Raw genomic sequence first — 72089 nt, forward strand, 5'->3', positions numbered from 1 at the left:
TTTCTCATTCTTAATCGAATTGACTAATAACTAAAGTGAAACTAAGGCTAAAATCAACTCGCCTAGTCAAGCTCGTCCACAAAAATAGGGTTTGAAAGTTTATCATTTCAGTTTTCCTTACCAAGTAAATGGATCATTTTTAAGGTCCAACGCCTTAAAATGATCACCTTTCAAGTAAAAAGAATCACTTGATTCACTCTTAAGAAAGAACTACGTAGGTCTGATTTCCTCTTCGATGGAGGGTACGTAGGAGCAAAAGTCCCGTTTTTGTCGACCTCAAAAAATAAAAAGAAATAAAAGTTAAGGTAATACAATTTCCACAATTCTAAAAAATAGGTTGTTGTCCTTCGAGACAAACGTAAGAGGTGCTAATACCTTCCTCAAACGTAAATACAACTCCTGAACTTAGAATTTTCATTTTGACCGGTTTCCTTCGGTTTTTCCGACGTTTTCCACAAATAAACGTTGGTGGCGACTCCGCGCATCTTTCCTCCTTTGGAAAGCGCACCCGTGAGCCTCGCCTCGCTCGCCCGCAAAAGGGCATGTTGCGACACTTTGTAAAGGGGAAACAAAAAATATCTTAGGTGATTAGTCCTTTGAAATCTTTTGCTTAAGGGAAAGGAAAGAATCAAAATAATTCTCAGTCGAGGTCCTTTGAATTCTCTTCGAAAGGGAGAAGAGAGACACAAAAGAATTTAGGCGGTTAGTCCTTCGTTCTTTTGGCAAAGAGAGAAGAGAATGAAAAAGATGAATAACACAAGTTTTTTATCAAAGATTTTTTCTTGAAAGAAAAAGTTTTGAACAAAAAAGTTTAGAAAGATGAAGAGAAGATGATTCAGGAAAAATTTGTTGAAAGAGTTGAATAATGTTGAGAGAGAAGATTGAAAGATAGATTTCTTGATTGTTGAAAGAGATGTTGAAAAAGATGATATGAAATTCATGCCATGGTCACATATTTATAATCTCTTGATGACTCAAGTCAAAGCTTGTAACTCTTGGCAATTTCTTTAAAACTAGTCACTTAAAAAGTTATGACTTTTGAAAGAATCTTCAGAAACAAGTCACTTGAAGAATTGTGACTTTTGGAAATGTATTTTTTGAAATCAGTCACTGATAATCGATAACCATTAAGGTGTAATCGATTACACATCAACAGATGTGACTCTTTTTGAATTTTGAAAATCTTAACGTTTTAAAACACTGGTAATCGATTACATGATTATGGTAATCGATTACAGCTTTGTAAATCAATTTGAAAAACAATGCTGGCTATTGGTAATCGATTACTACCTTCTGGTAATCGATTACCCGAGAGTAAAACTCTTTGGTAAAAGATTTTGTGAAAACTTCATGTGCTACTCAATGTTTCGAAAAACTTTTTAGAACTTATGTTGATTGATTCTTCTCTTGATTCTTGAATCTTGATCTTGATTATTCTCGAATCTTGATTCTTGAGTCTTGAATCTTGATTCTTGAAGCTTAGGATTTTGTTAGACTCTTGATTTTTTGGCATCATCAAAATAACCTTGGAAGACATTGCTTCCACATGGACCAGTAACTTGGCCTCGTGTAGACGAGAAAGTCCCAATGCTTAGAAGAGAGAAGTGGGCTAATATGCAAGAACCTTTCATTTGATACCAGTTTTGAGACTTGGAACAAAAAAAATCAACAAAAATGGTGATGATAACCGCACAATGCGATTAGAAAATTCTTCAAACTCACTAAGGTAATAAAAAACAAAGGGGGTCTATGTTAGCTTGAAGAGCTTACCACGAGGGTCATTGTAAGTGGTAGGGGTGAAACACGTATCGAGTGCCTGAAGGAACTGGAACTAGAATTGAACTTTGCCATTTTTATACATCCATTGATACTAAAGCAATGCAACTCCATTGAGGTAGAAAGACTCCACATTAATTCATTCTTCGTTAGGTGTAACGTGATACTCAAAGAACTAGAATATCTTGAAAATCCATCCCTAAGGGTCATCACTGGAAAATGTGAGACATCCAATTTTAGGAAGTGTTTTGGGTTTTTGTCATGTGGTGTATGGTAGGAGTTCACCAATGTCGTAGAACTGGTGGGGAAGCAATTTTTGAGTGCAAAGACACATTGTGCTACCTCATCCATTTTAGAGGTGAAGGTGGTCCGAATGCTTGATAAACACTTCATAATGTCATCAAGCTTGTCGGAATTGGAAGTGGAATCTTTAGAACGAGTAGAGTCAGTCAATGGAAAGGGGAAGAGCTCGCAATGAAAGCACCAATGATGTAAAAAGGATTCTCTAAATTAGAGGGCAGAGGAACCTCTAAGAACATATTAGAGAGAAGAAATAGACAATATTTTCATTGATAACTTTTCACCAATACAGTAAAGATTATATAAGGACAACAATCCTAACAAACTCAAATATTTTTTCCAATTCCCCTATAATAGAATTCCACTACTATCTTCTAGAATGATCCACAAAGAAACCCCATTATAATAATCATTTGTAATGAATCTAATTAGTCCAATTCTTTGGCTTCATGTTGACCTGCTTGGGCCTTTCCTTAATAGCTTGTTGGGCTTCCTTAGTCTGCTAACAACTAGTCAAATCCATATCAAAGAAGGTCATCCACAACTTAGGATGGGCCTGCCTACATCCTTATAATCTAAAAATTGAGGCCATCACTACTAAAAATTATACATTTAACATCGCTAGGTTAACATCGATTTTCGACAAAACCGATGTTAACACAAACGTGGTGACATACTTGTAATTAAGACCAATTTATTAACATCAGTTTTTTAAAAACCGATGTCAACATAGGCTTGTTGACATCGGTTTTGTGAAAACCGATGTTAACATGATGTAGGTAACATCGGTTTTTAAAAAAACCGATGTTAATGATTCTATGTTAACATCGATTTTTTTTTAAAAAAAAAAACCAATGTTAACGAGTCTATGTCAACATCGATTTTTTTTTTAAAACCGATGTTGTGTTTTTTCTTAAAACTGAAAAGCCTTCTCTTCTCATGCTTATCAGTTTCTCGCAAACTCTTGCTTCTCCCTGACCCCCCACGCTCACTCTCACATAGGCACCCTCAGGCCGCTATCGTCACTGCCATTGTTCTTGACCCCCGACGCTGAGTCTTGCATAGCCACCCTCAGGCCGTCGTCGTCGCTGTGACACTCACCCCACCCTCATGTTTTGGTAAGTTTTGTTGGTTTCCTTGAATGACCTTCGTTGGTCACCCCACCCTCATGTTTTGGTAAGTTTTGTTGGTTTCCTTGAATGACCTTCGTTGCTCACCCCACCCTCAGGTCACTTCCATTGTCTTTGAACAAGCTTCATTGGTTTCCTTGCAAGCATTCCATTGGCACAAAAGTAGTCTTTGCTCTTCTTTGTACTCGTAATCACAAGGTAAGTTTTGGTTGTGCATGCCATTCTGTTAACTTCCCTTAAACTGAGCTTTTAATTTCCCTTAGTTGGTTGCAACCTGCATTTGCTTTATTTAGGAAAGCTATAGTTTGACTGTTTGAAGCTTCAGATACCCTAAGACTAGGTTCAGGCCCTTTGATTTGCACTATATCAGAGGTGAGTTAGCCTATTGGCAATTACCCCATTGTTCTTAGTGATTATTATTTGTGTTGTTGTTGATAAAGCTCCGTTGCTACAGCTTTAGGAGTTGTACCTGCTATTTCTTTCATCCACAGAAGGAACATTGTAGGTAAGATTATTTTTTTCTTCTATAACATTTCACTAAACATATGGTAGTATAGCATGGGTTTGTTCTGTACTTGCGATATGTAGTTGGCTAAACTTTATCTTATGTGAGGCATTTTCTTCAACATTCCATATTGCCTTTACCTTGTAGAATCTGGATAACCTGAACTGCATGTCCTATAGTGGCAAAACTATGCTATTTTGTCAGCATATAAACATGTTTGCACCCCTATACAGTCAAGTATTCTACATGGATACCATAGAAAGTAGAATGAATAGTAGTGTTTTTTCACTTGATTCTGCAAAAAACTAATTACAAAGATATAGAGTAGAGATAAAATGGAGATAAAATTTGTCTAAAAAAGTATATATGCACATATAAGTTTGATTTGGATTGGATTGAGTTGCTTTTTAAAATTGAATCTGAAACCCAATCCACAGTTCACTCTTTCTTATTAAAAGGACAAACACATAGTTCAGTCTTTCTAATTAAAGGTAGTTCATGTTAAAGGTTTGGTTGGAAGGCAATGACTTCATCTTACTTCTTTCATTGTCATCATTATCTATGTTGTCTTTTTGTGAAATACCAATGTCTGTTTTCAGGTTGGTTTCCAAGCCATTGTTGAAGCTCTTGGTTTGGCTGTTGTTAAGCCAGTGGTTGCCATTTCATCCATAATTGTAGGTGGACGATTAGTAAGTGATTTTCAGAACTGAGGCGTACATGTGCAATTTGTTATTAGTAAAATATACTCCAAATCTGGATAGCTGATGTTTAAATTTTTGGTGATTGAAGGAAATATTTAGTTTTTTCTTGTGATTTTATCTATTTTTGTTAAATTCATCTTATAAGTTTACATGGAGCATAACAATAAGCCATTGATTGTATCGCCTAGGGTAGATATGCTGACATGTAGTGTTTGATATGGGGTAGAGTTTTGGTGCAAATAACTAGCCATGTTCCACATATTGTATATTTTATAATAATATTTGATCTGTAATATGGTGCAAATAATTAACAGAGTTTTGCTATATTGTTTAGTATTTACATTTAGTACATAATATTTATGGCTCAACACCCCCCTCAAGCCGAGGAATAGATGTCTTCCATTCCCAACTTGTTAAGTAGATCATGAAATTTGGAGTTATTTTAGGCAAACTTAGTAGTTTGAAATACTAGATTGTAGTCAATATTATCCCCTGCAAGACTGCTACCTTAAATAATGATAAAAGCCATCTAGATATTTGCTTCTGGACTGCTACCCATGATTTAAGATTTTCTTCAGCATACGCCAACAATCCCCACCTGGTCTGTACTGTATTGATTTGGTAGTTCAACCTTCTTGACAACCAATATAACTTTAGTCAATCTCTTAGTACTTTGCAGATGCACATAGTTGTAGTTTCCTCTAGAGAAGCATGTGGCTCTTTCTCCATAACAATTTAGTAATCCTCAGTTTCTTAACCAAATAATCCAACGCTGTTTGCTTCTCCATTTCACTGAATATGAAGTATGGTTAGGTTGTGAAGGTTTCATTTGGTCTTGTCTTATCTTGATGCATATATGCTACTCAATGATATAGTATTAGAATTTCGAAGTCCACATTCCTTTAGGATCTCATGCTGAAAACCTCATAGGACAAGTTGGCAAAGTATGCATAATGCAAAGCTTCTTTAAAAAATAATGAACAAATTTATAAATTAATTTAGCAGAATGCAATGTTCTTGATCCCATGATAAAATGAAACACTGGCACACTACTCTAGCTTGAATTTGTTTGAATCTAAGTAGCTATACTAGTAAGTAGTAACCTTTCACTTCCAGCTTATGTTCCTAATACCATTCTTCTCCCGTGGCCTCCACCAGGAACCATAGCTATACTAATTTATGGGTAACCAGTCATTTTACAGGTATGGTTCCAATGCAAGATAGTGACAATGATCTAACTGGGAAACTTGTTTGCTATGACAAAATCAATGACCTCAACCAAAGAAAGCAGCTTGCTCCATATAAGTTAAAGTTCCCACTAGCAAGCTAAGTGAGACTGAGGTCGGATCTTCTAAGAATTCATAGGAAATCTTAGTTCAACCCCATAAAATTGGAGGCTACATAACGAGAATAGTTGTGGTATCATGGCCTGCAACCAGTAGAGTTAATATGATGTCCTTCAATTGTTTATCTTGTTCTCCATCTTCTCTACTATTTTCATATCTAATTGTAAGGATTCTAAGAAATGTTGTTTAATTTCTTGGCAATTTTCCCTTTGAAATATTATAGAATCCAACATCTTGTGCATAATTTCAGTTCCCTCTGAAATTGCCCTGTTGCAGTATAAAACATACTTGGAGTTGTCATACTTAAGGCCCTCCTCATAAGTTGAACAAGATTCAGAAAACTTGCCAGAGCTGAAAAGTTCATTGCCCCTTGAACAAGCTCTTGCAACCATTTTCACAACATTTACAATCCTACCAACTTCAACATTAGTGCAATCTAACATGCTAGCCTTTTTTGCAACCGCAACAACATTCTCAAACCTCCAACAATCCATTACTTGTTCCTCACTCAAAAGTTTTACTTGGGTTTGGATTTTGAGCCTAAGGTTTTTAGTGTTTAGCTCCCCAAGGCCATCTCAACCTGTGCACACACAAAAGGAACATAGGCTTCATCAACCATACCAAAGAACTTGGTCTGAGAGCACTCTGGAGGACAACCTTCCAACTTTGGAACATTCGAGAGACTTGATTTAGTAAAGCTTATTCCATGTTTGCCCATATCATAAACAAGCACCATATCTGCTGAAACTTGATTGATTCCATGGGCCTGGTAAGAAGATGTGTGTGACCATAAGCCAGACCCATCAAGGCAGCAACATAATATGCATTAATAGCTTCACTTGGAATCAGCCGAGGGAGGAGTTCCTCTTATTGATGTAGTAGTCTTATTCAACTTTAACTAGCAGGAAAGCTCTTTGTTTATAACTAAATCCATACTATTTAAATTCAAGATAAAAAAGAGAAAACACACTTGGTAAATAACTAAGTACTTGCCAATTTGTCAGATAAATCATTTTTCATGTATTTAAATTTGTTGACTTGACCTTTAGAGCTCAAACTTCTGGTATAACCAACTCATAACTAGAAATATTAACAAACGAAATCTTGTTTTGTGATAGAAAGAACATAAAGCACTTTTGATACTGTGGCTAATTGGAGTATGCTTTTTTTTCAAGTTATCTCATTTACTACTGCTTTTGCGTTGTTGTGGAAGCTTTTTGATTATAGCAACTCCAGGTACGTACAGACGGACTAGTATGTATATATATTATCAATGGTTGGTTTTGATTAGTTAGCTAGTTTCTCTTTTGAGATATAACACAACACAATACACCGGGAAGAACCCTAAGCAAGCAACAAAGCAATGGTTGTGGCGTTAGGGCAACAGACGCTGGAGGTATCCACTCTCGTCACACCCGTCGCTCAAGATAACTCGTTCGATTCATTAGCGCCACTATCGAATCAGAGGACTTATCGTGACACCCGTCGCTCAAGATACCCATCTCTCAACAAAGCAAAGGATGCAATTATCATTCAAGGTAAGTTGTTTGGTCAAAAGAGCTTGTGTATGTACAATCATGACCTTCATTATGTCCTTATTTATACATTTCATTCTAAAATTCAGAGATTCATGCAAAGATTATCTCACTCACAACTAGTCGTTCACTCATAGTTTAAGGTCACACTCTCACCGATTTTTGTTCAAGCTTTTCTTTCACAATCAATCTGTCTACTGACTAACAATTCTAATTGCAAGTTCACATTCTTGTTCTTTCTTTGTCTAACATACACACTTGCTTAAACTCATAAAAGGAAACACCAACTTCATCACAGTCATGCATTCAATTCAAAATGAAGACATACAACCATTTTCACAAAATAAATAAACTGCTTCACTGTCACACCATTCAAAATTAAGTTAAACTGTTCAGGATGCTTCAGGCTAAGCAACTAATCTACCCCTGCACAAAATTAACAAAAAAGAAATATTGTTCTGAAACCCTAACTATACTAATAGTAAACCAAAAAGCGCAACAAAAGAAGCACAAAATCATAAAAAATATCCACATTCCTGTCAAGATGAACCACAACTTCCTCAACAGTCCATCCAATCAGAAAAGTCCAAACCATCCTCTAGGTAGCATGATGGTGAATAAGGAGGAGCAACAGTTTCATCAGCTGGGTGATCGGGAATGATTATCAGAGGTGGTGCCGGTGGAGCTGGTGGAGGAGATAGTATCTCAACCTCCGGAGAAGCAGGTGGATCTGCTATCGGAGGTTGTGGTTCTGTCCTTGCTGGTACTGGACTGGAAGGAACAGCCTCGGGGGACCTCCCCAAAGGAAGCTGAGCTTCAGGCCAGGCCACCTTTTCTAGAAATTGTTCCATGGATATAACTGGCCTGTTGTGAGCTGACTCCTGTTGGTTGTATACAATTATCAGCTGCCCCCTGAATAAGCTCTGCAACATTGGAATTATGGGATGAGCTTGTTGAGCATCTGATTCCATGGGTGCTGTCAGAGGAGGTAAGTTGGAAGATGAAGGGATGTCTTCAGTTCTTGCTCTCTTTCTCGATGCCATCTGCAAGAAAAGAATATGAACATTTGCAAAAGTCAAATTAAAAGAAAGACAAAGACCTCTTAGCGAAATGGAACTCGCTTAGTGATCTTCATAAACAATATATACCGCTTAGTGAAAGAGGCCTCGCTTAGCCAGCACTTGCTGCAACAGATTTCGCTTAGCCCAGAGATTCACGGCTTAGCGCGCGACTGTTAGCAAAAACTTTTGATTAAGTTATCTAGGCTTAGCGAATTAGCCTCGCTTAGCCATCAATACTTCATCAAGAGGATGAACATTCATCCTTTCAAAGTCAACTTGCTTAGCGCAATAGATGCGCTCAACGATTTCTTCAGAAGAATTCAACTAACATTGATGCACTCGCTCAGTGCGATAAGCGCGCTCAGTGAGGTCTTCCATAAAATGCATATGTGTAACAAATATAGATGAGCTCGCTGAGTGCGGCAAGCTCGTTGAGTGAGTTCATTGTGTTTTCCAGAAAAAATGCAGAAAACACTATGCATTTTCTTCAAACATTGGAGCCTTTACATTCAAATCACACTTGCAAAGTTTATAACACAATCTACATCAAACAACCTATACAAAATCCTAAATTTTAAGTATTTCTAAATATACTACAGTCCTACAATTCCTGAAGCTAGTTTTAAATGTTGTCTAACCTAAGGTTGAGCAAACCATCAGAGAAAGAGATTGTATGGAACTTACTTGAATTGTAGATGCAAAATTGGATGAGAGAGGGAGAAAAAGAAAATGGTGTATGTGTAGAATTCTCCAGCTGTCCCTTACGTTCGACACTTGTCAATGTCCTAAAGTTACACTTAACCAAGCGATTTTCGACACTCGCGCTTAGCGAAATGTCTCGCTAAGTGAGAGAGACGATTGGTTTTTCAAGACTTATTCCTTAGCGAATTCATGCACTTAGCTGACCTTACAAATTCAAAATCATTTTTCTTTTTTACAGAAACTAGGCTTAGGGTGAGGGTGTGTCCGCTGAGCGAGGTCTGTAGATTAGAAAAGCTACAACTCTCGCTAAGCCTGGCTCTGGCCAGCTTAGCTAAAATGATGCATCTTAAGTACAGAGGAGCATGCGCTTAGTTGAGATGGACTCGCTTAGCGCTCACATTGCTGCAATGAATCTCGCTTAGCTGCCATGACTAGCGCTTAGTGTCATGGACCTCAATTAAGGTCGTAAGGAATTGCGCTTGGTGACAATAGGTCCCGCTTAGCCACGGATAAGCTGCCGCTTAGCGATCAGGCTGAAGCTTAGCTGAATTCATATCGAATCGAAGTTAGCTTAGCTCAAACTTGGTCAGCTTAGTGGACTAAATCAGCCTCAAATGCAAAGGTTGGGCACTAAGCGCTTAAGACTCACAGCTTAGCGCATGAACAGAGATGCGCTTAGCACGAGGCTTGCGCTTAGCGAAAGGACTATTTTTCAGAAAATATTTTCTAAGTTATATTTCAGTCCTTTTTCCATGAAATTGAAACCCTTATGTTAAGCATTCAAAGATTGGTTGATATACTCCTATGTACAGATTACATCGCAAGTTCCAAATGATTTAAATGCATAAAACGAAACAAAAATAACAGAATTTAAAACTGGGTTGCCTCCCAGGAAGCGGTTCTTTAATGTCATTAGCTTGACACTTTTACCTCACTGGGTGATCAAATGAACAATGCCCTGTGTCCTTGTAAATTCTTCACCATAATACAATTTTAACCTCTGGCCATTTACAACCCATGTCCTATCCAGATTCTGTGATTGTGGGTCATATAGCTCTATTGCACCATAAGATCAAACTTCCTTAATAATAAAAGGTCTAGACCACTTGGATTTCAGCTTACCAGGAAATAATTTCAATCTTGAATTAAAAAGTAGCACCTCTTGTCCTTGTTTGAATTCTCTCTTTAACAATTTCTTATCATGATACGTCTTGACTTTTTCTTTGTAAAGTCGTGAGGATTCATAAGTTGTTAATCACATTTCTTCTAGTTCCAACATTTGAACCTTTCTGTGCTCCCTGGATGCCTTCTCATCAAAGTTCAGAAATTTAAGAGCCCAATATGCCTTGTGTTCCATTTCAACCGGTAAATGACATGATTTGCCATACACTAGTTGAAAAGGAGACAGACCAATTGGAGTTTTATATGTAATTCTGTAAGCCCGTAATGCGTCTTCCAATTTGGCTAACCAATCTTTCCTGGTTGATGCCACTGTTTATTCTAATATTTTCTTTAATTCTCTATTGGATACTTCAACTTGCCCATTGGTTTATGGATGGTAAGGGGACGCTACTCTATGATTCACTTGGTATTGACTCAATACCTTTTGAAGTTGAGTATTACAAAAGTGCGAACCACCATCACTGATCAATATTCGAGGTACCCCAAATCAAGAAAAAAATGTTCTTCTTGATAAATCTCACCACTGTCTTAGCATCATTCCTTGATGTGGCCATAGCTTCCACCCATTTAGACACATAATCAACAACCACCAGAATATATTCATTCCCTGCAGATGAAGGGAATGGACCCATGAAGTCAATACCCCAACAGTCAAAAACTTCAACTTCCATGATATTTTGCAAAGGCATCTCATTTCTTCGGGAAATCCCCCCCCCCCATAATCTGACATTGGTCACACTTCAGGACATGATGATGGGCATCTTTAAACAGTGTTGGCCAAAAGAATCCTGACTGTAAGACCTTGGCTGCTATTTTGCCTTCACCATAATGCCCGCCACATGGTGAATTGTGACAATGCCACAATATGCCCTTGGCCTCCTCACTTGTTACACATCTCCGAAGGAGATTATTTGCACCTATTTTGAACAAGTGTGGGTCATCCCAGACATAGTGTCGAGCATCATAGAAGAACCTCTTTCTCTGCTGCCAATTAAGATCTTTAGGTATGACCCCTGCTGCTTTAAAATTGGCCATATCAGCAAACCAGGGTCTTTCTACAATCGAAAACAAAGATTCATCAGGGAACTTATCTCTTATTTCAGCTTCCTTTGAAGTGACATCCTCATTCACCAATCTGGATAGGTGATCTGCTACTACATTTTCAAACCCTTTCTTGTCCTTGATGACCAGATCAAATTCTTGAAGCAGCAGTATCCATTTGATCAACCATGGCTTGGAATCAGCTTTTCGCAATAAATATTTAATTGTTTTGTGATCAGTGTAAATTACTATTTTTGATCCTACCAGATAAGACCGAAATTTCTCAAGTGCAAACACAATTGCCAGTAATTCTTTTTCAGTTGTGGCATAATCTGAGCATCATTTAGAACTTTACTAGCATAATAGATGGTATGGAATATTCTACCTTTCCACTGCCCAAGTACAGCACCTACTGCATAATCACTTGCATCACATATCAATTCAAACTCTTGTCCCCAGTCTAGTGACGTAATCACAGGAGCGGAAACCAGTTTAGCTTTGAGAGTGTTAAAGGCTTTTAGACACTCTTCATTAAATACAAAGACAACTTCCTTGTTCAACAAATTGCTTAAGGGTTTAGCAATTTTGGATAAATCTTTAATGAATCTCCGATAAAATCTTGCATGTCCCAAAAAACTGCGTATGCCTTTCACATTGACTGGGGGTAGGAGCTTATCAATAACATCTAATTTAGCTTTATCCAACTCAATTCCTTTTTTTGAAATCTTGTGTCCCAGCACAATGCCTTCTTGAACCATAAAGTGACATTTTTCCCAATTAAGCACCAGATTGGATTCTTCACAGCGTTGTAACACTTTCTCTAGATTTGCTAAACAGTTCTCAAAAGATGCACCAAAAATCGAAAAATCATCCATGAAGACTTCAATACATTTTTCTACCATGTCAGCAAAAATAGCCATCATACATCTTTGGAAAATAGCAGGTGCATTACATAACCCGAATGGCATGCGGCGATAAGCAAAAACACCAAAGGGAGATGTGAAAGCTGTCTTTTCTTGGTCTCGAGGATCTACTGCAATCTGATTGTAACCTGAGTAGCCATCCAAAAAATAGTAGAAAGATTGCCCTGCAAGTCTCTCAAGCATTTGATCCATGAAGGGAAACGAGTAGTGATCTTTTCTTGTGGCTTTATTAAGCTTTCTACAATCAATGCACATTCTCCACCCTATGACTGTTCTGGTAGGAATTAGTTCATTTTGATCATTTTTTATTATTTTCATTCCTCCTTTTTTTGGAACAACTTGAACAGGACTAACCCATGAGCTGTCTGAAAATGGATAGATAAGGCCCGCCTCTAATAACTTGAGCACTTCTTTTCTTACTTCTTCCTTCATTACAGGATTCAACCTTCATTGGGGTTGTCGCACGGGTTTATATTTTGCTTCCAAATTGATTTTGTGCATACAATATGATGGACTGATTCCTTTTAGATCAGAAATGTGCCAACCAATAGCCGCTTTACGTCGTTTTAGAATCTACACCAGTTGATCTTCTTCTTCTTTCTTCAAAGAGTTGCTAATTATGTGGAAGCAAAGCTTCATGATGAATCAACAATGATTCAAAGGTGTTTTGATGATAACAATGATGACAACAAAAGATGATGACAAATGTGATGAACAAAAAGCTCAAGTGAATCAAAGAACATCCATCTCAAGAGAATCAAGAACAAGTCAAGAGTTCAAGAATCAAGAAGAAAGCCTACAAACAAGAATCAAGATTCAAGATTCAAGATCTCAAGAATCAAGATCAAGATTCAAGACTCAAGATTCAAGAATGAAGAAAAGACTCAATCAAGATAAGTATTAAAAAGTTTTTTCAAAACTTTGAATAGCACATGAGATTTTGACAAAACCTTTACCAAAGAGTTTTTACTCTCTGGTAATCGATTACCATATTGTTGTAATCGATTACCAGTAGCAAAATAAGTTTGAAAATGTTTTCAATTTGAATTTACAACGTTCCAAATATTTTCAAAAGGCTATAATCGATTACAATGTTTTGGTAATCGATTACCAGTGTCCTTGAACGTTGAAATTCAAATTTAAATGTGAAGAGTCACATTGTTTCACTCAAAAGCTTTGTGTAATCGATTACACATATTTGGTAATCAATTACTAGTGTTTGTTTCTGAAAAATCTAAAGATGTAACTCTTCAAAAAGGTTTTGACTTTTTCAAATGGGTTTTAAGTTTTTCTAAAAGTTATAACTCTTCTGAATGGTTTTCTTGACCAGACATAAAGAGTCTATAAAAGCAAGGCTTTGTTTTGCATTTTTTTTTAAAAAAAATCAATCTTTGTAACAAACTCTTACAATCCTTTACAAGCCTTGAAATCTCTTTGAAGTTCTTCTTCTTCTTTTGTACCAAAAGCTTTCTGAAGTTTTCTGGTTTTCTAAACCTTGAAAACTTGTGCTATTCATCTTTTCATTCTCTTCTCCCTTTGCCAAAAAGAATTCGCCAAGGACTAACCGCTTGAATTCTTTCTGTGTCTCTCTTCTCCCTTTTCCTAAAGAAGGAAGGACTAACCGCCTGAATTCTTTTGTGTCTCCCTTCTCCCTTGTCAAAGAATTCAAAACGACACAGTCTGAGAATTCTTTTGATTCTTCCCATTCCCTAATACAAAAGCGTTCAAAGGTTTAACCGCCTGAGAATTCTTTTGTATCCCCATTCACAAAGTATCAAAGGTGTAACAGCCTGAGATCTTTGTCTTAACACATTGGAGGGTACATCCTTTGTGATACAAGTAGAGGGTACATCTACTTGGGTTTGACTGAGAACAAGAGAGGGTACATCTCTTGTGGATCAGTTCTAGTGGAGGGTACATCCACTAGGTTCAAAGAGAACAAGGGAGGGTACATCCCTTGTGGATCTTTGCTTGTAAAAGGATTTTTACAAGGTTGAAAGAAATCTCAAGGACCGCAAGTCGCTTGGGGACTGGAGGTAGGCACGGGTTTGTGTTGAACCAGTATAAAAATCCTTGTGTGTTTGTTTCCTTCTTCCCTACTCTTTTACTTTCCGCTGTGCATTTAATTTCCGCTTTTACTTTCTGTTAAGTTTCTCTTCTACTCCATATTCTCTTAACAACATAAGTAAAAGCCTTAAAAGAGTAATTTTTAATTGGTAAAGTTTTAGGAATAATTAATTCAACCCCCCCCTTCTTAATTATTCTGAGGCCACTTGATCCAACAAATTATAATAGGTTTGGTATCATCTTCTTCCAAAAATACATATTTTAAATGTGCTAGAAGGGTCTTTAATTCTGCTTTGGGCTTTTCTGCTGGTCTTAGTTTTTCCAATTCTTCAAAAACCACTTGGTCAACACAACTGTCTTTTGAATCATCAAGCTCTTCATCACAAGCTAAGCAATCTCTCCCACAGCCGGGTTCTTTTTCCAAGGGAGACTGTAGTACCATGGTTGCGGTTAATAATGCTATTTCCTATTCCACCTCTTCTTCTTCAAAACAGGCATCACCCATATCTGGGTGTTTCATGGCCAGAAAGAGGTAAAAAGAGATCTCTTTATCCTCAATGTTAAGTTTCAACCTACCTTTATCTTTCCCTCCAACATAGCCAACAATAGCCAAGTAGGGATATTCTGGAGTATTGGAGACTTTAGGCGTTTCCTCTTCATTGGTCAATTGATGATGGAGTGAGGTAACTTGACAAATGCTTTCTTGATGTGTTTCAATCTCTGTACGCTCTTCCTCTTTTCTAGCCGCAGCGTTAGTCATGTCATTAATCAACTTACTAATCTGAGTTTCAGTCCTTCTAAAGGCTTGTTGTATTGATTCTACCGTATCTTTGAATTGCATTAACAGATCATCCATATTAAGAACTCCTTCTGCTTTATTGTGATACTCAGATTGCCGGAATGAACAAAACTCTTCACAAAATTTGATTTCAGGCTTAAATAGGTGGCCTTGTTCATGCTCGTGCGCTTAGCGCACGTATGGACCGCTTAGCGCACGTTAGTGATTTTTGGCTTAGCGTGCCTTTCTTGCTCAGCAGATGAACAGAAGCGGTGCACTTAGAGAGATGAAGCAGTGCGCTTAGCGAACCTGTACAACTCATCTTCTTCTGGATTCTTCCTCGCACTTAGCCTAGGAATGTTACGCTTAGCGGATGCTCACTAAGCCAACAGATTGGCTTAGCGAGAAGGTGAAAATAGTATTTTCCAAAGCTTACCTAATTAACCTGAAATTGAGAGAAAATGATTATTAAACACACAAAATGGAAATACTAAGTATTTATTACCTATACTTAATAGAAAATACTTATAACATTACAAAATAACCATAAATTGGGAGAGTTTGATACAATTCATACAAGTTTTATACACAAAAGTTAGTCGTTTCCACCGACTAACACTTCCATCCCTTACTTTGGGTTCATTGAAGAAATTTTGGAGCTTAACTATGTCAAATTTACTGTTTGTGTTTTCAAATGTAAATGGGTTGACAGCAACACCGGCGTGCAGACCGATGATGTGGGATTTACGTTGGTGGATCAAAAGAAACTAGCTTACCAGAATGACTCTTTCATCATGGTAGGACAAGCTAAACAGGTATTTTATGTTCAAGACCCTTGTGATGAAAGGTGGTCACTAGTTCTACACGGGAAAACAATTGGTGTTAATGTAGAAGATGATGATTCATACATTGATACTTATGTTAGTCCTTTGTCCACACAAATGTCGCCTAACGTCGTCAAAGAAGAAGAAGCTGACGACGTTCATGCTAATCGTAATGATCATGATGAAGGAGAATTAATTAACATCGTCTAACGTAATTTTCTTATTATGTATTTGATTTCAGTCCATTCATTTACATAACTGGTTACAGTTTTTTGATATTGTTAATTAACTAATGTTTTTTGCTTTGCAGGCAGATGGCTACTCCACCCGGCTCTCCTCCTCCTCCTCCTACAGAAGCAGCATCACAGTCGTCGTCTAATTCGAAGCGGACAAGAAATGCCACACGGCTACGATCATTGGCGACTAGACCAGCTAGGGCTGACAGACCGGTGGTCCACGTCGATCCTGCGATCAGGAAGGCCGATGGTCCCCACAAGAAGAAATTAAGAACATATTTGGAGATTGTCGCTCGTGATAAGATCGACGTGGCATACGAGAATTAGAAGCAAGTCCCTGCTGCTCAGAAGCATTTGATTTTTGAGGATATTCAGGTATTTTAGTTTTCATCTTGCATATTGTTTATTAGACAAAAAATTTCATTTACTAACAATGAAACCTAATTTATTATTTGTCAGGCTAAATTTTATATCCCTGAAGCATCTGATGTTAGGACAAAAGAGAAAATACTTCAGATTGTGGGGGAACTGTGTAGACAGTTTAAGTCTGACTTGACATCAAAATGGACACTTGCAGCCGACAAGAACAGTGTCGATGACACTGTATGCGAAAAATACGGCATTAGTATGGAGAAATGGGCCCAGTTTTGTCAGAGCCGCAGAGACCCCTCGTGGGAGGTATGTACTTTGTGATTTTCATTGTTTTCAAGTTTAAATTCACTTATTATAATACATTGTAATCATGAGTTTCATTAATGTTCAATTTTTACAGGATGTGCGGAAAAAGGCTCAGGTCATCCAGAAGCAAAACACTACCCCCCACGTGTTGTCTCGTGGGGGTTATGAATATTTAGAAAAGAAGTTGATGGATGAGAAGATAAAGAAAAAACTAGAGGAAACTGCTCAATATGGAAGCACTGAGGTCGTGATTGATCCTCCATCACCCATCAGACGACACGTGAAGTGGAAGATGGTCTGCACCAAGAAAACTGGCCAGATGTCATCTGAGGCAGCAAAGGAAATTGTTGAGAAGATTGTAAGTCACTTTTAATTAATAATCATAATTATTTATGTTTATTCTATGATTGACTAAACAAATAAATGTGTCCTGTATAGGATTCGTTGGAGGAGCAGGCGTCCCAGGGTTCCTTTGTCCCCTATGGACGTCAAGATGTTCTAACTACTGCCATTGGGCAACCAGAACACCCTGGTCGTGTGCGTGCTGTTGGAGCCAGTGTGACCATCAAGCAATACTTTGGACTAGCTCAACATACCTCCCGTACTTCTTCCTCGGTGCCTCCCAAAGAACTAGAGCAGTTGACTCAACAAATCGGGGACCAGCTGGAGGAGTCGATCACAGAAAAAGTGACTCGGCAACTGATTTTATCCTTCAGCCAGATGCAGTCCTATTTTTAGTCATAGATGCAATCACAGGGACTTGCACTGCCTTCGGAGCCTTAGGTTGGTCCCTCAGCTGCTCGTGTCGGCGCAAAGGGGAGTTGCGTTGATCCCTCAAGGAATGATCCAGACACGGGTGACTTAGACAAATACGGGTTGTACATCGAAGAAAATCCTCCCCGCCTGGTTGCCCTAGGAACAGTTTATGAGGGATCCATTACCGTTCATAACATCCCTTTGTTGCATGATCAAGTGAAGGTCAGTGTTACGGAGGTTAAAGATGCAGATGCTCCCATTCATGTACCCACTGATGAGGTTATTTTAGTTGGGTAGGCACTTAACACCTTCATTGTTTGGCCAACACATCTCGTCAAGTGTTTATCAAAACATGTATTTTAGTGTAATTATATGCTTTTTTTGCAATTGAATTGTACATTGTAATTAAATTATGTTAATTAACTATGTTGGATAAACAGGGAGTTGTGGGACCAACAAAACCTGCAGATAGGCCGGATCATGAGGTCGATGATCCCCTATATTTGATGACATTGACCATCCCACAGTTTTTTTTGAAGTCATTGCAAGTTATGTGGGATGCTACCCTGTTCGGGCTATTTAATTCAGACTTCCCCTTGTACATAAAGCATGAAGATTTGTCTGAAATAACACATGGTGGTCAATGTCTCAGCATCTCTATTATACAGTTGTGGATTCTGTAAGTCAATTTAGATTATTGTTAATTACCTAAGTTATTGTTTTAAATTCAAACATAATTAACTTTGTTATAACAACAATAGGCATCTGATTGAGACAAGTATGCGATTGGGGAATTTCGATGTGTATGGATTCCTCAAGCCACAGTCCATCCAGAGATCTGGGCAATTGCAGTTTGAATCAGAAAGTTACATCAAGAACTAGATGCAGAATTCAAAACGGGATGTCTACCTGGGAGGCTACCTGAATGGGTAAGTAAAACTGAACAGATGAATTTAAATAATCTATGATACTACAATAACCTATATTGGTCTCCACTATAGTGCACACTGGCAAATGGTCGTCATTTTGCCTAAGGAAAATCTTGTTGTCTGGTTTTGTTCCTTGCATAATAGGCCAGACAACTATCTGAAAGGAATAATTAACAAGTCAGTGTTGTTTTTCAATACATTTGCATTAGCATTAGTCAGCAACATCAATATTTTAATGTTCATTGTATTCAACAGTGCTTTGAAAGGACTTGACGATACTCCACAACCTAAATCCAAGGCTGGTGCTAGGTGGATTGTTGTTAAAGTAAGTAATTTAAACAATGTTTTTACTTATATATATTTTATGTTTGTGAACACTAATTTGTAGTTAACGTTGAATATCTAAATTTCATTATGTATTTAGTGTAATAGACAAAAAGGAAGCACTGAGTGTGGCTATTACGTGATGCACTGGATGTCAACTATAATCTTAGGATGTTTCAGGAATAATTGGGAAATGGTAATTGTTTATTTCAAACAAATTTGATTTTGTTATCATTGGTATTATATCATTAACTTATGTTTTATTTTATCATGCAGTATTTTAATGATGTTAGACCATTGAAATCAGACACATTAAAGGCGCTTCACATCCAGTGAGCAAACTATTATCTCAAAGTTAGAAATGAAACTTAGTTTACTAGCTTGTAATTTTAGTTAGGATGTTAGGCAACTTTGTAATTTTAGTTTACTTAATTAGTTTACTAGTTTGCTTTACATTTTTTACAATTGATGTAACCATTTAACATTGAATATTCTTTATTCATAGTTATTAATAAATTCTTTATTGATGGTTATCAATTGATTTTTTTACAATTGATAGTTTACTAGCTTGCTTTCTACTAAAAACTGTTTCAAAACAGAATGCAAATGATATATGTTGTGCTATGTGGTCTAATTTCAAATTTGCAGATTAATTTTTGGGTTTATTGAAAAAACAGACAGTGTATTAAAAAAAATTCCTAATAACATTTGTTGTTTAAAAAAATCGATGTTAACCTATTCAAACAACATCGGTTTTTCCAAAAACCGATGTTAACGAACAATGTTAACATCGGTTTTTCCACAAAATGATGTTAACTATCAACATTGACATCGGTTTTCACTTTTGTTGACTTCCAAAATGTTAACATCGGTTTTCTACAAAAACCGATGTTAACCTTTTGAGAGTTAACATTGGTTTTATACAAAAACTGATGTTAATGTATCAGTTAACATCGGTTTTATACAAAAACCGATGTTAAATGTAAACACTAGTATGAACATTGTTACCTTTTTTTGTGTAATTCTTATTATATAACATCGGTTATTTAAATAACTGATGTTATCATTTTTACGTTAACATTGGTTTTCAAAAACCGATGTTAACATTAATACTTTCAACGTCGGTACTTTCATCATCGATTAATAACCGATATTGAAAGTCCTAAATAACCGATGTAAAAAAGCATATTTTCTAGTAGTGTATTGGTGACACCCATTTTTTGAACCCACTAAATTGGTTGGTTGGTTGGTTGGTTGCTAATTTAAATTAGTGCAAATAGCCTGCCGCAAATTAGGCGATGACTAAAATTCTTAATTCTGCTTCCAGACTTGTTTATGCATTTGATTTCTATTTTATGATTTAACTTATTTGCTTGCTTGCTGATTTTATTTTATTTTTTTAATCCCAAATTATAGTTGCTCTAGTTTATATTCTTTGCTTATGTTGGTTAGGCTAAGGCACTTAGCTTTTGTGTTCTTTGGGTTAATCTTTAGGTATTTTGTTCATCAAATTAAATTGATCAAAGATACTAGCTTAATTAGTAGGTGTTTCGTGGTAGTAGGTTTACACTTGCGAGTTCAACAATTCTATTTATTCCCCCTCAATTCTATTTATTTGGATTTGGGATATAACATTTTTTTTGGTGGTTTCTAGCCACTAAAATATTTTTAGGATTGTTAAAAAAAGTTATCAAAATAATTTATGAGGGTTTTTAGCCACTAGAAAATGTAACAAAATAAAAATAGTAATAAAACAAATGTCACACCATCACTTAATAGCCAAAATGGATGAAAGGACCAAATACTGATCGGAAAATAGTTTGAGGATGAAGACCAATCTACAAAAAGTTAAAGTACTAAAGCCATAAAAGTTAAAAAGTTAGAGGACCAAAAACATAGTTTACTAAAAAATTAAACTCAACTTGAGATTGGCTAAGTTATAATATATAGTCTAGCTAGTTTATCTTTAAAAAAATTCTTATACTTAATGTGGTATATCAATATGTAAATTTTAAATTAATTATAGGACAAAATTTAGAAAAAGCACCATGTATAGGATAGGTTCGGTTAGATTTAGGGCTCAAAAATCCCAATCCACAACAAACCAAACCCTTCCTATTTTGATTCATCTCTGACCGTATATCCCATTAGGTTGGACGGTTTAGGGTTGAATGGGTCACAGTTTCTGTTGGGTAGGTTCAGGCAATTTAATAGTGACAATGTGAATAGATCTTTACTTCCTGCAAGGGAGAATGAACCATGCATTTTCTCCTACAAGCACATGGAAATCTTGTTGCTTGAATGGGCCTTCCATGCAAACACAACATTTGTTGTCTCTCTGAGAAAGGGATGATGGTCATGGAGGCATGAACTCTAGAACGGAAACAAGAGGCATGACCATGGAAGCATAGAATCTAGAACGAAACAAGAGGCAAATGAGAAATGGGAAAAGAGGAAAACCAGGCAAAGAGAAAATTAGGAAAACCATAGGTACAAAAAGAAAGTTGTTTTAGAATAACAGAGGACAAATGCAAAATCATATTGAAGTAAGTGTTAGGTGAGGTGAATGAACATGAAATGACACCTATGAACTGACGTGTTTTAAGCTTCAGACATGCAACCTTTCAAAAGTTTTAATACACAGTCAGATTTGGGTATCTACAGAATTCATTATTGTGAATTGAATCCGATCGTTAATACCCATATAAAGCCGAATTTTTAACTCCTATTACCTGTCATTCGTTTTGATTTGACCTGTAGGCATTTTTTCACTTTGATTAATTCAGGTTTTGATCGGATGATAATTTTTTGCTCACCCCTAACCATATATATTGTTCTTACTGTTGTCCAATCATAACATAACAGTTGTATTATTTTTTTCCACTTGTTAAGTGATTTAACAAATAAAAATTAAAGTACTTAACACCGTGAGAACCATTTCCTCTTATTTGCATGGTACGCCATTCCTTATATCTATTGCATTTTTTCCTTCTTCAATCTCCTAACCCAAGCCAATACCAAACTCTAACATCATTTTGCCCACTACACATCATCAAAAAAAGCTTAAAATTATCATTTTACCAAACTCTAATTCTAAAAATTCTCAATAATCATATGTTTGTTGCATCTGCAACCATGTATGATGCACCTTGTACACACTTTGCTTTCCTATATGAAATATGTAACACCGCAAATTCTAGTATGAAGATATTGCGTGAAAAACTCTTTTTACTTAATTTATTTTCAAAATACGTATCACTAATTTTAATATGTACTTCTAGTTTGGTAAAACAATTTTCTTCTTTTTATAACAAACTCATCATTTGGAAAGCTATAAATATTTACATCGAATTAAATAAGTACGAATATAAAATGGCGTAGTCTCCATACATAAATAATGAAATATAAGTAGTGTCATAGAAGAATAGATATGGATACAACCAATAAGTGTCTAAAAGTAAGTGAAATGTGTTATACGTAACTGCTACAACAAAATGCATACACTCAAAGAAAGAATCCCTAAAATATGTCATAGTAAGCAAAAGAAACCTAAGATCGGAGCAGACCACCCGACTCAAAGTACCGAACTATATTGAGGGCATGACCTTAGGAAAATCGTGATATTCCTCCTTGGACAAGTGCTCTAATTGACACAATATTTCTTTGAACAACTCTATCTCCTCGATTTTTATATCAAAATGGTCTCCTCTATCCTCGATAACTTTAGCTATGCTCACTGGACCCATGCGGTAGCTTAGAATGTTGCCCTGCTTGTCGTACCCCACCAAAGTAAACCTAAAATCCAAATCATGATGAAGTTCCTCAAGTCATAAGTACAAGTGTCTTCATGGTAGCAATGCTCTGAAGAAGATGTAAATCCCTACAGAATGTAGTAGGATAGTACAGTCTATAGTAGTAGGTGTTGCATATGAATGTTCTACTAGCACAACATGTACCTGGATGCGACATGCATAACACGTAGTACATGTTGCCTTACATGGGCGTACCCATTCCCTCTGTGAACTACACCAGGCTCGTAGGGGGCACCAACGTTTTCAACCTCATCGACACCTGAAAGTTGTTGGTTATAGGGGTGAGTCCTCTACTCCTCAAAACGCTACAAACAAACAAGGAGAAACAACCTACTTAACTACTACATGTGGTTTTTCTAGACAAACAACACTCTAGAGATCCTCGGAGCATAAATGAGACTCAGGCGTATACTACACTCAGGGAACCAATCTTGGCTCCTCAAGTGGTAGAAACCACTTGTCATGCAAATATATCGAACAACATAACGACCATAATTATAAACATTTAACAATCATAACAAACAATTTGTCAAGGGTTGAACGCCATCGAACCCAGACCACGGTGCTTACAAATATAATAACAATATACATATATAGCAGAATGTAAATTCGCAAACCACAAATATAATTTTTTGGAGTTCACACTTTGTCGTCTTAATCACTCAAAAATAACAACAATTATTTATATGCATCTCAATAGCTCTATTAGCATATATCTACCCCAATTCAAGACATAAAACACTCAAGGTTTTACAATCTATCTTAGCAACAATCAAGCAAGTTGACCTACATTTGCAGGATAAATAATTATAAAGTCACTTCATCTAGAGGTACAATTTACTAAGATAAGTCGTCTACTGTTCGAATGAAACTAATGTTTAGTTTTGCAAAGTTTTGCTCCTAAACTTTTTTTTCTTCAATTTTTCTAGGTGTTCTAGGAATTAGTTTTTCATAAATTTTATATGCTACACTATATTTTCACACCTAAGAAACTCATTTTTGAAGTCAAACCTTTAATAAAAAACAGTCCGTACAGCCATAACACCAACTTTATTTTCATGACAGTTTTAGTCTAAAAAAATAAATAAAATTCCTTAAACTTGTTTTGTTCATAACTTTTACTAGAAAACTCCGATTTTGGTGAAATTTAAAGCTAAACCTAAGTTTTGACACCCAAGGAACTCATTTTTAACCTTAGAATTTCAAGAAACACAACATATAATACAGTTCCATCCAAGGAATTAGCTACGAATTTTGATCATCAAAACAACATTCAATGAAACTTAGTTTCCAAAGACAACAAGGTTAGGGTTCAAGAATTGGATAGACCCCCCTTACCTTGATGAATCTATTCGAAATTGCTCAGATCCTTAATGTCTTAAGCTTCTGAGGATGAAAATTAAATTTTTGAACCATGAATGAGAAGCTTGCACAAATTTGGTAAGGAAAATAAGAAGAGAAAGATGATTAAGAGCCCCTTACCAAAGCTTTGATGGAAGAAACATCAAGAGCACTTGTATGAAGCTTGGAAAATGAAGAAGAATGGCTTCCTCTCCCTCTTGGTGAACTTGTGCAAATGAGGAAGAACCAGGTTCCAAATTGGTTTTTAAAGAAACATGAGGATGAAGTTTAAGGCTGTCAAAAGGAAACTTGATTAGGCTTATGTTGACAAGCTTCATTGACAACATGATTGACCACTTGGCAGCCCAAGTTTAATGTTCCAAGCTATGCCATTTAGGAGTTATTGTTGCTTTAGAAATTTTAACCAAAAATGGCCGAAGTAGGTTTAAACCAAACATGGAAATTTTTGCTTTCGCTAAAACAGGTCAATTCTATCCTAATTCCCTAGATAGACGTGCTAAACTTCCTTGGATTATGTGTAATCAGAGTAGACCTTGCACAAAGTCCAGTCTAAGAACTAAATTACACTGTCACTCAGTGCACAATGCAATTCTTTCATAGATGTAAATTTAGCTCAGACAAATTTCATATCTCTGCCAAGTTATGACAAAAAAAACAATACACCTTTTTATATATCTATCTATAGCACAAAGTTCAAGGCTTGGAATTATACAATTAATAAATTAAATTCATACATTCACATAGTAAATTTACATACTGTGAACTTACATTGTCTAGTTTTTCACGATGTAACTTTACAAAGTGTAGGAAATAAATTAAGATTAATTATTAGGATGATACAAAATGCATAAAAAAAGATATAATATTCATAATATCTAATTGATTCTTATTCTTCAAGCTGTGTATATTGGTTTAAAATGTAGGATTAAATAATTTTTTTAAGAATGATGAATTAAAAATGCATGTTATTTTGAATACTAAAAGAAAATAAAATTTTATTTTAAATAATAACAAAATAAAAATTTATATATGCAAATGACTATACATTTAACTAATACTCTTGGTACTAGAAAATATATAATAAAATATGTTTGTGAATTTTAAAGCTATTTTAAAATGACATTAGATGAGGTAGTTATACATGTTTGTTGTAAAGGTTGCAAAAAGGTGTGATTTATTGATTTTCACCATGGTACATTTACAAAAATATATAATTGTAATGAGTATTCACTAAAAAAAAGCTCTAACGAATAATATCAATAGAAGATAGAAAAGAATTCAATAATCAAATTAAAATTGTTGTAACGAGTAATAACAACAAAAGATAAAAGAGAATTCAAAAATAAAAAACAAGGTTGCCCATGATATGCAACAATGTTGAGACATATGCAATTGTTATCATGACTTTGTTCCAACATTTGTATGAAAATAAATTGGTTTAAAATAGGATTTAATTAGGTTTGAAGTTTTTAATTTTTCTTACATAATTTGATTTTTGCTCTCCTTATATTTGGATCCGGTAGAACTACAATGGACAATGAATTTTTTTAATCAAAACTCTATATTCTTAGGATTTGGAATCAAAACTAACGGTTAAACTAAAGCAACATATTTAGTGCTAGATAATAATAAAATGATTTTTATGCTAAGTTCATTAAAAATTTGGTAAATAAATTGGCAGGTTGCATAGATATAAGAAAATTGGAATGAGTTAAGTGAGATCAATAACACTTTAACCAAAACATTAGAAATTGAAGGAATACCCGCCATGATAAAAAAATAGTCCTCTTAATATTCATCGTCATGTATGAAATTGAAAATTAATATCCATAATAAAACAATTTCTTTGGTTGCATGACACAAATCCCTAAGAATAGAAATATTAAACTTCAATAAGTATTATGCATACTAGCTCTAATTGAAAGAATGTGTAGAAGAAGTGTTGACCATATGGCTTAGTCAAATTTTAAAAGCTTCAAAATTATATAAAACCAAGCCTCTTTCCTTTTCCAACCTCATTTGCATCATGCAAAACCAATGAGGCAATAAAGCACTTGGCAAACCCATATTTTACCAGCTTGCATTATCCTAAACTTTATGCATATTTAGGAGAACCTTAATACCATTTGATTATATGCATAATTGCACTTGAAATTATAAAAATTATCAACAACTACTAATACAAAATAATCTAAACTTTTTGTGTCTACAAATTCTATTCTTCAGAGGGATTTAACAAGGAGAGGCTAGAACTTTATGTGGGATTTGAACACTTAATGGCCTACACCCTTGTTTCATGAGAATCAAATAAATATTAACTATGAGGACTAGAAGGGGTTGTTTACCTTACCCAAAGTAAAAATAGACTCAAAAAACCCCATAATAAATTATTGGTGCAATTAAGAAATTGTACCAATCATCTTAAAATACATGAGTGCACTACTGATCATCTATTATGGAGTTGTTTAATTTCATTCTCGTAAGTTAGATAACCTCTAATTAAATTAAGAAGAATAAAAACATACAATATTAAAAAGATAATTTTATTTGTCAAATTTATTCAAGACACTATTACATATAAGAGGTCAAACGACCATTATTCTGAAAATCCTAACACATCCCAAGATCTAATATTTCTTGGCTATAGATTCACAAACTGCTTCTATAGCAAGCTTGTTTTGATTTTGTGGCATCCTGCATCCAGTAGGACCAAGCATTCTCTGTGAAACCTGAACAGAGCAACTTTGTTTTCCAAGACAACTCTGCCAAAAGAAAGAAAAAAATCCAAAGAACCAACTTAGATTTTCCATTACTTTTTAACCCTTTATCATGAAAACTAAAAGAAAATGACAATATTATATTAGTAAACTACCTTGCTCAGGATGGATAAAGCATTGGGAGATTCACATTGGCTCTTCTTAAAGGATCCACATTCACCTTCGGGCACACCAAAGCTGGCAAATTTAATTTTAGAGATGACTTGTTCCTCACGACATGATAATTCTAGCACGTTTCCTTCATATGAATTTGCACAAATTTTTTCAACCATTACGGTGGCAAATTTAACCTCATTGGGGTGACCTCCAAACTCTTCAAACAATACCAATGTGTTTTGATTATCTTGACGAAGGAATGAGCGTGGTACATGATACCTGAAAATTAAGTACTCAATGTTTAATATTCATTTCATTTCCTTAAATACATTTTAAAGGTCATATTACATTTTTTTTATATTACCATCTTTGGGTAGGTCTTCCACACTTTGTGATGCATTTGTCTGAACTATATGGTCCTCGGTAATTACAAGTAGCAGTGCAACCATTATCATCCGCAAGATATCTTGTCCAATACCTACCAATGTTGTTACCATTTACCCAGGCTTGACCCTTTTTTAACCCTTTCAAATCCACCACGACAGGATCAGTTCCCTTAGGACTCTTGAATAAGGTCTGCAAGAAAATGATGTAATATAGTATTATTCATTTGTTAATGTGGAAAGAGACAATTAATTATAAAATATATCAACCTAAAACCCATTTTATTTGTTCTTTACTCAACTTGAGAATAGTACAATACTGTATGAAATAAATTTAAGCAAACAAAAGAGACAATACTTACCTTATACCAAACAAATACTCTATTAGTAGGAAGACCATTTGTGTTCCATCCTTTATTGTTTTCTGGACAGTATAGCTTCACAATCTCACCATGTAATCCCACCTTATAATTCCATGTATTATTGGTGATATCCTTGACTACCTCAGTGTTATTCTGTAGTGTCACTAATTGAACTGGACCACAAACACCAACTGACACATTGGAGAAGTGGGCACCATAGTTCTATTTCATTAAAGAGATCAATATTATTAGTTGCCAAACCAACATGAATACTAACATAAATTAATGTCTTTATGAACTATGAAGTGTGTGTTTGTTACTTACAGGTAAACCAACAGTGCCACTAAGTAGACTTATCTCATTCGTGCCTTTCTTCAGCTTGATCTTTGCCTCATAGGTGAATGAATATTTTCCATTTTGACCATATTGGTAACCTAGGAGGTACATGCATGAAAGGAAGAACATGAGACTTCAATTTTGAAATCTTTTAAAGTATAAAAAAAGGTGTAGGAAATTTTATAGCTAGGACTCACCTGCTTGTGCTCCATTAACAAACACATGAAGCACATGTCCATTGGTGCTCACTCTTATCTTGGACCAAATAGGGTCATTTTCACTAATGTCAACACTGAGCAATGTCACATGGGTTAGAAGGTACTAATTAATACAATGCTAATTAAAAAATAAAAATTTGAGGAAACAAAAAAAAGGTATTACCTTGTGATGTACCATAAGTAATCACTCGTATCATTTGTGACAACCTTTTGATCCAAAAGTTGAGCAGCCTTACGAGAAACTGAACCAAGGACTTGGCCATCTTTCATCTGAACATGGGGCTCATGCATCCATTGCCAATTCAATGTTGAGTGTGGCTCTTCTTCATTATCTGATTTGTTGTCTTTCATGACCATTATGGACGTTTGAGCATTGATCTGATTTCATATTATTTATTTAATTAGTATTACTCATACAATCTCTAACTTACTTCTTGCTTGCTTCTCATGTAACAAAGAAAAAACACTTCTTCAAAAATTAATTACGTATAAGAATAACCTTTGCAGTGTTGTAAACTTCATTAACACAATTTGGTAGGATAGACACAGACCAAGCAGGAACAATATATTGAGTGCTTTGGAACATAATTGTAGCATCATTTGATGAATTTGCATTTCCAAGGAAGCAAGCTGATTTTCCAGAATAATTGTAAACCGTGGCCTGCAAAAACAATCAATTTGAAATCAATTGTAACCAAATAAGTCAAGCAACAAAGAACACAATATAAGCTTTATTTAAAACATATAGACGCTAGGTTGAACACAAAAACTTACTGTCAACAGGTTCCCATAGTCAGTATGGTTTGTTGTTCCCTGAGTCAAGACATCTTCCATTGATTTTAGAAGCTCATGGAGTTGTTTAAGATGTCCCCACTTAGGTTGATTTTTGTTACCTAACATTAAAAAAATATTATATTATCAAATTAACAAATAATAGTTAAATAAAAAGATAATACCATTTTTCATAATTACAAAAAGTATAGTATGCCTTACCATATTCATCTAAAGGAGCATCATAGTCATATGAAGTGGTAATATATGGTCCTCCTGAAGTTCGTCCGAAATTGGTACCTCCGTGGTACTGTCATGAAAAAAAATAGAATTACAACTTTAGTAATGAAAATGATTTACAATCAATATAAAAGAGCAAGACAATAATACAATCAGGCTACCATATAATAGTTTTGGAATGTGCCACCATATTGGAAAAATCGCGCAACAGCATATGCAACATCCCGAGCAGTTCTATGTGGAATTGGTCCTCCCCAATTCTTAAACCTAATTATTAAGAATTAAAAATTAAGCACAAAAGATAAAAAAAGATATAATTTAAAATTAATGGAAATAACAAACTCACCAGCCAGTCCAATTCTCAGTCCACATCTTTGGTTTGCTTTTACTGTTAGGAGAAAATTGGTCACAATACCAACCATTACATGTGTTAATCTAAGACAACAACAAAAAAATAAACTATATTAGCGATCGCCATCAAATAATAATATTCAAAAGTATAATTACAAATTTTTTAATTTTTATTACAATGGGATCTGGAGCATCACTTTGTTGACACATAACCCAAGGCACACCAATTTTGTAAGATTCAGCTAGTTGAGCGCACCATTGCACATATTGTTTTCCATTTTCTCCATATTCGCTCATAATGTTTCCATACTCATTTTCAATCTATATTAGTACGCCCAATCAAAGTATGCAGATATTAGAATATTTAGCATCATCAATGCAAGGATAAAAATTAGAAAAAAAAATATTGGGAATACAATTTTAAAATGAAACCTGAGCAAGAATAATGGGTCCTCCTTGTGATGCAAAAAGATTCTCATGCCTCATCTTGTCCACTATCAAAGTTGTGAAGGTTTGCATCTCATTCTGCAGTCAAATGTTTGACTATTAGATCGCTCACTTTAAACACCAAAATCGAAAGACAAATTCTAAGAATACTAATTAAGAAATAAAAATAGCTATTAAAATTCAACGTGCTTCAATTGACCATTGCTTCATATTACCATTATCCAATTTCAATATTACCATGCACAACTACTATTTTATTTTGAATACAACATTGTCATTATCCTATGACAAGAATTAATATTTCATAAGACTAATTAAATTGTCATTATCCAATTAATGTTTCATAATACTAATATGTGAACAAGCTTTAACACCTCCCGCTAGTATGCTTCGGAAAAAAAAAAGAATATATATATATATATATATATATATATATATATATATATATATATATATATATATATATAAAAGCGTAGAGTCAATACTATCAATACCCTCTTTTTTGGGTACAATATCAATACCTTCTATATATACATATAGAGACATTTATTAATTAAAAGCTAAATATTTATTTAATTTTCAAGTAATTAAAAAGCACAACAAGATTTATTAAACCTTAGAATGTAAAGAACTAATCAAAATAAACATATCTAAATAATGACCTACCATGTAAGCAGTATTATTGGTCCTAAATTCCATATTTGGCATATTGTGCAACCATACTGGAAACCCTCTGATGACACATAAAAATCAGTCAATCAACTTAATAAAAGAAGACATATAGTTAGTAAATATTATGATCATTTTTTTTTAATTTTCAAATAAAAAATTATTATATTTATTTTGATATTTCTTACCCGTAGTTCCATTCAGCACATACATATGGACCAATGCGCAGCATGGCATAAAGTCCTTCCTTTTGAATGGTTTTAATAAATTTGACGAGATCCAGATTTCCAGAAAAATCATACTAAAATATAGAAATTAAAATAAATAAAATTAATGGCATAGGCGAAATATATAGTATGAACATGAACAAAACAAATTATTAGAATAAGAAAACCTGTCGAGGTTGAGGCTCATGAGCATTCCAGAAAACATATGTTTCAATTACGTCAAGTCCACCTTCTTTTGCTTTATTAATCAAAGAAGGCCACATCTGTTATAAATAATTGAATAGAAGTATAATTAAATGGCTTTCATAAATGCATAGTCATAAACATTTATTAGATGAATGAGATTTTTGAAATTGAGCAAAAAATACAAACATGAGATAATACATAACACTCTTACTTCAGCTGTGCTACGAGGATAATGAATTGAACCAGAGAATAGAACTTTTCTTTTGCCATCGATTGTTATAGCTCTCGAATCATATGAAACTTCAAAAGCATTGATTGCCAAGTTAACTAATGTAAAACTTAACAACAAAAGTGCCCAAGTCATTTTTAGTCTCATGAGTATAGAAAACAATACGGAGTGTGAGAGCACATGCACAATGACTTATTTATAGTAGTAGAAAAAAATGATAGTAAAAAAAATAATAATAATAATAAATACCTTCAACTGAGTATACTTGGTATTGCTATGATTTGTTAGTAAGTTACTTAACTTCACAAAGATATCAAATCTTTCTGTTAGTATAATTAAGTAGTTAGTTGTTAGCCCCACCGAATATTACACTAAACAAATAAAAAATAAAATGAAGAGAAAAAAAAATATTAGCAATGAAATACAAAGTAGAACATTTTTCTCTTGGTTACTTTCTGGTTCCAACTTGAATTTTAATATCTTTATAAAAAATATTAAATATAACATGATATCATAATATAAATTATTAAACATAAGTCTAAAATATATTTTATATGTTAAAAAATTATTTATGACATATTTTAACATAATTTATATGTTTAAAAATATTTATTATTATAAATTAGTTATATAAAATAAATATAAACTAGTAATTGATACATAAGAAATCAAATAAAAAAATTGTGGTTATATGACTAATACTAACCAACTAAAGAATATGAAACCATGTCTCAAATGCAGGCAGACTCGTACATCATCGGATTATGCACCATAGCTCTGTTTGAATGAGATCACTATTAGTTACTTAACTAGCCTCAATAATGACATAATTACTGTCTTTTTGAAGTATGTACATGCTTGTTACTTTCAACTAAACTAAACCAATAGGGGTTACTCAGTAGACATATCTCATTCTTCCCTAGGTTCAATTAATTTAATCTTTGTCTCAAATAGGTGAATGAATCTTGTACATATTTTGAGCATATTGGGAATCTATGTTGTGGCCAGGCGCCAACGAATGAAAAGAAGAAAACAAAACTACTTGTTTGTAACAATTTTATTAAGGTGTAAAAAAAAGGAAATGGGTATGAAAATTTCAAGACTTACCCACATGTTTTCCAATATTGACAAAATACATGAACATGAATATGTCGGTTAGAGTTCACTCTTAGCTTAACATCTTTGGTCCAAGGAGGGTTCTTTTTGCTAACTTCAACATTGAGGAAAATTTTTAACTTTTTTATCACACTAGTTGGTGAATGTTAATTAATACACATCCTCGATCTGTGCAAATTTTTTAGAAAACAAAAGTACATAATTAGCTAGCTGGTGATGACCATAAATCATACTAATTTGTATCATTTGCTACATACAACCTTTTGTACTAAGAGAAACCGAACCAATTATTTTGCCAGTTTTCATGAGCATGTATGACTTAAGCTTCCGCTGCCAATTCAATGAATATGACTCATCATTTTTATTATCTTCTATTGTCTTTCATGGCATGGCCTTATGGACGTTTGAGACACATGTTTCCATATTATGTCATATAACTACTAAATTATTTATTTTATTTGACTTTTTATGTAACAATTACTACTTTATATTTATTTTATATAACTAATTTGTAGTAATAAATATTTCTAAACATATAAATAATGTTAAAATATGTCATAAATAATTTTTTGACATATAAATTATATTATGTATTCATGTTTAACAATTTATATTATGATATAATGTTGTATTTAATAATTTTTTAAAAAGATATTAAAATTCAAGTTGGAACTAAAAGTTTTAAAAATGATAAATAGAAAGAGATAAGAGTTAAAAAAAATCCAAAAAATATATTCCCGATGACAACTAAAATTTCATCCTACTTATCCTATAAAAAAGTAAAAGTAAAAAAAAAAAGAATGTTCTGATGGGGAGTTCGTTACTATTATTTTGTTATTTCTATTTATTTATTTATTTGTTAGAAAGTAACAACTAAGATATAATAACAGAAAGATTTGACATCTTTGTTAAACAGAGTAACTAACTAACAAATCATAACAATACAACATATACTCAGTTGAAGGTATTTATTATTATTTATTCTTTTTTACTATCATTTTTTCCTACTACTATTTGACATCTTTGTTAAACAGAGTCACTAACTAACAAATCATAACAATACCAAGTACATCTTTGTTAAACAGAGTAACTAACTAACAAATCATAACAATACCACGTATACTCAGTTGAAGGTATTTATTATTGTTTATTCTTTTTTACTATCATTTTTTTCTACTATTATAGATAAGTCATTGTCCATGTGCTCTCATACTCTATAGTAGTTTTTCTATACTTACTTTGCTTCTGATCTCATGAGACTAAAAATGACTACTCAACTTGCACTTTTGTTGCTAAGTTTGACATTAGTTAACTTGGCAATCAATACTCTTGAAGTTTCATATGATTCGAGAGCTATAACAATTTATGGCAAAAGAAAAGTTCTATTCTCTAGTTCAATTCATTATCCTCGTAGCACATGTGAAGTAAGAGTGTTATGTATTATCTCATGTTTGCATTTTTTTGTTGAATTTCAAAAATCTCATTCATCTAATAAATGTTTATGACTATGCATTTATGGAAGTCATTTAATTATACTTCTATTCAATTATTTATGACAAATGTGACCTTCTTTGATTAATAAAGCAAAAGAAGGTGGACTTGATGTAATTGAAACATATGTTTTCTGGAATGCTCATGAGCCTCAACCCGACGGGTTTTCTTATTCTAATAATTTGTTTTGTTCATGTTCATACTATATATTTTGCGTGTGCCATTAATTTTATTTATTTTAATTTCTATATTTTAGTATGATTTTCCTGGAAATCTGGATCTGGTCAAATTTATTAAAACCATTGAAAAGGAAGGACTTTATGCCATGCTGCGCATTGGTCCATATGTATGTGCTGAATGGAACTACGAGTAAGAAATATCAAAATAAATATAATAATTTTTGCTTTGGAAATTAAAAAAATGATCATAATATTTACTAACTATATGTCTTCTTTTATTAAGTTGATTGACTTATTTTTATGTGTCATAAGAGGGTTTCGAGTATGGTTGCACAATATGCCAAATATGGAATTTAGGACCAATAACACTGCTTACGTGGTAGGTCATTATTTAGATATGTTTATTTTGATTAGTTCTTTACATTCTAAGGTTTAATAAATCTTGTTGTGCTTTTTAATTACTTGAAAATTAAATAAATATTTAGCTTTTAATTAATAAATGTCTCTATATGTGTACATAGAAGGTATTGATATTGTACCCAAAGAAGAGGGTATTGATAGTATTGACTCTACGCTTTCATATATATATATTTCTTTTGAAGCATACTAGCGGGAGGTGTTAAAGCTTGCTCACATATTAGTATTATGAAACATTAATTGGATAATGACATTTTAATTAGTCTTATGAAATATTAATTCTTGTCATAGGATAATGACAATGTTGTATTCAAAATAAAATAGTAGTTGTGCATGATAATATTGAAATTGGATAATGGTAATATGAAGCAATGGTCAATTGAAGCACGTTGAATTTTAATAGTAATTTTTATTTCTTAATTAGTATTCTTAGAATTTGTCTTTCGATTTTGGTGTTTAAAGTGAGGGATCTAATAGTCAAACATTTGACTGCAGAATGAGATGCAAACCTTCAAAACTTTGATAGTGGACAAGATGAGGCATGAGAATCTTTTTGCATCACAAGGAGGACCCATTATTCTTGCTCAGGTTTCATTTTAAAATTGTATTCCCAATATTTTTTTCTAATTTTTATCCTTGCATTGATGATGCTAAATATTCTAATATCTGCACACTTTGATTGGGTGTACTAATATACATTGAAAATGAGTATGGAAACATTATGAGTGAATATGGAGAAAATGGAAAACAATATGTGCAATGGTGCGCTCAACTAGCTGAATCTTACAAAATTGGTGTGCCTTGGGTTATGTGTCAACAGAGTGATGCTCCAGATCCCATTGTAATGAAAATTAAAAAATTTATAATTATACTTTTGAATGTTATTATTTGATGGTGATAGCTAATATACTTTTTTTTTTGTTGTTGTCTTAGATTAACACATGTAATGGTTGGTATTGTGACCAATTTTCTCCTAACAGTAAAATCAAACCAAAGATGTGGACTGAGAATTGGACTGGCTGGTGAGTTTGTTATTTCCATTAATTTTAAATTATATCTTTTTTTTATCTTTCATGCTTAATTTTTAATTCTTAATAATTAGGTTTAAGAATTGGGGAGGACCAATTCTACATAGAACTGCTCGGGATGTTGCATATGTTGTTGCACGATTTCTCCAATATGGTGGCACATTCCAAAACTATTATATGGTAACCTGATTGTATTATTGTCTTGCTCTTTTATATTGATTGTAAATCATTTTCATTACTAAAGTTGTAATTCTATTTTTTTTCATGACAGTACCACGGAGGTACCAATTTCGGACGAACTTCAGGAGGACCATATATTACCACTTCATATGACTATGATGCTCCTTTAGATGAATATGGTAAGGCATACTATACTTTTTGTAATTATGAAAAATGGTATTATCTTTTTATTTAACTATTATTTGTTAATTTGATAATATAATATTTTTTTAATGTTAGGTAACAAAAATCAACCTAAGTGGGAACATCTTAAACTACTCCATGAGCTTCTAAAATCAATGGAAGATGTCTTGACTCAGGGAACCACAAACCATACTGACTATGGGAACCTGTTGACAGTAAGTTTTTGTGTTTAACCTAGCGTCTATATGTTTTAAATAAAGCTTATATTGTGTTCTTTGTTGCTTGACTTATTTGGTTACAATTGATTTCAAATTGATTGTTTTTACAGGCCACGGTTTACAATTATTCTGGAAAATGAGCTTGTTTCATTGGAAATGCAAATTCATCAAATGATGCTACAATTATGTTCCAAAGCACTCAATATATTGTTCCTGCTTGGTCTGTGTCCATCCTACCAAGTTGTGTTAATGAAGTTTACAACACTGCAAAGGTTATTCTTATACGTAATTAATTTTTGAAGAAGTGTTTTTTCTTTGTTACATGAGAAGCAAGCAAGAAGTAAGTTAGAGATTGTATGAGTAATACTAATTAAATAAATAATATGAAATCAGATCAATGCTCAAACATCCATAATGGTCATGAAAGACAGCAAATCAGATAATGAAGAAGAGCCACACTCAACATTGAATTGGCAATGGATGCATGAGCCCCATGTTCAATTGAAAGATGGCCAAGTCCTTGGTTTAGTTTCTCGTAAGGCTGCTCAACTTTTGGATCAAAAGGTTGTCACAAATGATACAAGTGATTACTTATGGTACATCACAAGGTAATAACTTTTTTTTGTTTCCTCAAATTTTTATTTTTTATTTAGCTGTGTATTAATTAGTAGCTTCTAACCCATGCGACAAAAATTTTGCTCAATGTTGACATTAGTGAAAGTGGTCGTATTTGGTCCAAGCTAAGATTGAGCACCAATGGACATGTGCTTCATGTGTTTGTTAATGGAGCACAAGCAGGTGAGTCCTGGCTATAAAATTTCCTACACAAGCAAGTGAGTCTCATGTTCTTCCTTTCATGCATGTACCTCCTAGGTTACCATATGGTCAAAATGGAAAATATTCATTCACCTATGAGGCAAAGATCAAGCTGAAGAAAGGCACGAATGAGATAAGTCTACTTAGTGGCACTGATGGTTTACCTGTAAGTATCAAACACACACTTCATAGTTCATAAAGACATTAATTTATGTTAGTATTCATGTTGGTTTGGCAACAAATAATATTGATCTCTTCAATGAAATAGAACTATGGTGCCGACTTCTCCAATGTGTCAGTTGGTGTTTGTGGTCCAGTTCAATTAGTGACACTACAGAATAACACTGAGGTAGTCAAGGATATCACCAATAATACATGGAATTATAAGGTGGGATTACATGGTGAGATTGTGAAGCTATACAGTCCAGAAAACAATAACGGATGGAACACAAATGGTCTTCCTACTAATAGAGTATTTGTTTGGTATAAGGTATAAGTATTGTCTCTTTTGTTTGCTTAAATTTATTTCATACAGTATTGTACTATTCTCAAGTTGAGTAAAGAACAAATAAAATGGGTTTTAGGTTGGTATATTTTATAATTAATTGTCTCTTTCCACATTAACAAATGTTTATAATTTTGTGTAGTATGAAAACATTGTTAAAACATAGGTTGAATTATACTATATTACATCATTTTCTTGCAGACCTTATTCAAGAGTCCTAAGGGAACTGATCCTGTCGTGGTGGATTTGAGAGGGTTAAAAAAGGGTCAAGCCTGGGTAAATGGTAACAACATTGGTAGGTATTGGACAAGATATCTTGCGGATGATAATGGTTGCACTGCTACTTGTAATTACCGAGGACCATATAGTTCAGACAAATGCATCACAAAGTGTGGAAGACCTACCCAAAGATGGTAGTATAAAAAAATTGTAATATGACCTTTAAAATGTATCTATGGAAATGAAATGAATATAAAACATTGATTAATAAATTTGCCACCTTAATGGTTGACAAAATTTGTGCAAATTCATATGAAGGAAACGTGCTAGAATTATCATGTCGTGAGGAACAAGTCATCTCTGAAATTAAATTTTCCAGCTTTGGTGTGCCCGAAGGTGAATGTGGATCCTTTAAGAAGAGCCAATGTGAATCTCCCAATGCTTTATCCATCCTGAGCAAGGTAGTTTACTAATATAATATTGTCATTTTCTTTTAGTTTTCATGATAAAGGGTTAAAAAGTAATGGAAAATCTAAGTTGGTTCTTTGGATTTTTTTCTTTCTTTTGGTAGAGTTGTCTTGGAAAACAAAGTTGCTCTGTTCAGGTTTCACAGAGAATGCTTGGTCCTACTAGATGCAGGGTGCCACAAAATCAAAACAAGCTTGCTATAGAAGCAGTTTGTGAATCTATAGCCAAGAAATAATAGATCTTGGGATGTGTTAGGATTTTCAGAATAATGGTCATTTGACCTCTTATATGTAACAGTGTTTTGAATAATTTTGACAAATAAAATTAGCTTTTTAATATTGTATGTTTTTATTCTTCTTAATTTAATTAGAGGTTATCTAACTTACGAGAATGAAATTAAACAACTCCATAATAGATGATCAGTAGTGCACTCATGTATTTTAAGATGATTGATACAATTTCTTAATTGCACCAATAATTTATTATGGGGTTTTTTGAGTCTATTTTTACTTGGGTAAGGTAAACAACCCCTTCTAGTCCTCATAGTTAATATTTAGTTGATTCTCATGAAACAAGGGTGTAGGCCATTAAGTGTTCAAATCCCACATAAAGTTCTAGCCTCTCCATGTTAAATCCCTCTCAAGAATAGAATTTGTAGACACAAAATGTTTAGATTATTTTATATTAATAGTTGTTGATAATTTTTAGAATTCCGAGTGCAATTATATATATAATCAAATGGTATTAAGGTTCTCCTAAATATGCATAAAGTTTAGGATAATGCAAGCTGGTAAAATATGGGTTTGCCAAGTGCTTTATTGTCTCATTGGTTTTGCATGATGCGAATGAGGTTGGAAAAGGAAAGAGGCTTGGTTTTATATAATTTTGAAGCTTTTAAAACTTGACTAAGCCATATGGCCAACACTTCTACTACACATTCTTTCAATTAGAGCTAGTATGCATAGTACTTATTGAAGTTTGATATTTCTATTCCTAGGGATTTGTGTCATGCAACCAAAGAAATTGTTTTATTATGGATATTAATTTTCAATTTCATCATGACGATGAATATTAAGAGGACTATTTTATTATCATGGCGAATTTACTTTAAAGATATTTCTTGCTAATTATCAAGCATATTAGGTAGCAATATAGGATAATTGTTTGAATAGTGACAATTTTCAAAGTGAACTAGTTAAGGTCGCTCCACTGTATTTGTTTTTTTTTTTAGTACTGAAATAGTGATTAGATTTTAAAGAAAAACATATTTTTGAATGTTTGAAAAATTAGAATGTGAGATAAATTAATAGACCTTAGTTGGGTTTAATGTAACTTAAATAGATGCAGGATTATTTGTACGTAATTTAAGTATAGTTATCATTAAAGTTCTTGTTGACTATGTTATAATATTTAAGTTGGTGTTAAACTTTATATCAATTTTGGAGTTTTTTTAATGTGGGCAATGTTTGATTAGATGTGTAGAATTATAAAATGGATGTGGTATATTTTGTTGAGTTGCCAATGGCAGAAATGTTGTTGTTTTTTGAATCGTCCAACCAAATAATTGTTGCTTGCAGGATCAACTTACAGACCTCAATGAAGTTTAATTACTAAAGGTCATTCCAGAAACAAAGGAAGTTTGTGTTTTGCGATTATGTGACATAAGACCTGTATTTAGACGTGTGCATTATTATTAGGTGTGCAACCGTTAAAATTTCCAATTAGTGATTATTCTTTGATCGTCAATGTCACTAGCTCTTGTATATTTTTATTCAATTGCTTGTTGACTCTTGCAAGTTCAAGATCCTCTTTGAAGAACTTAACATGAAATGCACCGTCACCTACATATGCAAACATGATCTCCCTTTGATTATAAACTTCATTTAGTTTTCTGAATTCAACCCAACCTCTGTAGATGACAATTGGGTCTTTGTTACATTCTATAAGCTTGACCTTTGATACCCTTCCTTGGTTGTCAATTAACTCCTAGTCAGTAGTAACATGACTCTTAAATGTTTTACAAAACTTTGGACAGATGATCAGAGAGTCTTGTTTCATTTACATTTCAAAGTTTGTTGAAAAATTGTTATATAAGAAATGTCATTTAGAATGTTTTTTGTTTCGGTGTTAAATACTATTTGTCAGTGAACACATGCACCAATTCTAATCAGTTCCATTTGTTTCATTAACTGTCTTTCCAATTAAAGATTATAGTTTCCTGTAAATATATGAACTTGAAGTAACACAAATACATGAGTAAATATAGAAACTTGAAGTTGTGACATCCAGATTACTCTACTTTGGGGTTAATTACTATTTAACAATCAATACATGCAACATTATATACTCTAATTTTAGCTTCTTACACTATCAATGTTTAAGACATGCAATAAAATTCGTTGTACTATTGATTGATTCAATTTGAACAATACCAAAATGGAAATGATCATACTCTATTTATGGTTTACATACTAATTTAAAGTGAAGAAATAAATGGATTATGTTATGAGGAACAACGTATACCTGATAGAAGAAATCAAATGTCGTGAACCCTCCAATCATTGCCTTTTTGAGGAACTTGTCATTTTTTGGAGCATCGGCCATGGTGTTCATTGGTATGTCAGTTTGTCTTCTCTCTACACGTGGTTTGGTCTGGTTCTGAGAATATGGAACATTTGGTTACTTTGTTGTTCGTGTGAGAAGTTTGGTGACTTTTGAAATGTTTCCTTGTTTAGAATTTACGATTTGGGGGCTAAATGCGTTAATGAGACCGATCTGTAATGGTCAATTTTCTACTTGCACCACTAAACGGTTTGATACACCCAGAGCTTATACGGATTGGAAATTTGTTTCGGCACAAATTTTTACAGTCATGGGCTTTGGTAACAATTATTTATGTTGGTTAAGAGATTTTCTATTTTGATCGATTTTCTACTTGCACCACCAAATGATTTGATACACCCAGGGTTTATACGGATTGAAGATTTGTTTCAGGCTAAAACTGTATAGTCATATCTTGGTTAAGGGATGTGTTTTGTTGTACTCACCATATGATTTTATACATCCTACAGCGAGAGGTAAAAACAAAAAATACTGGAAATATTTTGCTAGCCCATATTTTTTCCATATTTTCTCCAAATACAACTTGCACCCACCATATTTTTTCCAGGAAGTATTTTTGTTTATAGTTGGCCCAAGATGGTGTAGTTATGGGCTTTGGTAAATATTTTGTTGCTGCACCTCCTATATGATATTTGAAAAAACAAAAATACCCTTATAGATTGTCTGAATGGTTTGTCAATTCGTGTGAGGTATAGTTATTGGAAATACCGGTATATGATTTTTATTTAAATTTGATATATTTTGAAAAAAAAATATTAGATGAAAATAATTTATTATCCTTAAATTTTGTCTGTTATAATATATTCTAAAAAAATGTTTGAAATTAAACTCAATAAAATTAAACTTTTAAAAATTGTCATGATATAATTCAAATACCTTACATATGTTGCATATGGTATATAATATATTTTACAATTATAATAAGTGTGTGTTGTCATTGGTGTTTACAAACCAAAATATTTATCTCTTTTAATCCTACGCATGTGTATATGCAGTCACAACATGGTGTGAGAAAGATGTTAGATAAAAAACGTTCTAATTAGAATATATTATAGCATTATAATAAGTGTTTGCTGTCATTGTTTTTTACAATCCAAAATATGCACTTCTCCTAATCCTACACATGTGCATATGCAGTCGCATGTTGTCAGAAAGATGTAGTTAAATAAATAACATTATAAATGTACTCAAACTTTTGTTACATGAGCATAATCTTCCTTTTCTTCAACATCGAAGACAAATTTAACTTCATCCCCTTCCTTGAAGCTTGCATGCCTGTTAAACTTTTTCCAACTTCTTCCTATCTTCAGTGTATTTGGTCATCACTTTTTCAAAGAGTAGTTTGCACTTATGCACCATTCCATAACAATTTGTTAGGTGTAGTTCGTTGATTTTCTTCTAATGAATAAATGCAGCAAACTTTTTGCGGAAGTTCTACAAAATGTGAAAATAGATAAAACAAAAAGACATTTAGATGGTTGTTGTCAAAGTAAGTACAATATATTCAATTGCATGATTTGCAACATCATAATGAAAAAATAAATAACATTATTAAAGTTAAGGATGTGGGCTTACAATTTTGCTACAGGTAGCTGTATCCTTAGTCAAAGCTTCTCTAAATTTTGTCATCTAAGGAGCAAATAATTTTATGAATTAAGCTAATGTCAAATTTTACTGAACCACTTCATTACAATAAGTAAGGTATACTTACAAAATGGCTTGTGGATGCTTTATGTTGTGAGGGCGTTGCAGCTGGTTTTTTTAACTACAACAAACAAAGCAGGAGTTTTTCCCTTAAAGTGATGTCTACTTTTGGGAACATTAGCCCTATTTTTCGAGTTTTCCTTTTATTTTTGGTTTCAATGGTACTCTATTTGCAGCATTTTCTTCATTTATTTTGAAGAAGCAAACAAGAAAAAATGATTCACCTAGATATCTAAAATACACCTCTTTATCCTCATTCACTTCATTGTTGATGGTAACCTGACCCCATCCATTTTGCAGGATCAGGATCTCTGTCTTAGTCTTTATTACATTATCCTCTTGAACATTTCTATAGTTGTCATTTATCTTCCACACATCCGAAAGTTCTTCCTTAAATTTTAGCTAGAACATTATTGGAACATACACATTGATGCAATCCTACCCCCTAAGGGCATTGGATAGAAGACTCCAAGAAGATTGAGCCAGAGATGAAAGAGAAAGCCCTAGGGTTCTCATGAGCCTTAGGGTAGATTTCGGGTCCATGGGCTAAGTATGAGCCCACTTATCTTTGTACATATTAGATTAAGGTTTCATTATTTTTTGGTCTTGTATTTAGGGCTCCATAATGTAGGTAGGGTACCTTAGAAATGTAGGATATTCTAGCCCTTGTATTTTAGGGCACCTAGACTAGTTTTTGTATTAGGGGTAGTTTTGTAATTTCATATGAATTAAGTAAATATTTGATGCATGTGTTGGGAAATAAATTTAATTGAATTGGGAGAAGGTCAATCCAATTAAATTTTAGATGGGGAGGTGAGCATTTGCTTGCTACACCCCATTGTTACATCATATAATCACACTTTGTGCATGTCCTTCATGCTTTACATGTCTCATGACACCTAAGTACGCTTAGTGGAGAATCTTGGACTTGATCTTGGATTAGTGGGCTGAATTGAGGCATAAAATTTTGTGCTCCTTCTCTCTTTCTCCCTCCACTCATTTTATCCTACCTTAAAGCTCTTATCCATGGCTTCCTATGGTGGTGAGCTTGCTCTTCACTCATCTTCTCCTTGAAGTGGTGTCTCCAATCATCTTTCTTTCTACTCCATTCCACTGCAATTGATCTTCAATAAGCAAAGGACTCCATTGATGAAGAAGATCCATGGCCTACAAGCTCCACATGGAGCTACATCATGTGGTATTAAGAGCATCTTTGTCTAGGTGATGTTCTTTTGCTTCCTCTATCTTTTTGTTCGGTCAATTCACTTTAATTCATTTTTCTTCATATTATTCTCCACGTATATCCTCCATTGTCTTGTGGTTTGGTTCTATTTAGAGTATATTAAAAAAAATAAACCGATTAAATCTTAGATATACACTTGTTCTTGCATTTCTATTGCTCAAATTTTATAGATCTACTCTTGATTTTAGGTTCTATCATTTTACAGTCATAATCTTCTTGTGCTGAACCTTTAGATCTAAAATTTTCTTCCAAAATATTGATTAGAAAAAAAACACAAAAATCTAAGTGTAAATCACTTAATCCATGTTGTCTTAGAGTCATGTTTAGTCATAATATTTGTCACATTATGTTCTAAGTTTGTGTTGAATTTTGATTTTTTTTTTATTGAATTCTAGATACATTTGTTCATGTATTCTTGTCATTCTTAGCCTATCTTTTGAATTTTGAGTCTAATTCATGCATGTTATTTAGTTTATAACATGTTCTAAATCAATTCCTAAAAGTAGTCTTGTTGTTGAACTTCTTTTTTTGTGTTTTAAGTTTCCTACATGATGCCTATGAAGAAGTTGAGTTGTGGTGCTGAGTTGTGGCTGGATTTGTGAATCAAAATAAGTCTTAAGCTCTCTTGAATTGTTTTATTCAAGGAAATTGAGCATAAGCAAACACAAATTGTAACTATCCAAGCCTTAAGCAACATAAACACTACTCTTTATTTCTAGGTTCAAATCGCTGGTGCTGGCAGCTTGAACATATGAACTTGTAAAAATTACTGAGAATTGGTCACTGCGAATTGTGAGCTGAAAGTTTTGCTGAATTTTCTAGACATCTGGACCAAAATTATATAAAAAAGAACCAAGTGATTTGGATAAAAGGAAAAAAATACAAAAAATCACACAAGTTGGCAGGAAAATCAGTGTCCAGCAAAAAAAAAAGTGAAAGGAAAGTGTGCTTGTTGTTTTGGCTCGAAATTTGTTCTATAATTGGTGCCTATTTTATACCAATCTTAGTTATGAAATTTAAATTGAAAAGTAGTGTGAAAACAAGTGCTAAAACTAGAGGTTTCTTGAGTTTTTTTTTATAGTTTTTCTACTCTACTCTAGAGTCATTCTAGGTTTCTCTTTGAGTCCTAGCTTGATTTTATGTGCTTTTCATTGCTTTAATTGTTGAATAATCCTTGAAAATTTGTCTTGTTAAAACTCTATTGGTTTAGCTTTCATTTCATTTTTTTTGGTCTTTGGTTATTGTTTGTCTCTTTGTTTCCTTGTTTGTGAGTTGCCATATAGGAAATTGGAAAGGAAGATTGGTGCCATCCCTTGAAGAATTTGAGTCAAGAAGCAAGGGGCCAACCACCTTAAGAGCTATTGGACTAAGAAGCACTCCAAATTGAGTGAATCACCAAAGAGAGAACAACCACCAAAATTGAGGACCATTTTGTAATTTTGTAATTGAAAATTTGTTGGACCTTGTGGCCTCAATAATCTTAAGAGGGATAGGCTTAGAGTGCAGAAGAAGTAACAACAATCAATTTAACAATGTTCTTTAAACATGCAAGACACAATTGATTGCAACAAAATAAATAAGATAAGGGAAGAGAGAATGCAAACACAATTTTATACTGGTTCGACCACTTCCCGTGCTTACGTCCAGTACTCAAGCAACCCACTTGAGATTTCCACTATCTTTGTAAATTCCTTTACAAAGTCTGAACCACACAGGGACAACCCATCCCTTGTGTTCAGATGCTTTACAACAAGAGATTTACAGTCTCTTAACCAATCTCATTGAATAAGAAGAATGGAAGAGGAATTCTCTCTTCAAGAGAAGAATATTACAATGAAGATCATGTAAGAATCCTTATAGATTTTGCAAGTGTTTGGTCAAGGATTTCTTTTGAGAGAGCATTTGACAATGGAGTTCTTTTGGAATCTCTCTCATTGTCTTTTGAGAGGATAAGACATTTTTGCCAAGCAAAACTCTCTGTTAAAATTCGTGCCCAAGTCACCTATTTATAGGCCTTTGATGGCCATTCATAAATCCAATGAAAAGATGTGACTGTTGGCAGATTTTCTGAAAATTCTCCACTGGTAATCAATTACAATGTTTGTGTAATCGATTACACAATTATAATTTGAAGGATCATGACTTTTGAATTTGAATTTCAGGAGTTTCGTTACTGGTAATCGATTATAGACATATGGTAATCGATTACATGTTGAAAAATTCAAATTCAAAACATTTTTCAACAGCTATTTCTCAACCCTATCTTCTAGTAATCGATTACACTGCCTGGTAATCGATTACCAGAGCCTTGCATGTCTTGAAAACACTTTTTTTAATGCAAGGCTTGATCTTGAGTTAATCTTGAAGAAGGGTCTTGCTTGTTGAAGCAATCTTGTATTAATCTTGAAGCCATGCTTATCTTTTGAAGCAACTTTGTTTGATTCTTCTTTTGACATCATCAAAATCATGTATACATACATTCACATTCTCCCCCTTTTTGATGATGACAAACATGTGATTTCTTCTCGACATTATCAAAGCTTGCATGATTTACATTCTCCCCCTTTCTCAAGGAAATTCTTAATTCTTCTTGACATCATCAAAATCTTCACGATTTACACAATTTACTTACCTTCATTTCTTTTAAGTTTTGTAACAAAAAGGCCTTTCATTGGAAGTGTGTTGGGATCCTCCAATAGGTTACCAAACTTCCATTTGTGTGTAATAATTTTAGGCAATTTTCCCTTAGGATAGTGAGTTTTTTGTTGGGAACCTTAAATGTGTTCATCCATACACTCCTAGGATCTGCCTAGTTTACATTTCTTGCACTTTAATTTCTTGCTTACTTTCATAACATATTTTCTTTACTAGTCACACCTAGTTTATCTTGTAATTACATAATACTTTCTTCTTGCTTATCACACTTATTTTCAGTTATTTTGAACCCTAGCTTTTACCTTTTACAAACCCCCAACAAGAAGGAACCATAACTTAGGAACCAACATGAGTCATCATTCATCTAGTGTTAAGGTGTGAGGGTACTAGTCATAAGGATTCTATCCAGAATCTTAGATGAATTGAGTTCCCTCAAATTATGGAAAGAAAAACTAGAAAGAAAAGAAAAAGGAAAAGAGAGGGTAGAAATAAATCAAGATGAGAGAGAACAAATAAGAGAGGAAGAAAGAAAAAAATAATGAAAAGGATAGAAGACCTCAAGAGGTTAATATTAGCCTCCCATATTTCCATGAAAAAGATAATGTTGAGGCCTACTTAGATTGGGAAATGAAGGTTGAACAACTCTTTTCTTGCCATCATATTAGCGAAGAGAGAAAAGTTCCATTGGGTACCTTTAGCTTTCAAGGATATGCCCTCTATTGGTGGACTTCCCTTGTTAGGGAATGAAGGATTCATGGGGATCCTTTAGAGTATTGAAATGATCTTAAGAGTGCCCTTAGGAAGAGGCACATTCCCTCCTACTATGAAACGAAGCTTATGGACAAGCTCCAAAGGCTTAGACAAGGGAGTATGAGTGTTGAAGAATATAGACAACAAATGGAACTACTCCTTTTAAGAGCTAGACTTAGGGAGGAGGAAAGAACAAGAATAGCTAGATTCCTTAGTGGGCTTAATATGGAAGTGGGGGACAAGGTTGAACTCCTTCCATATAGGGACCTAGATGAGCTAGTCCAACTTTGTATAAGAGTGGAGCAACAACTTAAAAGAAAACCTTCTTTAAAATCTTATGGCTTTCACTCTTATCCAAGGAAGGATAAAGCCCAAGGAATTTTGGGGGCTGCACCTTCAAAACCCAAGGAAGATAAGGGTAAGACCATAAAGAAATCCACCACTAAGACTAGTTCCCATGAAAGGATTAGCAACATTAAATGCTTCAAATGTCTTGGGAGAGGTCACATTGTCTCTCAATGCCCCACAAATAAAACCATGATTATGAGGGGTCAAGACATTTATAATAGTCAAGAGGAGACTATTTCTTCCCCTTCCTTTAGTGGAAGTGAAGATGAAGTAAGGGGTGAAGAGTCTAGTGAGGAAGTCTACCCCCATAAAGAAGGTGACATCCTAATGGTTAGAAGGCTCCTTGGAGGTCAATCTTGTAATCTTTCTCAATCCCAAAGAAAGAACATCTTGCATACAAGATGCAAAGTTTTAGATAAAACTTGTTTTCTCATTGTTGCAGCACAAGATTAGTTTCCAAGTTGAACCTCACTATCATTCCCCACCCAAAACCTTATAAACTTCAATGGCTCAATGAGTAAGGGGAAATGATAGTTAACCAACAAGTGAAGGTATATAAGGATGAAGTTAATTGTGATATAGTTTCCATGGAAGCAGGGCATATTTCTTTAGGAAGGCCATGGCAATTTGATAGGAAGATCATTTACAATGGCCTAACTAATGAGATTACCCTCACCCATCTTGGCACTAAATTTGTGTTGCATCCTCAAACACCTTCACAGGTGGCCAAAGATCAACTAACTATGGAAGATAAGAGGGATGAGGAAGAAAAACTTGAAAAACAAAAGAAAAAGAAGGATAGTAAGGCCTTGTCTTCAAAGGCCAAGGGGAAGGAAAAAGAGGAAAAGGATTCCTCCAAGAAGATTGTTAAGAAGGAAAATCATTTTTCAATAAAAGGTGATATCAAAAGAGCACTCCTTCTTAAATAATCTTTCTACCATCCCTTAGCACTGCCATACCTCTTGAGCTTGAGGTTACTCCTCAAGTAAAGGAGTTGTTGGATGAGGTTTTGGTTCATAAGAGCTTAACTCCTTGTGCTTTGTTGGTGCCATAAATAGGTATTATGAGGCACCGAATCCCTATTTTGTAAAATCACCTATGCATCCAACATCTTCATGATTCATATACATAGGGACTCATTAGGTAGGTTTGTTCTTATTTTTAGTTTCAATACAAACTTAGGAGCTCATATGGGACACCTTAGGTTTATCGTACTTTTTGGTAGAAATAATCAACATGAAAATACAGAAAGAGGTATGTTTTATTGCAATACTTTCATTAATTTTTTAAATAGTGATCAAGGGTTTCCCACGAACCCTAAGAGAATAAAGGTCATTCCCGAGTGACCCACTCCACCAAGTATAAGGAAAATTTAGGGCTTCCATGACTTAACAAACTTTTAAAAAAGGTTTGTCCCATATTTTTCTATACTTGTAGCACCACTCATTGAGTTGGCGAGGAACCATGTTCCCTTTTGGGAAGATGCCCAGGAAATGGGTTTTCAGACCTTACCTTACTCCAACATACCAAACACCACTAATATAAATGTTTTTATTCTTTTTACAGGTGTTGAGGAAAGAAGCCAAAAGTTTCAAGAACCTTTGGATTTGAGGTCAAATCCTTTTCAAGGTGGAGGGAATGATGCAATCCTACCCCCCAAGGGCATTAGATAGAAGACTCCAAGAAGATTGGGCCAGAGATGCAAGAGAAGGCCCTAGGGTTCTCATGAGCCTTAGGGTAGATTTCGGACCCATGGGCTAAGTATGAGCCCACTTATCTTTGAACATATTAGATTAAGGTTTCATTATTTTTGGGCCTTTTATTTAGGGCTCCATAATGTAGGTAGGGTACCCTAAAAATGTAGGATTTTCAACCCTTGTATTTTAAGGCACCTAGACTAGTTTTTGTATTAGGGGTAGTTTTGTAATTTCACATGCATTAAGTGAATATTTGATGCATGTATTGGGAAATAAATTTAATTGAATTGGGAGAAACCTAATCCAATTAAATTTTAGAGGGGAAGGTGAGCATTTTCTTGCTACACCCCATTTCCACATCATATAGTCACACTTTGTGCATGTCCTTCATGCTTTACATGCCTCATGACACCTAAGCACACTTAGTGGAGAATCTTGGACTTGATCTTGGATTAGTAGGCTGAACCATAGCTAAAATTCACTAATCATAATTAGTGAAATTTTGGCTCCAAAATTTGGCTCCACAAATTCAATTTCAAATTCAAGTGAAATTTGAATAGAAATTCAAATTTTCCTCCAATTTTGTGTGACACTTAGGCTATAAATAGAGGCCATGTGTGTGTATTTTCAACTTTGATCATTTGAAAATTATACTTCAAAGTTCAGACCTCATTTGAGGCACAAAATTTTGTGCTCGTTCTCTCCTTCTCCCTCCACTTATCTTCTCCTACCTTCAAGCTCTTATCCATGGTTTCCTATGGTGGTGAGCTTTTCTTGACTCATCTTCTCCTTGAAGTGGCATCTCCAGTCATCTTTCTTCCTTCTCCATTCCGCTGCAATTGATCTTCAAGAAGCAAAGGACTCCATTGATGAAGAAGATCCAAGGCATACAAGCTCCACATTGAGCTACATCACACATGGTCCTATTTCATTATTATTAATAATATTTTTAAGCAACTATCATCATATGCCAAATAATTTAACAGCAAGAAAAATTATACTTGTTGACAAACATTATCATCATATCCAACATAATTTAACAGGAAGAAAAAATTACACTTGTTAACAGTGAGTCCAAACAATGAATATTGAAAATGCAGAGGAGTATGATGTATAGTAAATACATGGATGCATGTGAAATATTTAGATACAGCTCTTACATTGACCATGTAACCCAAACTAATTATAAAATGATCTTTCAATCATTAGTATGAATCGCATCATACATGAATGAACCCTAAAATTACTAATTGCACAGTGATGGAACAAATATGGGTTGGCAAGAAAAAATACCTCATTTGAGAAATAAAATGTCGAAAAGGTTCCTTTGGGAGCTTGTCTCAACATATCATCAACAAGGAAGCATCATGAACTTGTGTGTGTAGTCATGGCTCCCTGGTGAACAGATCGGTGTCCTATGGTGGTTGTTATGTGTTTCCATGCGTGCGTCTGAAAAATTGGTTAGACAATGACTCAATGGTTGTTTGTAATACATTTTCATTTGTAAATAAGCGACCATCATTTTTTTGGTATTTTATAAATCAACAATATTTGAATAACATTATTTTAGTTATATTTGTTGTTGATTATAGATAATAGATAAATGAATGTGAACTTTTATAAAATAACTGCTAAATCTAACAACTCAATATTTAACGTTATAAATTATTATAAATCGAATTAGTATTGAAATCAATTGCAAAATAGAATTTGTGGTGTGTTTTATTGGTATGTAGCTTTAAATTATTGTAAATTGTATTAATTTAATTGTAATATATAAGTTTTTTGAAAATTTAAGATATTATTGTTTATACAATATGTTAACTTTGTTAGTGATATATAGGATTGAAAACAATGGTGGTGGTACATGTTAAAATACCGGATGAACGTAGTAAATTTTCTAGTAAAATTAAAATAATGGATGAACAATAACAATTGTTGTTGCTTGATTTGCTAGGATTGAGGAAATGAAGATAAAAAAAGGAAAAATACATAAGCAGAATGGAGTGAATCTTATGCATCTTGGATGTAACCATTTCTGAGAAAAGGTAGCAAATAAAGAACTCCCTCTCTCTCTCTCTCTCTTCCTCTTAGTGTGTTGCTACAATGAAGAAGAGAGGATTAGGATTTTTTTTTCTTTCTTTATAAAGAGGTACGAACTTTTGTGCCTCAAATGAGGTCTGAACTTTGATCATTTGAGAATTACATGAAATTTTGTGCCTCAAATGAGGTCTGAATTTTGAAGTGTAATTCTCAAATGATCAAAGTTGAAAAAAATGCACACACATGCCCTCTATTTATAGCCTAAGTGTCACACAAAATTGGAGGAAAATTTGAATTTCTATTCAAATCACACTTGAATTTGAAATTGAATTTGTGGAGCCAAAATTTCACTAATTATGATTAGTGAATTTTAGCTATGGTTCAGCCCACTAATCCAAGATCAAGTCCAAGATTCTCCACTAAGTGTGCTTAGGTGTCATGAGGCATGTAAAGCATGAAGGACATGCACAAAGTGTGACTATATGATGTGGCAATGGGGTGTAACAAGAAAATGCTCACCGCCCCCTCTAAAATTTAATTGCATTGGGCTTCTCCCAATTCAATTAAATTTATTTCCCAACACACACATCAAATATTCACTTAATGCATGTGAAATTACAAAACTATCCCTAATACAAAAACTAATCATGGTGCCCTAAAATACAAGGGCTGAAAAATCCTACATTTTCTAAGGTACCCTACCTACATTATGGAGTCCTAAATACAAGACCCAAAAATAATGAAATCCTAATCTAACATGTACAAAGATAAATGGGCTCATACTTAGTCCATGGGCCCAAAATTTTCCCTAAGGCTCATGAGAACCCTAGGACCTTCTCTTGCATCTCTGGCCCAATCTTCTTGAAGTCTTCTATCCAATGCCCTTGGGGGGTAGGATGGTATCACAATATCTCCAACAATCATAGCTACTATTTCAAAATCCTTTTGAATATTATAAATTTTTCCATCAATTGATCTATCAAAAATAAACTGTAGCTTCAAGTTATGTGCATGTTCTTCTTTCAATTTGTCTTGAGCTTGCCTAAAGCATAGAGCATTTATGTTGTATTTATCCAACATGTTTGAAAGTTTTTTTACAATATCAGGTTCAACGTTGGTTTGGTTGCTACAACAGTTAGCAAACATTAAAATTAAGACAAACTTTGAAATGTATATAAAATTTTAAAGCTCGATAAGTACATAATTTTTACCTCGTTGATTCAATCCTATTTTCACTTCATTTTTAGTGTCATAGATGTAAAGTTGTGAAAATTTTGGGGATTGTTTTGGCATTGGTACTAAACTCCTAATTCTATGACATGATTCTCCTTGAAATCTTATTGTTTATATATATATATATGTATGTATGTATATATATATATATATGTATGTATATATATATATTTATTTATTTCTGTGTGTGTGGATCCAGCTTTTAAGTAAAGGCAAACATATTGTTATATAGTCTAATATTATGCTATCATTAGAATTTTGATCAAATAGTAGATGTTGAAGCAAAGAAGGAGGTTCTTTCAATAATGGTAGTTGGACTTTACCATTGCTACAACAAAGGTGATATTTGGGAGTAGTGGTGTGCTTGTGCTTTCGCATCCTCTCTTTGCAATAATTACATTGATGAATAGGATAACCAATATCATAATATCCTATACAATGAATATGAAAAAGAATTTGATATTAGCTACTGTCAAAATAGGTTGATACATTTTTAATAACAAATAAAATTATAATTGTCTATGTAATTTGTGAAGATGTTCACGTGATATTACTACCTTGGTGGACATTAGAAGTTGAGGCAATACCATTTATATGAATAAGATCATCATCCTCAAAGCTTGAATCACTGTCTAAACTAAAATCTAGTAGATTGAAATATTTGTTTAGTATTTGTTCATTCTATGTCACAAAAGTCAAAGCTAATTAATCATGTTTCATTTATATGCCAAAAATAATCACAGTAGATTAAAAGAAATAGAAAAGCCACCTTCTATTTCTGAAAAAGAGTGACTATTTCCAGTATTTCCATTGTTGTTGCTATCAGTTTAACTTGAAGTTTCACTACTAAAAAAAGCCTTTCTACATCGGTCAATTAACATCAGTTATTGCAAAAACTGATGTTAACGAAAGCGTGGTGGCATTTTTGTAAATAAATGGAGTTACTTAACATCGGTTTTATAAAAAGCGATGTTAACTACTTAATGTTAACATCGATTATTTAAATAACCGATGTTAACATGAGGTTAAGATGAATATGTTAACATCGGTTTTGTAAAAACCGATGTTAACTTCATAGTGTTAACATCGGTTTTGATAAAATCGATGTTAAGGAGTTGAACTGAACATCAGTTTTTTGAGAAACTGATGTTACCTTGTTGAAGTTAACATCAGTTTTTAGAAAACCGATGTTAACAGATTCATCCTAACATCGGTTATCCTTAAAAAACCGATGTTGATGTTGTTATGTTAATAAGTTAAAACGTGTTGAAATTTCACAACTCGCGCGCTCGAAAACCCTTTTGCACTCTCGATTCTCTTTCTCCTCCCACCTGAAATCTGCCAGAAACCGCTCGATCGACACCCACATTGCCCCACATTCATTTCGATACTGTCGGAAACCGCTGGCTGGAACCCACAGAACCTCCTATCGAAGAAAAGTCGAAGAAAACCCTACACTGCTGTTGGAACTGTGTGGGTCGAAAAAACCCTACACTGCTCTTGGAACAGTCGTGGATGCTCAAAGCTCAAAGCTTTCTACGCTGCCAGTTAACAAGGTATGAGCTCTACCTTAGTTTGTTGCTCTTCTTAGTAAGTTCTTAATTAGTGCGGTGGCATTGTCCGAAGGTTCTTATCAAATTATTGGGTCATTTTGTCCACTTGGCTAACCATATAAAAGTATCAATAAGAATGGTAATGTGGGGTTTCATTTTGTTGTGGCAGTTGATTGTGCTTTTTCTGGTTTTCAAGCTTGACGAGAGTTACACGCCGAGAAAAGTTTCCATCCGTGCCGGTGATGGTTTTCACAACTTGAAGGTAAATTTTTATTTTATTGGTTTGGGTTTGATTGGGATGATTATGCTTAATTATTTGGTGTTGACTTTGGGAACATTTTTAGGAGATTAAGACCGTGGAACTCATGAAGGCAACTGGGTGGGTTTATCTATCCTTGTCTGGAGCTGATCCTAGGTAAGTACAGTGTTCTTTCTGTATCCAGTTTTTATTGGTTTAAGTTTGTATCCAATTTTTGTTGTTTGGAGGCCTGGATTTTTGTTTTCAACGAAATTTTGTGTGCATGTTTTGGTAGATTTCTAGCATAGAGTAAAAATTAAAAGAATGGTATGTAAGGAATTAAACAACAAAACAAATATTGATCTTAGAAGAGTTTGCTGGCGAATTCATGTATCTCCCTCCCTTCAATACGACATGAAGCAGATTTTGTGGCATGTTCTCTCAACTGTGACACACTTCTTCCCAATTGCAAAGCCATCTTCATTTCAATTAGCTCTCCATTTTCTCTTTTGTCCAAGTCTTTCTCTTCAATTGCGGCTTCAATTGTCTCCTCCAACAGCTGAAAAACTCCACCACAGGTTCTGTACATTTCAAACACCATGCCAACTTGCCCTCCATGCTCAAAAGCATTAACCACCGTGGCCAACACCCCAGCAAGGGCAGGAACTAATCAATCTCCTGAAAACACAGACCCTAGTGCAGCAATTCCTGTGAGCAAAGGTGCTGAAACAGCAAAACCCTTGTTTATCTTCAGTGCAATATTCCCTAACCTATCATAGTCTTCCATGTCTTTTCTCTTCAACACTTCAATAACCTCCCTCATTTCCTCTTCCAACTCCACATTCCATCCATTTTTATTGTTGTTCTTAATCTCCATTATCTTGTCTTTGTCATTGCTCGATAATCTACTTTCTGGCCACCATCTAGCTGCTTCAAACTTTGTTGGAAACTTTTCGAGCATTGCACCACCCAACAAGGGGAGTGGATAAGCCTTGTCTAGAGCCAAAACCTTCTCTATTGCATCCCTCACATCTCCTTCACTTGGATTTCCAATGGCGATTTCTGTTTGGATCTGTGTCTGAAGCTGCTTAAACAGTCTTGCCGCGTTTCTTTGTTCCTCAGCAAGTTGTGAGGGTTGGATTTTGTTGGTAGAAATTAGCATCCCCGTGGCTGCACAAAACAAAAGTGTTGATGATAGTTTAAGAGCCAAAACTGGTGCACCATCATAACTACCTGCAACACCAGCCATGGTTGAAGCCGTGAGTGTTAGCATGTTGATGGAGTTTAGTAGGAGCATTTCTCACCCCTGCCCATCTTCCAGCAGAATTGTTTAGAGATAGCAGTCATACTATGGTCTTGATTAAGTGCCTTTAGGTCAGCCCACCAGGTTGAGAAATGCTGTTTGTGAGGCCCCTGATCCAATCCTCTCCACCCCTTATATTTAGAGATCAAAATCCTATTCCACAGCTGGTGTGGTTGGTGAAACATGAACCATTTCCACTTGATTAGTAGAGAATTATTTAAAATTCTCAAATAAGATACCCATGCAATCTTCTTCTCTTCTAGTTTACCTCCCCACAAAAATTGTCTTTGAATGGAAGATAACCTATTAATGACTGTTTTAGGGGCCTGAAAAAAGATAAGTAAAACAAAGGTAGTGTTGTTAAGACATCCTTAATAAGAGTGAGTCTGCCAGCCATGGATATGTTTCTCTTATTCCACCTATTCAGCCTATCTTCAAATTTCCTAATTACAGGATCCCACACCACCCTTCTTTTGGGATTGACAGCAATCGGAATTCCTAAATAACAGAAAGGAAATTGAAGCAAAGCACAGTTAAGATAGTTTGCAGTATGAAGACACCACTCCTCAAATTGACCAATAGCTCCAAATTTGCTCTTAGCAAAATTAATTCTCAATCCAGAAACCAGCTCAAAACTCCTGAGAATAACCTTCACAGTTTTGACATTTTCCATAGATGCTTCTCCGAAAAATATCGTATCATCAGCATATTGGAGAACATCAATAGGCACCTTATTGCTCCCCACCAAAAAGCTTGTAAAGCATTGATTTGACACTGCTTCCCTCATGAGACCTGTCAATCCTTCAGCCACTAGATCAAATAAAAGAGGAGCCAAAGGATCCCCTTGTCTCAACCCTCTTTGAGGTTTGAATTCAGCAGTAGGACTGCCATTCACAAGGACAGACATAGAAGCTGAAGTGAGGCAACCCCTCATCCACCTAATCCACCTCTCATGAAATCCCATTCTTCTGAGCATATATAGAAGAAAATGCCAAGAAATAGAATCGTAGGCCTTCTCAAAGTCCACTTTGTAAACCATGCAGGGTCTCTTAGATCTCCTAGCCTCCTCAACCACTTCATTAGCCACCAAGAAACCATGTAGCAACTGTCTCCCTTTAATAAATGCGGACTGCCTTTCATCAATAATCTGAGGCATGATCTTTCGCATCCTATTAGCCAGAAATTTAGTAATAACTCTATAAATGCATTAACATAAAGGAAGAATTGTTTCCTTTAGGGAAAGAAGCATTAACATAAATCTCTGATATAAACCTAAGAAATTCAGGTTTTAATTCCTCCCAAAAATGTTTAATAAATCTGAAATTGAAGCAATCTGGCCCCGGGCTTTTGTCATTCCCACAACTCCACACAACACATCGCACCTCCTCTTCTTTAAAAGGTTCAACCAATGTATCCCTCTGAGTATGGGTTAAAACATTGAAAGAGACTCCATCCAAGTTAGGTCTATGCAGCTGGGATTCATGAAATCTTCTCTGAAAATGATGAAGGATTTCAGCCTTAATGAGGTTAGGATCTTCCACCCAAGAGTTGTCAATTGTCAACCCTATCAAGTTATTTCTTCTCCTGCTGTGATTAATCAATTTGTGGAAATAATTTGTGTTGCTATCCCCCTCCTTAATCCATCTGCTTCTGTACTTTTGTCTGAAGGTGGATTCATAAAGGTTAGCCTTTTCCCAAAGCTCAGCTTGAAGCTTTTTCAGCAACTGAACTTGCTGGACAGAAGGCTGGGATGGCATAGAATTCTCCAAATCATTCAACTCCTGCTGAATTTTCTTCATCTTGTTACACATGTCTGCTGCATTTTCTTTACTCCATAATTTCAGTCTAGCTTTTAAGATCTTGAGCTTATTTTTTAAGACAAATCCACCCCACCCAAATAGCTAGTTGGCAGCCCAACAGTCCCTCACCACTTTCTGGTACTCCTTGTTATTGAGCCAAGTATCAAAAACCTTGAAAGGCTTTGGACCCCAGTCGATTCTCTTAGATTTCATAATAATAGGGCAGTGGTCAGAGTAGTTCCTCTCTAGATTACATTGGGAGCTATCTGGCCATTTATGCAATTTATTATTTTGTGGAAGTAACCAGTGTTGCAGTCCCCTTCGTTCAACCATCTGGCCCTAGATTTTTGTGTCATTAAAGATTCAAAAACATTTGAAGCATTCCATAACTCCAGCTGAAGAGAGTTTCTATCCTTAAGCTCTTGATCAGACAAAATTTGATGAGAGGCTAGATTCTCCACCTCATTTAGTTTCTGCTGAATGTTGAGGATGTTCTTGGCATTAATATAGCAGCTTTGAAGTTTTTCAGCTTATTTTTAAGGACAATACCCCCCAACCCCCCTGCTGATCATTATTCCAAGCCTCTTATTGGGTTCAGCTTTGGAACTTTGCTGCAGTGAAAGAAAAGATGGGATGCATCCTCTTGTTGGGTTCTGCAGAGAGGACAAAGTGAATTTGTGACCTGTATCTGTCTTCTCTGCAAGTTTTGTCTTGTCGGCAGCCTATCTCTTAATAATCTCCACGCAAACACCAGAAACCTAGTTGGAACCTTTATCCTCCAAAGCTTCTCAAAACATTCCTCCTCACTGCTATCTCTTGCTTCTTCTCCTATCAGATCATAGGCACTGCGAGTTGAATATTGTCCCTCTGGATCTGCAGACCACTCCCAAGTATCTAAACCGTGTTGCTGGATTTTATTTTTTGCAATATCTTTGAGAAAGTTAGCCATTGAGGTGATCTCATTGTCAAACAAGGCTCTTCTCCAAGCAAAGTTCCATTCCCACCCCATGCTGCTGCAATGAGACTGAATAAAGTCTAGGGTACTTCTCTGCCATTGACCAAGACTGAAATGGATGCAGAATTGAGCCACCCCTCAATCCATTTGATCCACTTAGAGCTGAAGCCTGTTCTTTGAAGCATATACTTAGAGCTGAAATGTCATATGGATATGCCCTTCTTTGAGATAAGGAGGGTTTAAGGGGGAAGGAATAAGGAAAAGAAAATTGGTGAATTCGAATTTCCATGGGCTTCATAAAAAAAAACTAATAACCTGTTTGGTTCAGCATTTGAGGCAAAAGATCCCCGTCGATTGACAAGCTAAAAAGTTTAGCTTCTCTGCCTTTTGAAATTCTTGACGCAAAAATCATAGGATACACACGTCTTAGACGAGTAAACAAGCATACACTTATACACTTCAACTTTTAAAGAAATTAGATGAGAACATTTATATAAGCATAAGTCCTTAAGTTATTTCTTTATTTTCTTCTGTTAAGAATAAATTTATTCAAACAGGTGTAAATCTATAATAAAAAAATGCAGAATTTTTTAACCAGCTTTGTAGTTATCCAACATCCTCAGCACCAGATTTGTTTACATACATAAAACATTTATAAAAACATGGTTAAGATTAATAGATCAAAAGTAAGAGAAGGGTACCACATTGTTTCCTCAGTGTTCAAAATAGGGGAAGAGGGTTGTAGTGTAGTCATGTGCTAGAAACTAATCAGAATGGTTGGAGTTGCAAGTAGAAGCAGCTTTGGCCTGAGATTGAATTCTTTGCATATCAGGCAGATTCCCATGTAGAAAAGAGGGTGGAGGCCCTTTTATACCTTGCATTTGTAGCCTCTTCCTCACCCTTTGAGACTCATGCCACAAATTACCATACACAGAAAGAATCTAGCTTAGAATCCCCACAACAGCAACTGAAAACACCAGTTTCATTGCCAGAAAAAACTCCTCCATATCTCTCCCTTCCTTTCTTCTGCCTCTTGCTTATACTCTTGTAATCTAAGTGCTACATAACACATAAAAACTATAACTAATGTGTCAGGGAGCAAAAAAGCTTATTATTTTAGTCACTAGCAGCCTGCACAAAAGGAACATAATCCCACTGAGCAGTCGAGTCCCCCCAAATGGCCTGACAAATGTTCTTATTAAAATTCTCCCTTTTGGTTTCTTGGATACAGACAAGGTCCACATTGACCACGTTAAATTCAGCTATAAGATTAGTGTCTGTATTACAAAGAGTGCTTCCCACTCTTTCAGCTGGGTGTCTGATGCAGTTGAAGTCCCCTACAAGGCACCAGCACTGAACCTGGGACTGATTCTTCATTAAATATAGCCTCTGCCATAACTGTCTTTTGCTTTCTAGCTCACAAGAAGCATAGATATTAGCCACCACTACCCTCTGACTTTCTACCAGCCATACCCCCTCCAACATGATGAAACCCCTTTAAGCTATTTTAATATCAACCTGGAAGTTATTGTTATTCCAGACACAGAGAAGCCCCCTAGCTGTATAAATATTAGCCATAAGCAAGAGTGAGTATAGAAGAAATTAACATGACTAAGCATAATCACAAGCTCCCACAAATGCAAGAGTGAATATAGAAGAAAGTCAGCAAGTAATTTGAGTATAAGACTCCAAACTAGATAGAGGGAAGGAAATGGATGCAGGACAGAATCAAATATATTATTTATAATGTCATTTTGCCTTATTTTATTTAATTTTCTAAACACTAAATTCTGCTGCCATACTATTTTCAGATTCCATTAGGAGCAATTTTAGCCATTGTTGATCCTGTGGTGATTGCTGTTTGAAAATTCAAACTGGTGCTGCGATCATTGCTAGAAAGTCAATTGTGCTGAAGCCTCGAACTCAGGTATTTATATCTTTGATTCGAAAACTAATTTGAAATTGTTGTTGTATGCATTACTGGTATATTTGTAACTTATACTATGCCTGTCTACATGACCTTTCTATCATTGGACTGATATGTTCATGCCTCTCTACATGACCTTTCTTTCATTGGACTGAGAAAGTGTTGAAGTATTTACTGTGATTTTAACTCTCAGAACTTGTTCATTGTTAGTGTTGAATGTTTTTGTAATTTTATCTACTGCCCTTCTCTATATATATGTTGTGACTGCCACTACCCTTCTCCCTTTCTTGTATTATCTATATATTTGTTTTTTATTGAACTTTTGGTAGAAAAGATCCCATTACATGCAGCTCCCCACACCCAAGTATCCTTAAACCTATAAAACATGGAAATCAATGTTAGGGACTTATCAGCAGAAACTGAACTCTTGTTCTTCTTTAGCGATTCAACAACAGCTCAGCAGTGGTAGTACCCATGAGCCTGCAGATTTTGCACATAGCTACTGCAGAATCCTTTCCATTCAAGGCAGCAAGCAGAAGTTTCAACGAAAGCCTCCTCTCCCACATAGCTACTACCTTCTCAACACTATTGGAATCAACATCATCTGAATAATTCCCTTTTTTCTTTCTTTTTCTGTCACACACCCCCATGATGTCAAAAATGGTTATTTTCTCTTTATTCCTATCATCAGTCCCGACCATGTCTTAATATTTCTTTCTATCTTTCTTCTTTTTTAACCTTTTGGAAGATTTTGGTTTAACCTTCCCCTTCACGATTCTCTCTTTTCATTCCCTATTTTGCTTCGCGGCACTGTCATTAGAATAAGGAACACAATGGAAGACAGTCACACCCACACACACACACAGACAACCACACACACACACACACAAACACACACACATCCACACACACAGAAACAAACACACATAGAAACACACACACACACACACAGAGAAACACACACACAGAAACAAACACACACACACAGACACACACACACACACACATAAACACACACACAGACACACACACAGAAACACACACACACAACCACACACACAGAAACACACACACACACACACACACACACACACACACACACACAGAAACACACACACACACACACACAACCACACACAGAGAAAGAAACACACACTCAACCAGATGTCCAGAGAGAGAAACACACAACCATACGATCATAGTTGCATCCAAGGTCTGATGGGAAGAAAAGTTACCTGCCCCCAGCCTGCCATACTTTGTCCAAGAAGGAGAAGATAAATTTTTGTCAGTGTCTTCGTTGGGTGAAGGTTCCACAAGGATACTCTTCAAATATTAAGAGCCTTGTGCAGTTGAAGAAGCTTAAGTTGGTAGGGTTAAAGTCTCACGATTGTCATGTGCTCATGCAACAATTGTTAGCCGTGGCTACACGAGACATCTTGCCAAACAAAGTCAGGTTAGCGATAACTCGCATGTGCTTTTTCTTCCATGCTATATGTAGCAAAGTCATTGATCCAGTCAAGTTTGATGAGTTGGAAAATGAGGCTGTAATTATACTGTGCCAGTTGGAAATGTATTTTCCCCCTGCTTTCTTTGACATCATGATTCACTTGATTGTGCATCTGGTCAGAGAAATCAAATGTTGTGGTCCTGTTTATCTATGGTGGATGTACCCGGTTGAGCGATACATGAATATCTTAAAAGGGTATACAAAGAATCTATATCGTCCAGAAGCATATATTGTTGAGAGGTACATTGCAGAAGAAGCCATTGAATTTTGTTCAGAATACTTAGAGAAGGCTAAACCTGTTGGGCTTCTTGAGTCTCGGCATAATGACAGAGTGGGTGGTAAGGGTTCAAGAGGACTTCATGTGATCACTCCAAGTGTAGAAGATTTGTTACAAGCTTACTTGTATGTCTTGAACAACAGTAATGAAGTTTTGCCATACATAGTTAAGCATGAAGCTTTAGTCAAACAGAATAATCCGAAAATGTCAAAGAATTGGGTGTTGAAAAAGCATAACAAGACTTTCTGTGATTGGTTTAAAGATACAATCTTTGCAGATGAGAATGCTTCAGAAACATTAAGAAAGCTAGCAGATGGGCCTAAAAGAAATGTTATAACCTGGCAAGGATATGACATAAACAGGTATTCATTTTACACAAAAGCACAAGATGACAAAAGTACAATGTAGAACAGCGGGGTCACCCTAAGGGCTGAATATTAACACTTTGCAAGGTACCAGGGGCATTGCACAGGCCGAAAGGCATCCTCCTATAGGCAAAAGTGCCGAAGGGGCAGGTGAATGTGGTCTTTTCCTGATCCTCAGGAGCAACAGTAATTTGCATATAACCAAAAAAACCATCAAGGAAACAGTAGTGGGATTTACCTGCCAGGTGTTCAAGCATCTGGTCAATGAATGGCAGTGGAAAATGGTCCTTTTTGGTAACCTGGTTCAGCCTCCTATAGTCAATGCAGACTCTCCAACTGTTCTGCACCCGAGTAGGAATTAGCTCCTCCTTCTCATTTTTTATCACTGTGAGGCCGATCTTCTTCGGGACTACCTGGACGGGACTCACCCATTGGCTGTCGGAGATAGGATAAATGATTCCAGCTTGCAAAAGCTTGGTTATCTCCTTCTTCACTACATCAAGAATCACCGGGTTGAGTCTTCTCTGTGGCCGTCTTACTGGTTTAGCTCCATCCTCTAAATTTATTCGATGCATACATGTGGATGGGCTAATACCAGGAATGTCCGCCAAGGTCCAGCCTATAGGCTTCTTATGCTTCTTGAGAACTGACAACAACTTCTCCTCTTGCTCATCAGCAAGGGAGGCGGATATAATCACTAGAAAACTCTTGCTATCATCTAAGTAAGCGTATTTTAAATTTGATGGCAGAGGCTTCAATTCTGGGGTGGTCGGCTGGACAGTGGTAGAAGGAGATGGTTTCTCAGCCTTTACCTCATAATGAAAGTCAGAGGTATGTGTACTTCCTGAAACATGGTTAGTCCTATCTGACTCTATAAAATCAATCTCAAGAGGTAAAACACCACCACCAGGCATGCAATCAATATCACTCTCAGATTCACTCTCAGCATCAAATTCAGACATATGATCAAGTACAATTTCAGACTCAATGCATGAAGAGTGAGAGGCATGCATATAAGAATAAAGATCAGTCATGTATTCATCAACAACATGGTCAATTATTTCAGCACGAAATACAGAAAGATCTTCAGATGGGTATTTCATAGCATCCAGAATATTAAAATGAACAGTTATATCACCAAACTCCATGGACAGTGTGCCTGCATAAACATCTATCTTAGTTCTAGCAGTTTTCATAAAGGGTCTGCCTAGAATGATGGGAACTGATCCTTGAGAAAATCCATCTTCCATATTCAAGATATAAAAATCAACAGGGAAAATCAGTTCACCAACTCTAACTAAGACATCTTCTATGAAACCAACAGGATAGGCAACACTTCTATTAGCTAAATGAATTACCACATCAGTTGACTGCAAGGGACCTAGAGATAGAGAATTAAAAATAGACAGAGGCATAACACTAACAGAAGCTCCTAAATCTAGCATGGCATTGTCAAACTTACTATTCCCTATAATACAAGGTATGCTGAATGTACCTGGATCTTTGCATTTTTCAGGAATTTGAGGAACAGATTTACCAATCAATGCGGAGACATTTCTGCCCATGCTAATCCGTTCACTTCCTTTAAGCTTCCGCTTATTAGTGCACAGCTCCTTCAAGAATTTGGCATATCTTGGAATTTGCTTTATTGCATCCAACAGAGGTATGTTTACCTCTACTTTTCTAAACGTTTCCAAGATCTCTTTCTCTGCCTCTTCCATTTTTTTGTTGGAAACTGCTCTTGGAGGGAATGGAAGAGGGGGAATGTGCTGCTTCTGCAAATCAGAATTACCTGTGGAAGAAGATTCACCTGCACAAAAATTGTTAGGTAAATTTTTGTCATCACCTTTTTCTGGAGTAGAGTGAAGTTTGGAAGGTTCATTTGCAGATGAGGAAGGTGCTACGGGTTGAGGTCCTTGACACTGCTTTCCCGACCTCAATGAAATGGCACTGACATTTTTGGGATTTTGGACAGCTTGAGAAGGCAGCTTGTCAGAATTCTGGGACTGTTGTTGATTCAATTGGGTAGCCAATTGTCCCATCTGATTGGTTAAGCTCTGAATGGAGGCTCTGGTCTCTTGCTGAAACTGCATGTTCTGCATAGTCATTTGCCTCACAAGTTCTTCGAGGGAAGGTTGTGGAGGGGCCTCAACTGTTGGCTATTTCTGGGGTTGTTGCTGTTGTTGGATTGGTGGAGGAATGTATGGTCTGCTTGGGCCAGCAGCATTTTGGAAGGAAGGAGCAGGCTGCTGTTGTTGTTGCTGAGGGCTAGACCATCTGAGATTAGGGTGATTCCTCTATCCGGGGTTGTATCTGTTGCTGTCCAGGTTGCTGCATGGAAGGGCAAAGGTCTGTATGGTGGTCAGCAGAGGAGCACAAACCACAAACCCTTGCAACAGGTACAGATTTCTGATTCAAGGCCAGCTGGGTTACCAAGTTAACCAATGCATCCAGTTTGCCTTCAAGCTTCTTAGGCTCAGATGGTGCAGCTGAGTTTGTAGCTACCTCATGCACTCCTCTAATGACTATGGCATCATTTCTGGCGCTAAACTACTGAGAGTTGGAAGCCATCTTCTCAATTAAATTTCTGGCTTCAGCATGAGTCATGTCTCCAAGGGCTCCACCACTGGCAGCATCTATCATACTTCTCTCCATATTACTGAGTCCTTCATAAAAATATTGGAGAAGAAGTTGCTCCGAAATCTGATGGTGAGGGCAACTGGCACATAGTTTTTTAAATCGCTCCCAGTACTCATACAGGCTCTCTCCACTGAGTTGTCTAATACCTGAGATATCTTTCCTGATGGCTGTGGTCCTGGAAGCAGGGAAAATTTTTTCTAAGAATACTCTCTTAAGGTCATCCCAGCTCGTGATGGACCTTGGAGCAAGGTAATACAACCAGTCCTTTGCCACTCCCTCCAGAGAATGAGGAAAAGCCTTCAGAAATATGTGATCCTCCTGGACATCTGGGGGTTTCATGGTGGAGCAGACAATGTGAAATTCTTTCAAATTTTTGTGCGGGTCTTCACCTGCAAGGCCATGAAACTTTGGAAGCAAATGAATCAGTCCAGTTTTAAGAACATATGGGACATCCTCATCAGGGTATTGGATGCACAAGCTTTCGTAGGTGAAATCAGGTGCAGCCATTTCCCTTAGAGTCCTCTCACGGGGTGGAGGTTGTGCCATGTTCTCAGAATGTGCAAAATCAGAATGCTCAAAATTATAATGCTCAAGATCAGGATGTTCAAAATCACCAATAACAGAATGCACAGATTCACCAGTAATGGAATGCTCAGAATGATCAAAAGGTATAAATTGATGCCTAACTAATCTGTGAAATGTCCTATCTATCTCAGGATCAAAGGGTTGTAAGTCAGATGGATTGCCTCTAGTCATACACTACATTCAGCATGCACACAACTAGTTGCCTTGTCATGTAAATAAGGGTGTAGGTTTGAACTACGGCTACCCTCAAATGATATCCAAATGACTTGAAATTTTATTAGCAACCTTATAAAATGATGAGAAGATAGCACAAAAAATTTCAGACAAAAATTCAAAGTCTAACTATGAAAACTAAAATTGGTAGGTTAAGAAAAATAAGTGAATAAAACTTGAAAAATAAAAAACTTTTGATAGAATCGCTTTTTCTGGACCTACGGCTGGCTGCCACGGCATAGGAAATTTTTTTCTACCCCAAATGCATATATAATAATTGCGATTCTGATAACCGGAGCAAAAGTTATGGCTGTTTGAAGTTTTGACAAACACAAAATTTGCTACTTTTTTGGAACTTTCAAATCTGACCAAACTAAAGGCTCTAGCTATTTTTCCCACAAAATATAGGTTAAAAGAAGTTACCACAAAAAAATTCAGCCAAAAATAACAACCCTAGCTACTAAAACAAAAAATCTCAAATAATTCAGCATGGGTGGTCGCTAAAATCCGTCTCTAATTGATTTCTACTACTACTACTCTGTTTTGTCCCAAGCAAAAGTGGTCGCTAAGTCCGTCGCAAAACACTATTCACAGCAAAACACCCAAGACTGAAATAGGGGAAACGCTTAATGGGAAAACTGAAACAGAACACACACTAAACAAAATACCAGGACACTAAACAACACTAACACACATACTAACACAATACTAACAATTAAACATAAAACACGAAAGGATTAAACACACAACACTAGCTAGCTATTATGAACCTTTGGACACTGCTCCCCGGCAACGGCACCAAATTTGATCAAGGTCGTACCCGAATCAAATAAACATGAAAATGCAGTAACTAGGAAGTGATCCTAGGTTGTTTCCCAACGAGCAATGACAAACCAAATGTTCATAATATACTTGCGCAGTAACAGTAACGATTGGGGGGGCGTTTGTTTGTTTCGTGATTAAAGAGCAGAGCAAGTAAACTGGAATTTGAAACTATTAATATTAAAAACGGGTTGTTTCCTCTGATTCAGAAGCCATTCTCTTATCCTGGGTTATGGAGAATTCGTCCATAACAGTCAACCACTTAATCCAACCCTATTTCAATTTACTAAGCGAAAATCAACTTAGGGTTATCAATACGTGATTAGGCACCACATACACCAGTTACCCCTTCGTCCATTAAGCATGAACGCAAGTTAGGCTCAAAGGCAATTAATCGAACACAAAGCGTGCACTGATTAATGTTCACGAATTTGGGATAACTGGTGAAGGGAAAACTTCCAGGAAACCACATTACAAACGAAACCTCAAAGAAAGTTGGGCTTCGTCCTCAAAAGGAAACAACACCAGAAAAACTAGCCTTCCATAGATTCAAACAGAAAACGCAAATGAAACATGAAGCAGAAACGCAAATGAACAGAAACGTAAATGAACAGAAATGTAAATGAAACAGAAACGTAAATGATAGTAGAAGAAGAAGCAAGAACGAAATTGTAATTAGGAGCAGAAAACGTAAAATTGCATTACATGAACAGTAGCATCAAGGCAGAAAATGTAAAAACCCTAAAACAAAAGCTCTGAATAATGAATAGCATAACAGAATAGCCTTGCACGAATCCCAAGGCTGCTATTTAAAAAGAGTCACTCAAAGTCACTGGGCCCTATTACAATACTCTGGCCCAAAACGAAATAAACACTGAACAACATGAAATAAAATTGCGAAATTTCCTAATTAGAAATTAACTAAGGTAAGCGCTGCTTAATTTGCCCTCTTCAAGTCCATAACCAAAATCCGGATTAAGCCCAATGTTTCATTAATTCCTGAAATTAGATTAAAAACATCAAATTAGCTAAATGAGCCCAAATAATAAAACTTCATGATTAATTGACAATTAAGACCAATCAGTAATTAAAATGGTGCAAAAAGGGTTTAGAAAATAGAAGAAAATGATGGCACATCACTTACACTCGGAGGTGTATACCTCCATGGGACTGCGTGGCTGTTTTGGTATGGGAAAGGAACAGGTTTATTCTATAATTGATGCCTATGTTATACCAATCTTAGTTCTGAAATTTCAATTGAAAATTACTGTGAAAACAAGTGCCAAAGCTAGAGGTTTGTTGAGTCTTGTTTTTTAGTGTTTTTACTCTACTCTAGAGCCATTCTAAGTTTCTCTTTGAGTCCTAGCTTGCTTCTATGTCCTTTGCATTACTTTAATTGTTGAATAATCCTTGAAAAATTGTCTTGTTAAAACTCCATTGGTTTAGCTTTCATTTCATTTTTTTTGGTCTTTGGTTATTGCTTGTCTCTTTATTTCCTTGCTTGTGGGTTGCCATATAGGGAATAGGAAGGAGGATTGGTGCCATCCCTTGAAGAATTTGAGTCAAGAAGAAAAGGGAAAACCACCTTAAGAGATATTGGACTGAGAAGAACTCCAAATTGAGTGAATCACCAAAGAGAGAACAACCACCAAAATTGAGGACCGTTTTGTAATTTTGTAATTTGCAATTTACTTCCTTCATTGCTTTCAAGTTTTGTAACAAAAAGGCCTTTCATTGGAAGTGTGTTGGGAGCCTCCAATAGGTTAGCAAACTTCCATTTGTGTGTAATAAATTTAGGCAATTTTTCCTTAGGATAGTTAGTGTTTTGTTGGGAACCTTGAATGTGGTCATCCAAACACTCTTAGGATTCACCTAGTTTACTTTTCTTGCTTACTTTCATAGCTTATTTCCTTTACCTTCCATTGTCAAACTGCCTAGATAGCTTGCATTTTATCAATTAGTTTTTACCTTATCTTTCACACCTCTTTTAGTGTTTATTTTGGCTAGTTTAAACCATAGTTTCTTTTACCTTTTGTTTTCAAACCTCCAACAAGAAAGAACCACAACTTAGGAACCAACATGAGTCATCATTCATCTAGTGTTAATGGCAAGGGTACTAGTCATAAAGACCTTTTATCTAGAATCTTAGATGAGTGGAATTCCCTCAAGTTATGGAAAGAAAAACAAGAGAGAAAAGAAAAAGGAAAAAAAAGAGTGGAAGAAATAAGTCAAGATGAAAGAAAGAAAATAAGAGAGGAATAAAAAAGAAAAATAATGAAAGAAATGAAAAGAGAAAAACATGCCTCCTATAGTAGTCATAACTCTTGCAAGAGCCTAAGTGAAGAACTTCGCGACTATTATGAAGGAAGGCATAGGTCACATCTTAGACCTCACTCCCATAGGAGAGAAAAGGAAAGAAATCCTCAAGAGGCTATCATTAACCTCCCATACTTCCATGGGAAGGACAATGTAGAGGCAAACTTAGATTGGGAAATAAGGGTAGAGCAACAACTTAAAAAGAAGTCTACTTCAAAATCTTATGGCTCTCACTCTTATCCAAAGAAAGACCAAGGTCAAGGCATCTTAGGGGTGACACCTTCTAAGCCCAAAGATGATAAGGGGAAGACAATAGAAAAGCAAGCCCCTAAGGCTAGTATGCAAGAAAAAACTAGCTCTATAAAGTGTTTTAAATGTCTTGGAAGAGGACACGTTACTTCTCAATGCCCCACCATAAAAACCATGATTATGAGGGGCCAAGACATTTATAGTAGCCAAGATGAGGCTACTACTTCACATTCCTCTAGTGAAAGTGAAGAAGCAAAAGGGAAAAATCTAGTGAAGAAATCTACCCCCAAGAAAAAGGACAACCATTAGTGGTTAAAGAGAAGTGTATGGAGGTAAGTGTCTCCTCCAAGAGTTTAGCTAAGAAGGAAACTCATTTTACAATAAAGACAAACATTAAAGAAACTTTCCCTCTTAGACAACCTCCACATTTTCTCTTTTGTAAAAAGACACTTGCTAGTATTGCCACACCTCTTGGGTTTGAGTTTATTCCTCAAGTAAAGAAGTTGTTGGATGAGGGTTTGGTTTGCAAGAGCTTAAATCCTTTTTCTTTGTTGTGGCTCAAAATAGGTATTATTAGGCACCAAGTCCCTAAAATAGGTGGTATGATGAATGTTTTGAATGGTGCAACCCTCTTTTGTAAAACCACTCGTGCACCCAACATCTTCATGGTGTGTGTACATAGGGACCCATTAGGTAGGTTTGTTCTTATTTTTAGTTTCAATACAAACTTAGGTACTCATATGGGACACCTTAGGTTTGTCATACTTTTTGGTAGGAATAATCAATATGAAAATACAGAAAAAGGTATGTTTTATTGCATTACTTTTCTTAATTTTTCAAATAGTGATCAAGGGGTTCCCATGAACCCTATAAAGGTCATTCCTGAGTGGCCCACTCCACTAAGTATAAGAAAAATTTGGGGCTTCCATGACTTAACAAACTTTTACAAAAGGTTTGTCCCATATTTTTCTATACTTGTAACACCACTCATTGAGTTGGTGAGAAACCATGTTCCTTCATGGGAAGATGCCCATGAAATGGGTTTTCAGACCTTACCTTACTTCAACATACCAAACACCACTAAAACATATGTTTTTTTTTCTTTTTACAGGTGTTGAGGGAAGGAGCCCAGAGTATGAAGAACCTCGGGATTTGAGGTCAAATCCTTTCCAAGGTGGAGGGAATGATGCAATCCTACCCCGCAAGGGCATTGGGTAGAAGACTCCAAGTAGATTGAGCTAGAGATCCAAGGGAAGGCCCTAGGGTTCTCATGAGCCTTAGGGTAGATTTCGAGCCCATGGGCTAAGTATGAGCCCGCTTATCTTTGTAAATATTAGAATAGGTTTTTCCTTCATCTGGGCCTTCTATTTTGTCCATTCTAGTATTATAGGGTTTTAGCCTTGTATTTCGGGGCATTTTGAGTAGTCTTTGTAGTAAGGAATTTTTTTTTGTATTTTCATGTTTTTTGTCATTGGGGTGAGCTTAGCTATTATAGGGGGAGTGTAGCTAAGATCTAGCTTCTCATCTCAAGGAGGTGAGCTTAGCTATTAGAGAGGTATGTGTAGCTAAGCTCTAGCTTCTTTAGGAATCTTCTTAAGGAAGCTTCTCAAGGAGGTGAGCTTAGTTATGAGAGGGGTGTGTGTAGCTAAGCTCTAGCTTTTCAAGGAGGTTTTCTCAAGAAAGCTTCTCAAGGAAGCTACCTAGTCTATAAATAGAAGCATGTGTAGCACTTGTTGTAACTTTGATGAATGAGAATCTTGTGTGACACAACTCAAAGTTCAACTTCTCTCCCTTTTTCTTCCTTCAATTTCGTGATCCCCCCTCTCTCTTTCTCTCCCTCTTTCTTTTCCTCCATTGAAGCATCCTCTCCAAGCTTCTTATCCAAGGCTCATCTTGGTGGTGAAGCTCCTTCTTCCATGGCTTCTTCCCTAGTGAATGGCGCCTCCTCTCACCTCTTCTCCTTTGTCTTCCGCTGCATCTCCATGGTGGAAAATCACCATTAAAGGACCTCATTGAAGCTCAAAGATCCAGCCTCCATAGAAGCCCTACAAGCAAGCTTCCATCATGAGGGGTATCGGGGCTTTTGTGAAGCTACATCCTTGGTGAAATATATCACCAATGGTTTAGGCCTTCCAAAACTTCTCTCATCCGCGGACTGCATACATATATGCTGCTCTTGCCTCCCCTCATCGTCGACTTCCATTCGGCCTTGATCTATCATTCGTTGCAACAATTCCTCCACTGCTAAACATGATTCCATGTTATGTAGCTCATCGGGATGCAACAAACAAGAATCCTCTTTATGCCCACCGTGGGGAATCACACTTCCCTTTTGTAGGGCCTCAAAGATAAACCTCCTATGGGTCGCCACGTCCTTTAAAGGCTTAGACCTGCGCGACCTATCTGACTCAATGGCATTAACCGCTCCCCCTCCATGATTGGCGAGTGGGTTGGTTTTCACGTTTGGCCGATCCTCTTGAAATGTCAGCCATCCGGCGTCTATCAAATGTTGGACCTTGTATTTAAGGGCCAAGCATTTTTCGATGGAATGCCCCGGGGTATTCCCATGGTGCGTGCAAGTTGCGTTAGGATCATATCACTTTGGGAAAGGGGGTTGGTAGATCTTCCCGGGAGTTATCACGGCCATTTGGTTGGCGATGAGGGACGGCAAGAGGTCTTCGTATGTCATTGGGAGTGGGGTGAATTCTGGAATTGGCCTCGGGGGAAAGTTCCTCCTTGCGTTGGAACCGGCGCCAAAGTGGGCATTGTCGGCCGGGCGAGTCGTGGTTGGAGTCGGAGCTTGGGGGGCCTCCCTTTGGATGGGGGCGGGCGCCTTAGGCTGTACGGGTGCTGAATTGGAGGAGTTCCTGGCGCGAGCTGAAAAGCTCGGATGATGTTGCGCGAATTGATGCGTACCATGAGAGGTCTGCGGGGGCTTGACCCATGCGGGCGCCGAAGTGATGGC

General features: G+C 35.4%; 1 protein-coding gene, 1 non-coding gene and 2 pseudogenes across 2 annotated transcripts; 2 read left to right on the forward strand and 2 right to left on the reverse strand.

The window, feature by feature from the left end:
* Positions 1-26523: 26523 nt before the first annotated feature.
* On the reverse strand, positions 26524-31409 carry LOC114367440 (beta-galactosidase 15-like). The gene is made up of 18 exons (XM_028324621.1): positions 31243-31409; positions 31013-31108; positions 30807-30919; positions 30616-30682; positions 29935-30027; positions 29680-29823; positions 29498-29586; positions 29313-29418; positions 29134-29221; positions 28915-29033; positions 28640-28801; positions 28304-28518; positions 28120-28214; positions 27911-28020; positions 27587-27808; positions 27206-27417; positions 26841-27120; positions 26524-26730 (listed from the first exon to the last, which is right to left on the reverse strand). Exons 1-18 carry the CDS (start codon positions 31405-31407, stop codon positions 26596-26598), a joined length of 2511 nt encoding a protein of 836 aa, XP_028180422.1. The 5' UTR covers positions 31408-31409; the 3' UTR covers positions 26524-26595.
* A 2220-nt stretch (positions 31410-33629) lies between these two features.
* LOC114367441 lies at positions 33630-38360 on the forward strand (annotated as a pseudogene).
* Positions 38361-54505: 16145 nt separating this feature from the next.
* Positions 54506-55463, reverse strand: LOC114368308 (annotated as a pseudogene).
* A 9537-nt stretch (positions 55464-65000) lies between these two features.
* Positions 65001-65107, forward strand: LOC114369064. Its single transcript, XR_003657525.1, has one exon. It is a non-coding gene; the product is annotated as a small nucleolar RNA R71 (small nucleolar RNA).
* The last annotated feature ends 6982 nt before the right edge of the window (positions 65108-72089 follow it).

Source organism: Glycine soja, chromosome 9 (genome assembly GCF_004193775.1).
Source record: "Glycine soja cultivar W05 chromosome 9, ASM419377v2, whole genome shotgun sequence".
NCBI classification, from domain to species: domain Eukaryota; kingdom Viridiplantae; phylum Streptophyta; class Magnoliopsida; order Fabales; family Fabaceae; genus Glycine; species Glycine soja.

Excerpts from the sequence above, each read along its gene's own strand:
- LOC114367440 (XM_028324621.1), bottom strand. The coding sequence starts at position 31,407 with ATGAGACTAAAAATGACTTGGGCACTTTTGTTGTTAAGTTTTACATTA. Across the intron at positions 29,824-29,934 it reads GACCCATTATTCTTGCTCAG|ATTGAAAATGAGTATGGAAA; the intron begins GTTTCATTTTAA and ends GTACTAATATAG. Across the intron at positions 28,519-28,639 it reads AAGTTTACAACACTGCAAAG|ATCAATGCTCAAACGTCCAT; the intron begins GTTATTCTTATA and ends ATATGAAATCAG.